The following is a 72,089-nucleotide window of genomic DNA, read 5'->3' on the forward strand; positions in this document are numbered from 1 at the left end:
TTCTATCTGTGCTAGTCTAGCAAAAAAATACCAAAAGAAAGAAAACGCCTCCCATGCGCACAGTTACGAAAATTGAGCCCATAGTTCTTAACATTGTGAATATACGCCTTACACACAGACACACACTATTCTTCCAGTATATTTATGTTTTTAAAGCTAATACAAGTACTTTCTTTCCTTTTTTTTTTAAAACAGGTGTGATAAAAAATAGGCGGTTCAAGAGAGAAAATGGTGAATGAAAGAAAAACACAACACGCACTTAGAGGAAAACTTGTTGCTGCTTGAGTCTGGTATCTGTTCTTTTAGAAATAAGCTGTCATTATCTGAACCTGGACTTTTTCACTCTCAGAGCTTTACATTCAGTCAGTGGGAAATTATATAGGGATATACAGCATCATCTTCCACACGTGTGCGTTGATAATTGCCAGGGTGTCAGAATTAAGATTTAAGACGTGTGTTTAACAGCCGTGAGGATATGCGCATCACTGAACATGCCGTGCCTGTAGTTACAGTACTTCAAATGCACAATATTTACCTGTCAGTGCAGGATTTAGCATGGAGCTCGCTAACAGTCTTGGCGCTGATGCAGAGAAACAGAAGATGAATGCTCAACTTTCACACAATTATATGGTTCAAACTTTCTTTTCACTTTAAGTAGACAATAAAAACTAATCAAACAGGGTCTTTGTTGTAGCGCAATCTCTCTCTCGGTGCAATGATTGATGCATATTGGAAAATTGTCTTGTTTGGACTAGAAGCTTACGCTCACTCCCCGTTAAACTAATTTTTTAACTTTTCCATTTGATTGATGGAACTGTGAAAACAGTTGTAGTAAAAATAGGAAAGTATTTTCCTCTCGTATGCTTCCAAAATCCAAGAGGAATAATCCCATCATTCCGTTCTCTCACTTGAGCAGCTGTTTGGCATTGAGAGCCCTCTTCACACCTGCATGGTTAACATGCTATTGGTTCAGTATCAGTGTCATTCAGTTAAATATTGACAAACACTGAAAAAAGTCACAAAAGTATCTTCCACTAACGTAAATATGTATTTTAGTGAGATTTTACAGCACACTTCAGACTGTTTATTCTCTGGCTTGAGGTGAAAGGACTGTAGGGTGAGGCCTGGCCCCTGGCTGAACCCTGGGCCCAGGTCAGGAGGAACGCTGCCGCTGGCTTTGATCACTGAAGCACGCCACATTTCATGGATAGTCATGCAGTTGACTGGCCGCAGGGTTAGGTACGAGAATAAATCACATCAATGACATGATTGTTGGGAAGTGATTATAAAGAAGCTATCTCTGTTGACATTATAAAAGCTGTGAGAGCTGGTTATTGTTCTTGTAGGGCTGATTGAAATAGCTGACATTGAATAGGAGACACTGGCTATGTTTGCGACAGAAAAATTAGATCGGCGCTACAACGAGGAATATAGTAATCGAGTTAATTGAGAATAATTGACTACAGAGAAATTGGCAAGGCATCTGATTAAAAAGTTATTGACAAGAAGCTACTGCAAAGTTTGTCCTTCTTTGTAGCAGCACCAAACCAGACTGCGATTGGTGAAGGTTCCTCAGCAGGAGTGCTCCACATACCGCTTATGCTTGTATTTAACAATATAACAATACAACAATACAGCTACTGTATGTAATGTCATCATCATCAGTCTATGGCAATTCAGCTTGGCTTAAACAATCTGAAAGTAGTAACAAATACATCTCCCTTAGAGATAAGCGTGGATTCTTTTATCCGCTTATATCTATAAGACTCAGCAGTTCAGACATCTCAGTAATTAGTCATATGATGATCGGATACAACTTGCCTGCCTGCTGCCATCGCCAGACTATAATTCTTTGTGAAGCACTTAAATGTCAGGCCAAAAAGGAGAAACAGTCTTCATACGACTGTGCAGGTCCAGGAGTTTGAAATAAGATGGTTATGGATGAGAATAGCAGTTAGCATATTAATGCTAGCAGGACCACATGACTAGCAGCACGGCATGAACCTCCATCTTTGCTGCCAAAACGTCCAGCCGAACACAGAGCAACTGACCCACTCCCACCCACTGTACCAACTCACTGAAAACAAAAGAAACATTAAGAAACATTTTAAAGCACCACCTACATTATTTTATTGACCACAAACAAAATGGAGTAATCGTCCAAGAAAACGCGAGACTTCTCTGGCTGCTTTTTCTTATGTGGTGAGTACAAAGAGAGAAATCAGATTATAAGAAAGCAGAGACTGTGATTAGGCCTATTTGATAGGCTGCTAGCAATGATAGCCTTATTCTTCGAACACACTCATCGCAAAATGTTGTGCATTCACTTTAGCAGCAGAAAGATTATCTGTGCTTTCAAAAATTTTCTTTGGCACCCCGGCATTGTGGAATATCATTTTGTTTTTGTTTTTTTATCCATCTCAGGGGGTGGCCATTTTGCCACTGTCACTGTTGACTGAAAATGACATCATAGTTGCTCAGGGCACAACCAATCATGGCTCACCTGTTTTTGGAAGCTGGGCCGTGATTGGCCATTACCTTTGTCCTGAGTACCTTTGATGTAATTTTTCGTCGACAGCATGTGGCAAAATGGCCGCCCTCTGGGATGGAGAAAAAGGGGTGAATTTTGCTGCCAAAACAATATTAATCAGAATGATGTGTTTAGACTAGTGGGGCGTTTACAACCCAATATTTTGGTTGACTTTACCTTTAAGTTTTAAAATGGAAGACTACCCCATTTGCATGGATTGAATTGCCAGAATTGCAAAGACTCAGCTCCAGAGTGATCAAAGGCAATCTGAAGTTACCTGTGAGTACTGTGACATTTAGATGACTCCCATGTGAAGCTAATCGATCACCAAAAAGCCCCAGTAATTTTAAGCTTTGTGTGTTTTTGTTCAATTGTTTGAGGACCCTAGGAAGACTAGCGACCACTTTATAAAGAATAAAGTAAAGTCCCTCTGTAAATTAAATAAATAAATAAATAAATAAAAAGACATGCTGAAGAGCTTTTATTTTTGAGAAAATGAGAGAAATTGAAAAGCTTTTAAATTGAGATTGTTCTTTTTGGGTCCAAGGGCAGCAGATCCTTTGTCAGACAGTGGATTCAAGACAAGAGCCTACAGTGATTTGCAAAAATTTAAATGTCAGAGAGTCAATAGAGTTATCACGCCTCTTTAAAAGTGTGTTTTGACTCTATTAATTTAGTGTGGCCCGCATGGAAAATGTGGGCTGCAACAATTCAACTCTGCCTGCAAGCACGAACAATTGACTGTTGTCATCCTTTTAGCTGCAGCTCAGTGTTTGCATTCTTTTGCAGCATATGTATGTGTATGTGTGTGGGTTGGACAGAGGGAGAGAGGGGGGGGGGAGAGAGAGAGAGAGAGAGAGAGAGAGAGAGAGAGAGAGAGAGAGAGAGAGAGAGAGAGAGAGAGAGAGAGAGAGAGAGAGAGAGAGAGAGAGAGAGAGAGAGAGAAGTTGCTAGTTGCTTTTTACTTAAAATAAATATAATACCTGAATGAAAAATATACAGGGCGAAAAAGTTGACATGTCTTTGGTCCCAGATGTCCTGCACTAAACAAGACACACCCCCTCTTTGACTTCCGGCCTTCTGCCGGGAGGAGCCCTGCTGTCTCCTGATAGTAATGCAACATACATGATGACATGGCAGCGTCCAAAATCGACATGACCGAAGCTGCACGTTGGCATGGTCGCTAGGAAGACTAGAAGAGTTGGTTTCTTACATGTGCCAGCGGTCTGATGGTAGGCCGGTACTGATGGAAGTCCGTTTGGATCACACACACTTTCTTCTCCATCCTCACAGCTACCAGCAGCCCATCCTGTCTTCACCCATCAGGCGTTGGGGACGAAATGCACCCTGTGTGTGTGTGTTCTTTCTGTAGGCCGTGAAGGAGAATTTGTGTGTTGCCGAGAAGGCGAGGCAGAACAGATAGTACGAGAGAGGGTTTTTAAAAGTACGTGTAAGTATGTTACGTTTGCTATCAGACCCTGAGGAGGGAGTGTGATGAGTTAAAAAGAAAACACGAACCAACTTGCATGCCTCCCGCCTTCTACCTCATCAGAATTCCCACCACACACACTCACGCGTGCGCACTCCAAGGTTAACAAAAACTAGCACAATAACTAAAATTGAAAACACATTTTCATTAATTATGAAATAAAACAAAAACAAAAATGTTAAAAAAAAAGGAAAACTAACTGAAATTTAATTTTATGTTTCTGAGACTTGCAAAAATGTCCTTTGTTTTCATTTTTGTCAATTAATGTAATCTATGAGCCTTTGGGGTTGATTTTAAATGTATTTATTTCGGTATTACAGTATGGCTGTTAGCCGGATGAATTAAGGTCAAACAGTCATACTCTGTGACGCCTAGAAGCGATGTCATCTGGCGGTAAACAATAAAAAAGCGTCACCAAATGACATCGCTCATATGCGACAGCCGTGCTTGCGGCAAAATGGTTTCTCTGCTTTTGTCACTTAATCCGAAATGTGGCGCTAAGTATCAACTCTTTTTTTGGTTCATATAAGAAAAAATATATATCAATGTATGGATAAAAATATAATACTAAAATACTTTGAAATTCAAGCCACAAATCCACTTTAGAAGTTGGTAACTTTGCAAACAAGGGATGAGAAACTGGACCATCCAATTTCGATGTTAGCGTTGTGATGCATCTAACTTTAGAAGCAGATTTACAGTGCCTATAGAAAATCATGATACCCTGTTAAAAATGTCACCTTATGCCACCTGGCATCCTGGAAATTAAAATAAGTTAAAGTTAAATAATAAATTTAATTTAAGTAAATATAATAAGTCGAAAGTTTATAAAAAATCAAAATAAGTTAAAGTTAAATACTACATTAAAGTAAGTTTAAATAAGTTTAAGGTCTGTTTCAGATGCGTCCTGGACGCCTCCCTGGAGAGGTGTTCCGGGCATGTCCCACCGGCGGGAGGCCCCGAGGACAATCCAGGACACGCTGGAGAGAACGCATTGGGATCCCGCTCGAGGAGCTGGTTGAAGTGGCTGGGGAGAGGGAAGTCTGGGCTTCCTTGCTAAACTAATATTAAAACTAATACAAACTAGAATGAAGCCTTTTCCAGAACAACAATATTGATGTAAAATTGTTAATCTATGATTAATTGCAATCTCGTATGAGTGTTAAGAATGATTTCATAGAACAATCAATATGCACTGTAATAATTGGAAAAGTAATCATTTTCATATGCATTTTTATTTAAATGCAGTTCTTTACCCTTCAAATGATTTTCTGCTACATTCTAAAATGTTTCACTTGCATCTTGTGCTAAGCAAAAACGTTGGGGAAAAAAAAGGCAATGTGTCTTTTTATGTTGTTCAGTGTTCATTTCAATTTGAATCACTTTGACAGGTTTAACTCCATTTTTCCCCCCTGCGAGATTGTTGTCTGACAAAGGCTCACTTGACAGTTCTTGGCTCGTGTTTTGTGAACTGCCAGGTTGAACTGATGTCGGCATATGAGTTCAAGAATGTAACCTTTTGCTCTCAAAAATGAAAAAACAAAACAGAACAAAAAAAACCCACAAGTTTGCTAAATTTACAGTTGGTCATTAAGGCACCAGGCAGTACCATACAAATAAGGTTGAGGTTCACATAATAATAGTAATAATAATAATAATAATTATTATTATTATTATTATTATTAACATCAGCACCAGCATTGGGATGCAAAACTGAGCTTTTACAATGACAACAATTCTGCAAATTAAAATAAAAATGAAGAGAAAAAAAGCTTTCTCTGGCCCGATGTGCCCTAGTTTACGGTGATTCCAATGGACTTTTAGTGCCTGCCAAAGTGCACCAGGTAAGCTCAAGGATCTGTGAGCTTTCTTTGATGATGATCTTAGCTCATCACATGCCTCTGAGAAGAGATTCAACCCTTATTAGGTGCCTGCTGAAAGCAAGCACATCCAGTATTACTATGCGCAGTCTTCTTCTTAGCGCTTTTTGTTTGATTTGTTTGAATTCAGGCTTAAATGTTGCAACACAAAATGGATACCGCTGCTTTTGTCAACATCATACATTACCCATGCATCATAGCAAAATATGCTACTTGAGAGAAGTCACTTCACATCTTCCTTCCGGATGTTTAAATAGGCAATCTGCCATTGTAAGCATATCGAGCGCACATATTTAACTAAATTAAGTCATTTTTTCCACACTCTTTCATTAAGCCCCTAGCCTATCAATACTTTGCAGGTTTAAAAAGAATGGCTTTGTTACACCCTTTATGTTTTTGTACGGTGTCAGGATTTATTCTGGCTCAGTGCCATTTCCCTAAAACAACCACTTACTGTTGCAAAAGAAGCAGTAGAGTGGCGGTGGACCTGTGGTGATCCAGTCTTCCACAGATAATATTACATTTAATTCCATCCTCATGGGCAAAAAGTCATGTAAACCTCAATTTAAAGATTTGGATTTGAGACATATGTAGATACGTTTGCCAAAACAACTAGAGGCATTAATCTGAGCCTCATTATGGGATAGGGCAGATTTCAAAAGTTTATTCCAGACCAGACAACAAGACAAGGTGCTTTCAAGAGAATAATCAACTACCTGCTGATTTGCTGATTGCCATTGCAATTCAAGAACTTTGTTCACAGTGGAATTTGATTTGCATTACCTTCCCACATAACGCGGTAATCAAGGTGGAACCCCTAAAGCCAGATGAGTGCAAAAAGGAGAGGTTTTATTGCTGCAGTTTTGCTCTGGTTTGTTTGTGGGTCGGGTAACATGAATTTAATGAACAGAAGTCTTAAAGAGGGACTAAACTCACCAAAAATTGAAGCTACACTGTATGTGACAGCACTCTCAGATCATGGTTATTATGTAGCTTTTGTGCATAAATGAATTGATTTTGTAGCTTGTGAATGGTGCTAGTTGTATCACTTATTATACTTTTATATATTTCTTGGAATCAATACATCATATATAAAAAAAATGTAGACCAGATGAAAGACCAAAGTCTTAGGTACCAGTATATATTTTTTGTATTCATGACATTTTCATACTTTGTGTCAGTTCAGAGTTATAAGCCATCAAATAGAGGGAGTGAACATGTGACATGTTGCCAACCTATGGCTAAATTGTCACACTATATGGGGTAAGATGTCACACTGGTTTGTGCAACTAATAAAACAAGGACAAAATTATCCTTGTTCTCCTGTTTTGTTTTTGTTCAGTTTTTTGTTTTTACAGCCAGAGAAAACGTTTATCATTGATCTTGAAAATGTACCAGTCATTGAGCAAACTTTATTATAAAATATTATGAAATACATTAAAGTCCTTAGGAACTGCTGGCATGTAGGCCATAGCTCTCAGCCTCAAATGCTTATTTTGCTTCGCATAACTGTAAATTTGAGATTAAATTGAATTTCAAAAAATAAAACATTTCGGTTAATGGATTGATGGATGGTTCATCATGAGAGTTAAACCAGTCCTGACATGTGGACATACTATATATAGTTCCAACAACTGGAAAATAAATGTTTAAATAATGAAGCAAAACCTAGCAAACTCATTTCCTCACTCTTCAGACTCATCATCTGTAGGGACATTCTGGCATATGTAAACCGAGTTCTTTGCATTTATGACAACAAACCCCCAAATGACTGAGACAATTGCCCCAAACTACCATGTTGGCTAATACTTGCTTTATTTTAAAGTCAGCTCAAAACAGAGCAGTGACAAGATGCCTGAATCACTCCTCTAACAAGTGCACATGATTTGCTATATATGAAATTTTACTTTGGGTTGTGCAAAACAGATAACTGGCACTCATCTCAGCTCACAATGTGCTACTCTCTTTTCAGACAGTACACAACCCCTGACCATTTCAGTATTCCAATTTTTCATTGCGCCCTCAGGTGGAGAAGAAAATTGCAATGTGACAACTTACCCGTGACACAACGAGCCTTGGTCTCCCCTACCATTTGTATGGTATTATTAGCAGTGGTATATTCCAGCATATACAGCTACAGCGTACAGCTACCCACTTATTTTTCATTTAGCATTTCGTATACCCACTCCAAAAGCCCCCCTGATGTGCACTGCTATATGTAATATGGGCAAGAATACCAGTGTTGCCAATTTGGCGACTTTCCAAAGCTTCTTGGTGACTTTTTTGTCAAAAGTGACACGCGACAAATTTAGCGACTTTTTGTGATGTTCTTTAGGGTGTTTTTGTACTCACTATTTGCCTCTCCCACAATGTTATTACTCTATCCTACAGCATACATTACTATTGCCAATGCAAATTAGGAAATTGTCATTTTAGCAACTTCTAGGACAGCCAATAGCTACTTTCCTAACAGGGGAGTTGGCAACACTGCAGATTTCCCATTTTTTATTCAAGCATGGTGAAGCCATGACCCACCTTTCTCAGCCTCTAATTGGCTGGTACCCACTGTCCTTGCTGATTATATAGACTAACTTAGCATGGACTGTTGAGCCAATCGGAGAAAGAGTATAGGGCAGGTAATGCCGTGGAAAATAATCCTTCAAATAGTGTCCTGATTTATGATGGGGGCCTGGAGTTTTTGCTCAATAGAAGCGCTTTGCGCTCATGCACTGTAGACTTGCTCGTGGTGTGGGTTTGATCCTAGGGGTGGGAACGGCATGTTACACATTAACCTACATGATCTAGTTTAGTTTTAAAGTAGCTAAGGTTGTAGTTGATTTTCCAGTAAACTAAAACAAAGGAATGGGGACAAATAGTTTAAAAATTTGGCCTAAAACAATTCAATATTGAGGTCTATAGTGACTGCTTTTCACTATTTTTGTTCATTGTTCACAAAATATAGTTTTGCAACATTATTGATGTCATTATTTATTTCAAGGATTTATTTGTTTAGTTTTTACATATTTTGTGCTTCCAGCTCATAAAACCCATGGTAAAATTGTATATTATTTTCACAAAACTATTTTCTTGAATACATGCGTAGTAAATGTGAGAGTAAATGATTTTTTAGGATAGGTCGCCCTCTGGTGGTAAAACCTATGTTACATTTTTGTACTTTACTGCACAACCAGGATAAAACGTCAGTACAGTGCATTATAAGATCTTAACTAATTTTTGTGGCTTGTTTGTTATTTATCTAGCTTTAAATGAAATCCCAGAGTGAAGCTGGACTTAAGGTGACCACCGTATCAGAGTATCAATGCATTGCCCAATGGATAATAATTATTAAGATTCTCAGATCATGAAGTGTTTTTCTGTGTTATGAAAACGTAAGGAGAGAGTATCAAAGTTGATGGCATGTCCCCTTGGAAAAAGTAAGGAAAAATACCTTATGTTCAGTTGGGTTTAAAAATATAAATACCATCCCAGAACGGTCTAAGCCATAGGTGTCAAACTGCGGTCCTCGAGGGCCACAGTCCTGCAGGTTTTGGAGGTTTCCCTCTTCCAACACAAGCTGATTTCAATCAGCAGGATCGTTATCAGGCTTATGCAGAACTTGCTGATGAGCTGATCATATATCAGCTGTGTTGGAGAACGGAAACATCCAAAACCTGCAGGACTACGGCCCTCCAGGACCGGAGTTTGACACCTATGTCAAGATGTTATGTACATCATGCAGTTTCACATCATTTGAGTAAAAAACAAATTTGGAATTCTAAATGCCTGCTATTGTCTTTCAGAGTGAAAATATCATAGCATTGTAATGTTAATGTGGGATGATTTGAGAAGAACTTGAGCTCAATGGAGAATTTATGTAAGATTTTATTGTCAATATTAATGTATAAAGATTCTCGTCACACACAAAAAGGTCCACAATCATTGATGAAAATGTATTTTACAGGAAATACAACACTGAGTATCTCTTTAAATTATCTCAACCTACCTCAAAAATGAGATGCCTGTTAATCTCAAGGGGCTATCCATAAATAAAATTGGAAATATATTTGGTACAAAAGTAACATAAATATACCAATCTAAAAATAGTACCAGCCTTATGAGACACCTGTGTCTAACAAAACTCATTTTGAGTCCACAGTAGGCAAACTACACAAGGATTGTAAACGGCACTTTGAGGAGTGTAGACATTTACATCTACTCTCCTCTATATGTGACAATATTTTTATTTGTCTCGTAAATTTTTATTTCATAAAGATTGTAAGGTGCAATGGCTTTTGCCATGTTGTCCCATATGTAAACAGCCAGGTTCTCAGTTGTGCTAGGAGACAGGAAAAAACAACAACTAGTTAGAAGCAGTAGTAGTAATGAAAAAAAATATTCAAATCAAACATATAGGATGCATCGTCAACATTTGATTTATTTCAGACAATACAAAAGTGGCCTTAAGGAAAAAGCATCTTTTTTTGTTTAGCAAGACATGTAGTAGATCTGACTCATCAGTGTAGCAGTGAAAATACATAAGATGGAACCCAGGGGCAGCAAATACAATGAAAACAGCAGGGGCTCTATCATTGAACCCTGTGGAACACCATACGACAGTGGGGCAGAGTGCGACTCAGAGATAACACAAAAAGTTCTACCTAACAAATTAAGTATTTGAATAAGAAATAAAATTAAATTAAAAAAAATTAGATGAACCCCACAGTCCATACAAGTAGTGTTTGTAGATGTGCTTACTGTTTTAAAAGCACAGACAACGCAAAATCATCCACACTTCCTTTAAAGCAGGGGTGTCAAACATACAGGCCAGAATTGAGATGCAGTTTTTCACTAAAAATAACTGTTGTTGCTTTTTGTCCACTGGATGGTGCACTGATGACCATTTAAATGACATTATTAAATTTGGCTGTTATTCAGTATTTGATGTAAAAAAATAAAAAAAAAGCACTCATTTTTGTTAAGAAATCTCAAATTACACTGCAGTAATAATAAATTGGGATATTTTCTGAATGTATGTGTAATTGTTTGCACAGGAAAGAAAGAACGGACGAATTAATGAAATATTTTCATCTGTTGTTACTTACATCTTATTAGGCCACTGACATACTGATTTGACTGGCCCAGCTCAAAAGATCAAATTTGGGTGAAAGTCGCCCCTGAATGAAAATGAGTTTGCCACTCCTGCTTTAAAGACATAAGAAGAAGTATATTGTGGCCAAAGTTGAAGGAAGACACATACCTGGCAACATTGGCAAAATACGGGACATCCTTATCCAGGTTCTTATGATCAAGTGGAACCATGATGACTTCCTGAAAATGGAATTAATAAAATTACATTATATTCTGTAGATCTCATATTTGACATCATCAAAGTATTTATATTGAATGCAACTTTGGTTAATATTGTGAAAGTGATGTCAGTATTCAGATACAGTAAATCCAGTACTTGGCTTTTCATGATAACACATGTTGCAAAATGCAATTATCTTTCAATTCTCAACAATATTGAACATTTGCATTGGAATGTAGAACAACATATCACAGATAAAAATCTAAATGAAAATGACTCGGCACACAACACACAATCTAGTATCTGTAGTAAGTAATCCCTTTCACCTAGTTGTAAAAGTCTGGAATGGCTATTTTGGTGTGTGCGTGTGTGTGTGTGTGTGTGTGGGTGTGTGTGTATATATATATATATATATATATATATATATATATATATATATATATATATATATATATATATATATATATATATATATATATACATTGAGAGGTTAAATTACTGCAATGAGAACCTTGATTAAGAATTCCGTCTCAATGGAAAGGTTGATTTGCCTTTTGGTGTGGCCTGTGACAAGAATGTTTACTAGTATGTTATCATAGATATCATATATCAAATGGCTTCTATTCTTTTTACACCATATTTCAAACACAGAGGTGGCAAATTCAGGTCCAGAAAGTAAAAGCCCTGCCACAGTTTGGCTTTAGCCCCAGATGCTAGCTAGCTAGCTAGCTCCCATGGCACTTGTTTACCTTTAAGGGAGCTAGTTAGCCATTTTTTGTTATTCTGTTGCTCTTACCTCTATATACCTCTTTAAGTCAGTCAGGTTCATTATCATTCCAGTGATATGATCAATCTATACAGAAAAACACATGCACATAGACAGTTAAACATATACTATTCTCTCTTTCTTTTCTTTTTTACGTCAAGGGTGTAGCAGGTGGGTTACATGAGTTCAGTGGAAAGTGGTCATGTGGGCTGATGGGTTCTTTATGTTCAATGTCTTTCCCTGAAATGACTTTGGCAACAACATTGCAAGGATTCATGCAGCTGAAAGTGTGAAGTGGTAGTACAGGGAGCATGCGACATAATTTTCCAGATGTCCAGACCGTTAACCTTATTGAAAGAATGTCAGACGTGCTAAAGAAGACTTCATGCAGTGATCTGAGTCTCAACATCATTGATGGAAAGACAGGAAAAAAACAAATATTAATGTGACAGTTTTGTCTAAGTCAAAGATAAAAATGGGACAGCAAAATATTAGTTGTCAGGGAAAATGTATTTTATAGCACCGCTGCTTCTTCAGTTTCTTGCTTCTTTTTCAGCGCCAAATGTAAATATGTTTGGACAAAGTATAACAAGAAAAATAGCTCAAAAGAATTCAAGAGCTGATATGCAGCCATTTTCCAGGCTTATCTTCATAATAATCACCTAAATTATTACATCAATAGCTATGGCAGAATTAAAATACTCATTACAGATTAATTGACCGCTTAATATAAAAAAATATATAATGCATACAATAACTTTTTTTTTGGTGGCCTATAATATTTTCCCTTAATATCACATGCAATTAATGGGAATTTTCTATTATCTTTTATCTTTGCAGTAATGAAAAGTCACCTACCGTGATCGGTGGCATAACAAAGCTAGATACTAACGCTATAGTGTGAACACTTGTGACCCACTTTCTATCACGTCAGTGATCAGCAAGCTATTGTGCTGTGCGCTGAAACTGCCGTGACAAGAAACAGGCCAGTTAAGCTCAGGGACCGATGATGGTTCCCAACAAAGGCATGTATGTCATAGCGTAGTCATTTCTAGCTGTTCTTCATGATTTCATCCACAAACATGGAAAGTGAAAACACTTTCCCTGTATTAGTTTTAACGTCACCGTAGGCACAGGCATATTATGCCATTGTCTAATAGGGGTGTTAAAAAAATATATATATATATATATCAATATATCGCGATATTACAGCGCGCAATTCTCGAATCGATTTGATATGCGGCCGAATCGATTTTTAAACATAATTTTTTATGGGAATATTCAACAAAACGTCTTAGGGTTAGGGTTTACACATTAAGCATGGAAGAATGTTATATCAATGGAACATTAAGCCTTAATATTTTATTTTATTTTTAATGCTGTTCAAACATGAAACAGATTGCAACAGATTGTTTGTTAAATAAAGTGGCTCAGTTATAAGCCTAAAGTTTCAGATAAATAAATACATTTTCGCACAAATCTTACAGTGCACATGTACAAGTTTACGGATTAGTATTTTCTAAATTTGAGTTAAAAAAAAAAAACTTATAGTTTTGTATCGGGATTAATCTGTATCGAATCGTGACCTATGAATCGTGATACGAATCGAATTGCCAGGTACTAGGCAATTCACACCCCTATTGTTCACACATAGGTCATGACGGTAAAGTAGGGGTGTGCAATTAATCGAAATACACTCCACAATTACAAAATCAGCATAATCGTAAAAAAAAAAAAAGATTATTAATACTATTCTTTGAGTTGTTTAAATTTTGACATTTAAACCTTTCTTTAAATTTTAAATAACTAATTTAATAAATTTTTGTTTAATTCGTCTTAACATTTTTAAATGCTTAAACATTTTCCTGTTTTGTACAAAAACAATTAATAATCATTTGAACAATCGTGATTTCAATTATTGCCAAAATAATTGTGGTTATTATTTATTCCATAATCGAGCAGCCCTACGGTAAATCCATTTGGTTCCCAAAATGCATTTTATGGCACAGTAGATTTAATTATCGAAAAATCATCCTCGTCATATATGCTTTTGTGTTAGCAGTAATTTGTTGAACGTGTGTCTCAACCATTATATTAATGTTTGATTTGTGTTGAACAGTTGCACTGTTAAAAATCTAAGTTTATGACTTATCAATGGACAGACCAATCCAATGATTGTATTTAACTGCTATATGGACACATATTGAATTAATCAGTTATGATATAGTTTTCTATGTAGCAAAATATGAAATCATGGTTATCTGTGTATACATCATTGAAAATTGTACATTAAAGGAAAAGACAATAAACCGGTGATTTTTGCCGATTTTAGAAGGGTTGTAATCAATAGGCTGATTCATCGGTCGGGTCCTACATTGTACGCCAATAAATGGTGCTTTTAGGCCTTCCATGTTATCATTTGTGCTCGTTAGTCACTTGATTCACCTTTAGTGGCTCCCAGGCATTAAAATGAACGAGAAAATGGAAGAAAACAAAGTGGTCGAGTAATGTCTTAAATGATTTTATGCAAATGTCTGGCTCTGGCATTGCATTTGAAAGACTGTTAAGGCCTTGTATGCTGGGCACAAAGTGTAATTGAGGGTTAAAAATACCAAAAAAAGTGTGCTACTCACCTTTCCACACACAGTTATCTTCACTGCGGAAAGAAATACATTGTAGTTAATGATTGGGAAATGTGGACAGCAATAGGAAGTAGGGCTGGATGATTAACCGAAATTTTATCAGGATTTTGATTTTGGCTCCTCTTGATAAATAAAATGTAATAATCGAAGAAAAACGATTAATATGCAGAACGCTGCGGCACGTCTACAAGTTCCTTATGTCGTGAAAGTACTTGGTTTGTAGCTAGCCCGGCGCGAATCAGTGTGATTCTGCTGTCCCTAAGCATCCTTTAACCTGTTTAATGGCAGTCCACTAAATACACGATAAGGAGAATTACATACAGAGTGCATTTAAATACGAAACATGCTTCATTTTTGACACATTGCGAGCCTAGCGCTAATGCTAAAGCAAGTGAATGGAGGATCCCATTCAAATGCTAACAAGAAGTTAGCATCAACTTTGGGAGTAATAGTCCTTCAAATAACAAATATTCACACACAAATGCCATGGAAGCACATACCCACAGTAAGATAACACTACTCAAAGGCACAAATTCTTCCCAATTTGTGAAAAACTAGTTGAATGTAATAGAATTAAATCGCAACTTTCTTTTGTTCTCATTGTACACCATGGATGCACGGCACCACACTGCCCCTAAGAGGCCAAAACGCGCAGGGATATCCAGCATTTGTTTTGCAATTACTGTTTTAGTATACAGTATTTTTATTTGAACTTTTTTTTAGTTTAATGATTCACATAATTTTATTTTCCTTAAAATTCAAGGATACAAATATATCCAAGGATTTTTAATATATATATATATATATATATATATATATATATATATGTATGAATGCATACAATTAAAATAATAAATTTCCATTATTTGGGTTTTGTGCTTCCTGTGTAGCTCTATTGTTTTCTTTCGACTCTTATATTTAATTGCTAATTTGGTGTTCATAGCAAAAAAAAATTCTTGGTGTTTAGCGATACAATATTAGCTAAGCGATTAGCATCGGCTTCTTCTCTGTTGTTACACAGAGCCGTATATAGAGAGAGTTTGGCCAACTCGGTTTCAGCAGGGTAACAAGATGGCATCCATATGTCCTGTGACCAGCAGTTGACCAATTACAGTGTGACCAATTACAGCGTGATTGGTCAACTGCTGGTCCCATGACATATGGACGCCATTTTGTTACCCTGTTGAAACAGGGTTGGCCAAACTCTCTCTATATACAACTCTGGTGTTGCATGGTTAGCTACTCCTCATTAGACTTTTGTGACAACGATGCTTATAATAAGTGTACCGGTAGTTATTTGCCGCCAAGGAGGTTAAGGATAATGTTTAGCCGCTCTAGCTAGTAAGCGCAGTTTGTAGCTTGTGTCTCTGTGTGGCACCGCTTCTGGTTGGTGAGCTTGGCAGGAGCACTGCTAAAAAAAAAGTGAGCGATCACATGATCGCATTGTCTGGAATCATGATTTAGATTTGATTTTTTTTACGATAAATTGTTCAGCCCTATTTCAGATTGGAGCAATTTTTTGCTCAACACAATGCTGGCATGGAAACATGAGTTCATCCATACAGATTTTCTCTACCCTTAAAAAATGTCAGTTGTTAATTTTCCCCATTGAATTACATTTAGCCAAATTCACATCCCTTTCAACAAACTACTTGTAGAATAACACAAATCTCAGCCATGATGATATGATTGCGGGGGCTTGTAATCAGCATTTAATGCTATTTGCACAATTGCATTAAATCACAAGAGAAACTAAAAATTACTGTTTATATGGAAACTGTTCACTTACTTACATCTGCCAAGTATTCATGTTTACACAGATACAGATACATAGTGAAGGCTTCAAAACAAAAGCATATGATAAGATGCTTTATCATTATGCTTCTCATTTTGAAAACTCAACCAACCTTTGTAGTTGTGCCCATGGCCGTGAGGATTGTTACATTTCCCATACACCTTTATATTATCTTCATCAGTCAGGTGAACACTACAAAGAAGATGAGAACCACGATTAATAACATATTTACAGTTCTTTCTTCTTACATGTTTGAGTGCCAAAATTACTGAGCCTGTTTTGCTCTCGACAATTAGTTTGTACACCTGGGTCCTTGTTTTTTTTACGTTTTTTAAGTTCATCAGTATTATATGTTGTTTATGTTTAGCAAGATTGCTAATGATATCAACCTTTGAAAATAGGATAACGAAAAAGTGTCTGAAACCTTAGAAATGTTTCACACGTATAGTACCCACAAAGAAGATACTGAACAAATCATAGGTCACATTTCAAACTTTAACTACCAATAAATAACTCTGACGAGTACAGGACCTGTGAAATTTTGGTGTAACATTGACCACAATAATCACTTCAGTTTCGCTTGTAAGAGAATAATCCATTTTATAGGGCAATGGTTGTTTCTATGGTTTCTCACAGCCTTGAAAGCAGCACAGTGTAGTGGTCGGTTTTTCGTGGAAGACGCGCGCGCGCGCACACAAACACACACACAAGCATACACGGAATAGAGGGTCTGGCCGCTGTCGTCAAACAATTGTTGACATCCAAACAATCTAATTAACAAGTAATACCCACACAGACATGTGGACAAAGTAGAGATTATCAGACATTTCCTGTTTGCGTAGGCGTTTTCCTCGCGGTCCTAAGCTCCCTCTATCTCCACAGCGGCCACAGCGAAATCCGGGAGTCGTCGCAGAGCGGCGAAGCTGCTTAGTTTAATTAACATCCTCGAAACCTAGCAACGCGTTCTTGAAAGACAACAACCATACCTGTGCAGGCGGTGGCATGCGCTGAAGCTCTGAACCCGGGTGATGTATCCGATACGCTCCGAGATGCCGTTCATGGCGAATCCAGGTATGTTCGACACCGACTCAAGTGTGGTGTGGTGAGAGCCCGCATAGGGTGCTGTTGAGAACCTCCAGCCTCTCGTGACTCATCCAGCGTGACCATTGGTTTAAAACGGGGCGTGCGTAAATGCTCACATGACGCACACATTCACTGTGATGCCCTTTCAGCCAAACGTATGAATGTAAATAAAGAAAAGGTCAGCAAATTTATTAATATCACGCATGATTGGGTCGGGAGTCTCAGTGTACTGGATTTTAAAACTGTAACCCAAAAGCAAATATTGGTTCTACAACTTTTTACACAAAGTGCCACCGTCTGCCATGTAAAAAAAGAGAGAGAATACTTTACAGTAAATAATATACAAATAGTGTTTCATCAAAACCAGGCAGTGATTTTACTCCTAAAAGTTATATTTATTATTGCAAGACACCGTAACATTATATATACAGTTTGAACATTGAACAGGACTTAAAAATAGGAAAATAAAAACTGTACTTAAATAAAAAATTATAATAATTGTATTGCACATAAAAGTTAACTAAAACGTCTAAATAAATGTAAAAAAAAAAAATGTTCTACCAAATTAAATGCAAATGTTTTTAAAATTAATGTACAACTTTACTGTAGCCTACTATACAAATGTACTGTACTGGATTTGACTTTTTTTTTTATAGGGGAAGTCAATCCCAACATTTTCTTGTATCAATAAGAGAGGCCCCGATACTGCATTAAGACAGTGGGATTGGCATAGGCAATTACTAACAAGTAACATGACAATTCCATTATTTCCGACGCTAATATAGGACTTTGGATGCAGCATCTTGTGTCTTGCTTGTGCACGACATTCACTGATGTGTGATGTGTTCGCTGCATGCTGAGCCAAGATATCCTATTGGCTCTTGAATTTTCTGAACCAATGGCAGGGCAGCTTTTCACGTTGAATTTTTTTTATCATCATCTCTGATGAAGAAGCTAAGTGCATTCAGAACTCGCTCTCCTCCAGAATCTCCTCCATGGTCTCCCCGAGCGTCATTTCCCCATCACTACTGGACAGACTCTTCCTCGTCAGAAAGTCAAGACCAGTTGCGTCACATCCTTTCGCCACCTGACGTTTATCCTCTCTTTTACCATGCCGGGCTCCGCCGCTCACTTGGAGATTCACCTGTAGCAGGTGTGGGTGCACGGTGAAAATTGAAGTCACTCCTTCATCACTGGAGTTTCTTTGTCGGAATTGTGGGTGGTTCTTTTTTGTGCACTTCCACAGGTGCTTGAGAGGCGCACCCTGAAAATAGTTCCTGAACTGAAAATTGTTGTTGAACAAGAAAATCTGCCACCGCTTCTTCAGCTCAGCTTGTACCTAATCACAGACAAACAGAAAATGATGATTGTATTGCACAGATTGAGAAAAAACATCCTGTATCAATTTTAAAAGGGCCTGCTAGCTGTTTGCGAACCTCTAGCTAGGGATTTGTGGCTGTGATAAAAGTGCTTTGGCAAGTAGACCTTGGGCTCAAATGTACAACGGCATATTAGGGCCACGTACAATATATATATATATATATATATATATATATATAAATATATATATATAGAGAGAGAGATACATATATACATAAACATATACATATACATATATATATATAACACAATTTCATTCCCACATTTATGAAGGAGGAGCGCTTTTTGGTCATGGGCATTTACAATATCAGTTAGCTTGTTAGCTTGCAATATTTAACTAGACATAGCAGCTAGCTTCTCCCATTCCAATTCAAACAGAGGACAATGGTGCTGTCTCTGCCCAACTGAAATCTTTCCTAGCTAGAAAAAGGCAGTTAATTAACTCTTTTACTGCGACACGTTATCCAAAAAACAACCCCGACATTGCGAGCCTATTTCGAGCATTTTAACTCATCTTTCAAGGAAAACAGAATATTGTGTACTTTGACTACACAAACATGCTAAATACCAAAAGAAAGATCGTGTTCCATTCTTTCATTAGAAAAAAAGTATGTTTCTACCTTATTCTGTTCTTTAGTAATCTAATCACCATTTGAAAATAGGTAATTTGAGTGACACTGAGCGAAAAAATTGAAAGGAGAAAACGAGCTTTTTGTGAAAAGATAAATTTTATGCACAACAGTGACGTTGACACTAATATTTTTTGTTTTGTGATGCTTTGAGAATTAGATTTAATGCTACAAAGGCTTTGATCATTCACGTCATCCTTGAAAATGTTCTATTTGCTAAGATCCGCCATGTTTCACTGCACTTGCATACACCAGCAGAACATTGAAAAGAGAAACAAAACTACTGAATGAACAATACTGAGCTCTCCAGAAAAAAAAAAGAAAAAGAAAGAAAAAAAGAAAAGAAAAGAGAAACAATGCTGCCATCTGCTGGCTATAGTTAGTGGCTGTTTTGTGATTTTTACATCCATTCACAAAAGGAGCGCTGCACAAGAAGTAGCACTGTCCATTGGGAAGAAAAAAAAACATAGTAAACGTCAATTAATGTTTTTGGCGGCATTCATTTGGATTTTAGTAAACGTCATTAAAAGTTTTTGGTGGTAAAAGAGTTAATTAATGAATTAATTTAGTCATTTGATTGTTAAAATATGACATTCAACAATATAATATATGTTAATTGAGTAGCTTGTTTAAAAAGGACACGTAAAAAATAAATAATCTCTTAGGGGGGATAGGATTCAATTTAAGGTTGCTCAAGCACTCCTAAAGATGGGCTAGTAAAGCCCATGGAACTGAATCTCCACTGAGCAGTAGTGTGCCGGGATGCTGAAATATGGACAAGACACAAAAGCGTACCTCTCCATTAGCAAAGCAATACAATACTCCAACCAAGAACCCCTGGAAACAGAAAATGCATAATTATAACTACTAGTTTACGGAAACATAGCTAGGTATGCATAACAGTTTTATTATTCTTACCTGAAACGAGCTGATGGTGAGATTGATGAAGTCCCGAGCGTAGCGACTGCTTCCCTCCATGCATTCATCAACAAGCACAGTGAAGACGACTTCATGGATTCCCAGGAGAGGAATCAACACCAGTGTCGCCCTGGCTAAACTGGCATTCACCAAAACATACGACCATGCTTAGTTTAGTTGCAAATACCTAATAAGGATTATATAATTTATAAGTTAGTTTTTTTTATATATATAAAATGTCATCTGGCACAGTGGCTGGAAAAATGATATCAACCTTGCCTCTGGATTGTGTCACTTGAGGGGAGTGAGAGGCAAAAATAAATGTTGGGTACACTTGAGAGAGTGCAATTTCCCTCAGGATAAATCATTTATTATCTATTTATTGACAGTATCAGTGCAGTGAATGCATCATTATGGGATTTACAGTATGTCTAACATAACCGGAAGGGTTATAGCTCAACTCCGTGGAAATACCTGTATCTGTAGTCGGTAAATTTCACCTGATCCGCTTTGAGCTTGGACAGCAGCAGCAGCAGAATCTTGATGAATATGAAGAAAATTATCTGCAACGTGCATTAAAAGTAACGTTAGAAACACTACAAATTTTCTAATATAATTGCTAGATTAGCAATCAGTCACATCAAGTACTGTATTACAGTGCACAAGGGTTTCTTTATCGGATGACCTCACAAGACAAGGGCCTGATTTAATAAGAACCAAATTGTGTTTCGCGCTACCAGACTGTACACGCTGTGTTGCGCACGATTTAGAGAAAAATAAAGCTTTTGAATTAGTTTGAAGTGATGGAACTGGGCATGTTCGTAGATGACAATTGCTTGCCACTGCCACACAATAGTAATACAGCATAATAAAGTGGTCTCCAAACTATGGCCCGGGGGCCTTTTGTGGCCTGCCATCCACCTTTAAGCAGCCCGCGGCATATACTAAAGATGACATTTGCTACTAACAAGTTTGTTTTATATTCTATAGAACTTTTCTACATATGCAAATTGACTACTTATAATTAAAAAGTAACAACATTTCTCTTCATAACACTGCCCATTCCAAGTCAGGTTTGAATGCATCATACTATGTGTGGTGGGCCTTACACTTACCAGCACCGACAAAGTGATTGGGCCCTTTATTATCCACCAGAACCATCTGTTCACAATTGACCAGCACCTTAGGGATAAACATTGGCTATAGTGAAGCATGATTAATCATAAAATGAGTCATTTAATTAATTAAAGTGAAGCTAGTGCACTTACCCTGTGTTTTCATATACAACCTTAACAACTGTCCATGGTGTCACAAAGAAGACAGGCATTCCTGAAAATACATAATTGTGTCTTACAGTAAAATTGCTTTTTTAATGCTGACATGGGAGGAATGTGTATAGCATTTCTGAGAGGAACAAATCAAATTATGCCGCTTGCACTGAATGCATCATACCAACAGTTGCTCTTTGTGTTTTTGTTTCATGAAAATTAGAAATGGAAATACTCCCAACTAACAAAGCGTAATTCTTCAGTAGAAGTAATATTATACTAGTAACCAGTCCATTAGTTCTTTATATTTTTTATTCTTTAAAAAAAGGGGAAAAAAGGGCATACCCCATCCTAACATCATGTAATTCTTCAACAGGCGTCGCTTGGTCAACACAGCAGTAAAGAGCAGTGTGTGAAGGAAAATAGCTTCCACCAAAAGCCAGAAATAATTACAGGCCACAAAATACTCCATGGCCACTTTTGAGAATTTGCACATCAGCGATATCTGTGAAGGGCAAAAAATGAGATTGGTTTAGTCTCATCATTGAAATACTGTTTACAAGACCTACTAAATCCGAATACTCTGCTTAAGACTTAAGAGTGATTATTTTCTCCCTGTGTGGGTTAACAATTGTAATTGTTTCCGAAACTCCCGAAATTCTGATTAGCCTATGTCTCTCCTAAGTGTTGGTTCTACAACAAATTTCTGGTTTGGGGGAGAAGTAGTCAGCACATATTTGGTAGATTTTGTCCTTGTGCTGTTTCGGATTAGTCGCTTTTTTTTTGGAAGCGGTTTAACATGTTAAAAATCTGTATGGGTGTACCCCATTTTATGTGTTAATGGTGACTCTACCGGAGAACTTGAATATGAGTTCCATCCAGGGTCATCCTTGGGTAGGTTGGAATACATGATGTATAAAACGATTTCTTTAGAAATGACAGCAACAGCTCTCAGGATGAATGAGATGAACAGATTCATGTGAATGTAGTTCCTGGTACAATGGAGTTTCCTGGAAAACAGAGAAGAGAGACTCTATTCAGAGTTCTTGTATAAATGTGAAATCATTACAGAAGATAAATACTGTTGTTTCCTGATTATTTACCAAGATTACAGTAATGCATGATCAAAAACACTGACGATGGTCACTTTTTTGTAGCGTGGTTTTTAGCACTGGCCCCTCACATCAAGGTTCTTTTTGCATGTAAATGGCAAAGTCTGGATATCCTTTACAGCATAAAGAGAAAGGCGTGAAACTTGGTATTGGATATGCTTAGATCGGGCCTCTTTCAAATATTATCTGTCAACTGTGATGTGACTGCAGCGTAAAAGGACAATGTGAGCCTGATGTCATCGAAAAGCACATGCTCGTTAATGATGCCTGCATGTGAAAGTCAACTGAATGACCCCCCCCCGACCCCAGGAAATTTATATATATATATATATACATATATATATATATATATACATATACATATATATATATATATATATATATATATATATATATATATATATATATATATATATATATATATATATATATATATATATATATACATATATATATATATATACACACATTATTTCTAATGTAGCATTAATGGACTGTATTTTTGCATATATATATATATATATATATATATATATATATATATATCTGCAAAAATACAGTCCATTAATGCTACATTAGAAATAAGGAACACGATTGCTGACTGTCCCCAGAGGAATGTGGGGCCTACCATCTTGCCAGAAAATATAAATGTAGGATACATTTATAGAAATAAAGTATTGCATAACAATTTAAAACAAATCTGTTTAACATAATTAACTTATTCACTCCCAGCTATTTTTACTGAAGCAACCCCCTTTGGGAGGATTTTGAGTGATTTTGCGAGGCCCACAGAATATTGTGTTCTATTGCTATAAACACATGGAACCTACCAAAAGGAAGATTAAAGTCTCTTCCTTCATCAGGCAAAAAAGTACATTTGCATCTGTTTCCGTTTCGCAGCAATTAGCATTAGAATATTGCTAAGTTTCATCATTATTCACAAATCTATTTAGAAATGTGAGTAAAGGAGCTTTTTTACCAACATGGCCCTATGGCCCTGGTTGATCTTTTATACTTTGCTGCCATCTACTGGACGTTTTTTGTAATAACTACCTTTGCTTTAAGCTCTTCGGGTCAGAAGCTGCATCAATGCCTTTCTATGCTCTAGCATAATCCCCCCCACCCCCCTAAAAACGTATAAATATGTTTTTGGGACCATGGCAATATTTATAATAGAACGTTTTTATATGTTTTTGGGACAAATTATTTAAAGTTACAGCAAATGGAGCTAATTTGTATTTTCATAAATGTGTATCAAGCTGGTAGCCCTTCCCATTGATCGGTATCCATTAAGTAGCGCTCAGTTACAAAAAGGTTTATGACCCCTGGTTTAGATGGGATGAGGCCATTGGCTTGAGGCCCTATGGAAAAAAAGTCACTTTACCCAACCATTTCTATACTAATTAAAACAATATATAATTTCTAGAGCCACTGTTCGTGATAGGCCCATAGAATCAGCATTACTTTTCTTCCCCTGACAGAGCTCCACACTGTGTGATAGATTTATGACTCGTTGAAATCATACATATCACAAGTCAATCTTTATGTGTGTGTAGATTTTGTTTACACATCTTGTATGTACAGTAAGCCCATGAGTGTGATAGTTCATGAGCTGTAACACAGCTTGCTCGGTTGATTAAAATGAGTTTGTATTTCGGGAGTAAGTTGCAATATCAAGACCAAACCTGCAAAAATAAAAAAAATAGCAACAATCTCGAATTTTACATGTGCATTTGTTATACATGATGACTGACCTAAACATGCCCATGATGAGGGTTGCAAACACGAGGGAAGCCAGGGAGAGTGAATAGCCAATGATAGAGACGACCCGGAGGGCTGTCTGCCGAAGCATTTGCTCTTCCTGTTCATGCACGAGACAGAAAGACCGAATGAACACAGTACATGCTTAGTATGTTGCCTTGTATTTGAAGTAAAATGTTTTTCGCAGATTACTTCTGTGCTACTGGTTAGTAGTGAGGAATGATGGATCTGGAAACTACTTCTTTTGACATTTTGGAGTGTTAATGATCCGAAATAAAGATTTCAAGATCATTTGAGAATTGTGGCTTGCAGAAAACTGACCAGATCAGCCAATCAGAAATCTGTGAAAATACGTCAGTATTCACGGATTTATTTAGTGTTGCTTTAACATGTGACCAAAAATGATAAATGTGAACAAGATGGTAAACACAAATAAGTAGGGATGTCAGACGATTTTTAATTGTAATTAATCGCACGACTTCAATAGTTAACTCTGTTAAATCTGTTCTAAATGTACCCCCAAAAAATATCCATGCTTTTTTGCTCGTTAACATAAAAGTGGAAAAAATGTTAAATAGAAATATGGCTGCATTTTTTTTGCTATTGATATAGTAATTTCATAAGAATTAATAAAATGTAGTTAAAATGAAAAAGATGTCCTATACTTAAAAAAACAACAACAGTGTGTTGAGGTCATTTTTCTGGCACCAGATGGCATAATCACATTTGTAAGATGTTGGTGACAGCTCAGTGCATTTTTCTTTTCATATTAAGAGCTATTTAATCTATAACATGAAGTAACTTGTGAAATTTTGCACATTTTTAAAATTGTAAAATACAACTTGACCCCAGTCTCCACTAATACTTCTTTTCCTTTCGGTTTTTCCCTTCAGGGGTCGCCACAGCAAATCAGTTTCCTCCATCTAACCCTATCCTCTGCTTCATTCAAACTCACTCTGAACTTTTGGCTGCTGTTCCACACAAGTCTCACTGGGACCTTCATGTCCTCTTTAACTACATCCATAAACCTCCTCTTTGGTCTTCCTCTAGACCTTATGCCTCTAGACCTTATGCCTGGCATTTAGAAACTCAGCATCCTTCTGCCAATATACTCACTATCTCGCCTCTGGACATGTCCAAACCATCTCAGTCTGTGACTTTCTCTCCAAAGCCTCTAACATCCCTGTCCCTCTGATGTACTCATTTTCACTCCGAAAAAGAACCTCAGCATCTTCATCTCTGCCACCTCCAGCTCTACTTCCTGTCTTTTCCTCAGTGGCACTGTCTCCAGACAAAACAACATCGCTGGTCTCACCACAGTTTTATAAACCTTTCCTTTCATTTGAGCTGAAACTCTTTTATCACACATCACACGTGACACTTTTCTCCACCCGTTCCAGCCTACCTGCACACACTTCATCACTTCTTTTCCACACTCTCCATTGATCTGGACTGTTGACCCTAAATACTTAAACTCCTCCACCTTCTTGGTCTCTTCTCCCTGTAACCTCACTCTTCCACTTGGGTCCCTCCCATTCACACACAGATACTCCGTCTTGCTACGACTAACCACCATTCTCCTCCTTTCCAAGGCAAACCTCCACACCTCTAGCTTCTCCTCCAACTGTTCCCTGCTTTTACTACAGATCACAATGTCATCTGCAAACATCATAGTCCATGGAGATTCCTGTCTAACCTCGTCTGTCATCCTGTCCATTACCATAGCGAACAAGAAGGGGCTCAGAACTGATCCCTGATGTAGTCCCACCTCCATTTTGAACTTCCTCATACAAAACCACAGTTCCTCTCTGGGAACCCTGTTGTAAGCTTTCTCCAGATCTACAAAGACACAATATAGCTCCTTCTGACCTTCTCTGTACTACTCTATCAACATCCTCAAAGCAACTACTGCGTCTGTGGTACTCTTTTTTTGGCATGAAACCATACTGCTGCTCACAAATGTCCACCTCTGCCCTCAGTCTAGCTTCAACTACTCTTTCCCATAGCTTCATTGTGTGGCTCATCAGCTTTATTCCTCTGTAGTTGCCACAACTCTGCATGTCTCCCTTGTTCTTAAAAATGGGCACCAGCACACTTCTCTTCCATTCCTCAGGCGCCTTCTCCCTATCTAAGATCCTGTTGAACAACCCAGTCAGTAATTCTACTGCTACCTCTGCTATACATTTCCTTACCTCCACAGGACAAAGTGCCTCTCCACACTTCATCCTCTTCAATGCCCTTCTCACGTCGTTCTTACTAATCTTTGCTACTTCCTGGTCCACAACATTCACCTATTCTACTTTTCGTTCTCTCTCATTTTCCTCATTTATCATTTCTTCAAAGTACTCTTTCCGTCTTCCCACCACACTACTGGCATCTGTCAACACACTTCCATTCCTATCCTTTATTACCCTAACCTGTTGCACGTCCTTCCCATCTCTGTCTCTTTGCCTTGCCAACCTGTTTAGATCAGTCTCTGCCTCCTTACTGTCAAACCTAGCATACAAGTCATCGTAAGCCCCTTGTTTGGCCTTTGCCACTTCTACTTTTACCTTACGCTGCATTTCCCTGTACTCCTGTCTACTTTCTTCAGTCCTCTCAGTAGTCCACTTCTTCTTAGCTAACCTCTTTCTCTGGATCGACTTCTGCACCTCCTCATTCCACCACCAAGTCTCCTTATCTCCTTCCCTTCCAGATGACACACCAAGGACTGTCCTACCTGTCCCCCTGATCACATTTGCTGTAGTTGTCCAGTCATCTGGAAGCACCCCCTGATCATCCAGAGCCCGTCTCAACTCCTTCCTGAAAGTCATACAACACTCCACCATTTCGTCCTCTGCTCTGCTTTTGCCGTCTTTGTCTTCCTCACCACCAGAGTCATCCTACACACTACCAACCTATGCTGTCTGGCTACACTCTCACCTACCACTAATTTGCAGTCGCTTATCTCCTTCAGATTACACCGTCCACACAAAATGTAGTCTACCTACCAACGTGTCCATTGAAGTCTGCACCAATGACAACTCTCTCACTTCTTGGGATGTTCTGCATGATTTCATCAAGGTCCAAACAAAAGTTCTCCTTCTCCTCCAGCTCACATCCTACCTGTGGCGCATACTCATTAACAACATTGATCATCACACCTTCGATTCCTAGCTTCAGGCTCATCACTATCTGACACTCTTTTTTCCTCCAGGGCGTTCCTAACAAACTCCTCCTTCACAATAACTCCTACTCCATTTCTCTTCCTATATACAGCACAATAGAACAACTAGTACCCTGCTCCTAAACTTCTAGCTTTGCTGCCTTTCCACCTAGTCTCCTGAACACATAGTATGTCCACCTTCTTCCTCTGCATCATGTCAACCAGATCTCTACCTTTTCCTGTCATAGTTCTAACATTTGAAGTACAGACTCTCAGTCCTAGACTCTTGGTGTTCCTCTGCTCTTTTTCCTACAAACACACCTTCTTCCTCTCCTTCTTCGACCAACAGTAGTCCAGTTTCCACCGGCACCCTGTAGGTCAACTGCTCCAATAGCAGTCATTGTTAAACCGGGCCTCGACCGATCCGGTATGGAAGTCATATATTTGATTTGCATGTTTGATTTGGCCAAAGTTTTACGTTGGATGCCCTTCCTGACACAACCCTCTGTATTTATCCGGGCTTAGGACCTGCAAAAGAAGACACTGGCTTGTGCCACCTTGCGGCTACATTCCAGTCTCCACAAATACATGCATTATTATTATTAGTGCATTATATAGCACTAATATATTACATTTATTAGTGCTCAATTTTGACGTGAACGTGTCTGCTGCGTTTGCGACTGGAATTCCCCCAGTACACACTTTCCAAGTAAGGGGTGGTCATTAATCGTGCATTAAAATAATTTGTGGCGTTAGAGGAACTTTAAATTAACTCAAAATTAACGCACCAATTTTGACACCATTACAAATAAGCAAACAAAACATATAATATAAAAAGTCCAGTCCATTCATTTCACCTCATTTCTTCCTCACCTTGTCTTTAAAATAATGCTCTCCCTGACATTCGGAGTCATCTCTCCAAGGCTCTGAGGAATTTTCCTTCTGCCGCCATCTCCCGTTTTCCAAGCATTCTCTGTGTGCTTTCCTCGAAATGTCTGCAGCTAGTAAATTCACATGCAATTAGTTTTCCTGATAAAGTTACTGAAGGGACACAAAGAAACTGTGAACCCTTCCTATAGTATAATTTTCTTTGATGTACATATTTGAGAGTTTTGCACTCTAAAATATGGTGCAAAACTAACTTGTAGAAATTGTTTGTACCTGTAGAAAAAAGTCTACATTTGTATCTGTAAAAGTCGTGATTTGTACCTGCAAAAAATATATATATATCTGTAAAAAAATTTGTACCTGTAAAAAAAAAATGTGTATGTGTAAAACAAATTTGTATCTGTAAAAACAAATTTGTACCTGTAAAAGTCATGATTTGTACCTGTAAAAGTCATGATTTGTACCTGCACACGTTTTTTTTGTATCTGTACAAAAAGCGTAAATTTGTATCTGTAAAAGTTGTGATTTGTACCTGTAGAAATGACAACTTGTAGTCAAAGAAGTCGCCACTAGGAGTCACAAGTGGTTTTTCTGCTGCTGTCTAGTCACGTGAGTTTTGCACCATATATCTCGCAACAAAAGGTGCAAAACTGATTTGTACTTGTAAAAACACTTGTGACTCCTAGTGGCGACTTCTTTGACTACAAGTTGTCATTTCTACAGGTACAAATTTCCACTTTTTGTACAGATACAAAAACATTTTTGTACAGGTACAAATCATGACTTTTACAGATAAATATATATATATATTTTTTTACAGGTACAATTTTTTTTACAGATACAATTTTTTTTTGCAGGTACACATTTTTTTTACAGGTACAAATCACGACTTTTACAGATACAAATGTAGACTTTTTTTCTACAGGTACAAATATTTTTTACAAGTTAGTTTTGCACCATATTTACCTCCATACTAGTGCATCGTTAGATTTGTTCTGGCCACGCTACAGCATAATATTGTATTTGATATTTTGTAATTATTTCTCAGGCTCAACAACGCCATAGATGTATGTTGTGAAAGGTAAAACATTACCCATGCTGATCCATGGTAAGTAAGGAGGACAGGGGACGGACACGTTTCCGGGTGGTGAATGGGGCCAGCACACAAATGTGTCAAAAGTTCCCTTACAGTAGATTCCTGCAAAGCAGCAATAATGTCTAAGATTTCTCACAGGTCACAACAAAGATAATATTGGTCATACAATGGAACCAATAAAATTGATTATAGAATTATAATTATACAAAGCAGTCTTCACAGCTACAATCTATAATTACCCTTGCCACCTTTACACAAACTTTACACAACCACCTGCATGGACTTCAGCAAATTAGTTTCAATTTGCCATGTAAAGAACTGTGCGCCTCTCGGGCCGATTTTCAAGGGAATGAGAGGCTAAGTGGCAGATTTGCCACTTTATAAAGTGACTATTTGTGAGGAAAAAAACTCTGAAACTTTTACATTTATGTTTCCAGAATTATTATTTACACATTCATACATTTTAGTTGATGTGTCGTCTGCTGCTCCCTGTCATTCACTTGCATTTACCTAAAATAAGCTCATTTCTGATTGTTAGTGTTAGTCAACTGAATGGGGATCAGGAAGTGTTGTCGCTCTAGCTCTAGCTCATGTATGACGAGTAAAGTTTAAATTAAGAATAAATCCATCTCCATCCTGCCTTTTTATTTTCCCATTAACCACCAATAAATCCTCACAAGCTATGCTATGTGTTTTTGTCGTAAGTTTTAAGTTTTAATATTTCATCCCCCCCTGAAAAAATAAAAACATAGATAAAAACATAGATAAAAACATAGATAAAAACATAGATAAAAACATATGTGTGAGTGTGTGTGTCTGGGGGGGGGGGGGGGGGGTGCGTGCGTGCGTGTGTGTGGCCCTAATATGCCTTCGTACAAATGGGCTGCTAACTAGCTTCAGGCAGCTTTGTTGTGCTAACAATTCATTAACTTATGTGTGTGCTAGCTGCTGTTATCTTATGGACATGTAAGGATTTTTGACTGGGCAGCAACTTCAATGTGCTGCGGAACTTAATTGTTGACCCATATTTGAGTGACTCTCTAAAACATGGAGTCAAATGTAGCATTTTTAGACCTGCACAGATGTAAGGAAACTCTAAAAATGCCTATTTCAATCCCCACTTGTCTTTTTCAAGGAGGATAGTTGCCACCCCCATAAAATAAGGCAATTTAGTGAAACACACAGCTGTTTTTCCGTCTCTAAAAATAGTTAGTAGGTTAGCTGAACTCTGATGCTGTTGTGGTAAGGTAATGTTTAACCTGAAATAGTCACACAAAAGATTACTACAGTCTACTGTGTTAGTAGTCTGGTTGCTTGTTTCCTCAGTGCTGTTTAGGGTCAGCCAGCTAGCCTTTTAAACTTAAAAAATTAACTACTTTTTTATCATAGAAAATAGCTTTGCTAACATTAGCTACTTGGGTGCTAATGATGCTGAAAATCCCAATAGTACAGATACATTATGTTTTTAGACATTGTTCAAGAGAGAGAAAAATGAAAAAGCTCAAGTAAAGGGTGGGTGCAAGTCATGTGGTTATTTAACGATCATATTTTTGTTTTGCTTGTTTAATGGTTAAGGTCATTCTATTGTCTTAATGTGGCCATATCTAGTCAAAATTATGAAAAGTATTACAAACTATTGTAAAAATGTGACTAAAACTAAACTGACAACTTTTTTTTTGAGTTTTCTTTGACTAAAACTAGTGTTACTTTTCTTCAGCTACAATACTCCATCTCCCGTAATGCAATTTCTTAAAGGGTCAGGTTCAGACTAGACTAAAACCTTTTTTGAGTTTGAGTTAACTAAGATTGGACTATAATATCACTTATAGAGAAGACAACAATGTGACAGACTAAAAAGCATTGTTGTCCAAAAGACGTCGACGACAACATAGAATGGCTGCCAAAAATAACACTGCCATACGGCCCTGAGCTTGAGTGTTTAGCTGTTTCGACACTTCACAGTGGTTAACTTTCCACCTGCGTGACAATTTTTTTTTTCCAAATGGTTTCATAATGGTGACATTTTTACTTTTGTAAAGCCAACGTGATTTTTATTTTATTTTTTTTTCTAAGGAAAAAACTAAATGAAAATAAATCTGAGATTGATAAGGATCCTGGAAAGTTCAATGTTCAATGTTAGAGGTTCCAATGTACAAAGTACAGTGCATGAATTTTGAGTCTCATTCTTACCAGTTTTGGGGCGTGTGCTTGATGTGAGAGTTCTATTGCAGCCCTCCCAGTAGTCTGTGCGCTCCGCTATCAGACTTTCAAGCACTGAGCATGTTATCTTCCATGTAGAGTCAGAAACAGTGAAAAACAAGTTCAATAGAGAATTCCATTCATTTCAAGCCATTTATAGAGGGAAACATTAATTTACATATAACGACCATCCCTAAATTTGGAGTCTTCAATTAACCTTAAATAAATTGATTGCATGTTTTTTGGGAATGTGAAAGGAAGTCAGTGGACAAATCCCACCAACCACAGGGGGAACATGCAAACCGCACACAGGAAGGCCTTAGCTGAAATTCCAACCTGGGACCTCTCAACTGTGGGAGACAGACTGCTTTATACTGTTTACAGTGTATACAAAAATAATTTGAATGTTTATAAACCTTGTTTAATCTTAATATAACCCAAAATACAAACAATTTGGAAACCATGGAGATAATTCATTTTGAAATACAGTCGCAATTACTGCGCTGTATTCCTGCGGAGAAACTATCCATGGGAAAAAATATTTATTCTATTGCAGTTTGTTTTTAGTTACAAAGTCAAGTGCATTTGATACCTTTATCTCCAAACTTGTGTTTGCTAGGTGACCTAACAACAACTGACTTACCACGTAAACAATTTCAATTTACACTCGTAGCCCTTACTATTGCCCAAAAAAACAATTATTGTTAACTGGAAAAATAAACAAACTCTGAATATCGACCAATGGTCGAACCTCCTCATAAATCACATTTTAATGGAAAAAATATCTGCTTCGAATAAAAAACAAATATCAAAATTTATACGAACATGCTCTACGTATATAGAGTCTTTTAATCAAAATCTGGTCACTTAATTCTGCCTGTTAGCGAGAGCCACCACATCGCGATAACTTATATTGCTATATCTGTATTTGGCAATTTGTAACTAATGGTTGTGTTCTTATAGTCAGGAACCCAGTTCCTGCCAGCAGGATCGAGTAGACCACATCAAATGACACCTTACAGTCACCAACTCCTCAAGATTCCCTTCCAATGGGCATTAAGGGTTATCATTCGGAATCACTGCATGCTAGTGGGTTAACTTTCTAGGTGCTGTCCCCCCTGGCTGGGCGTGGGCGTCTCTGCCCCTCTGTTGGCTGCTGGGTGGCGGCTGCGTCTTGGCCGTTCCCTGGGTCTCTTGGGGGGTGCTGAGTTGTGGCGCTCTCCCTGGCGCCCCGGCGCGGTACGTCGCTCCGTGCCGGGCGACGTGGTTCGGGGCGGGTGGGCCTCCGGGGTGCCCCGTGGGCTCCCTTTTTTTTTCTTTTCTCCTTAGAGAGCTCAGTATTGTTCATTCGGTAATTTTACCGATTCGACATGTCATCATCATTGCTCTCTCTTTTTTATTTTAATTTTTTTGTATGTGCGTGAGTATGTGCGTGTGTATGTGCATGTGTGTGAGTGTGTACTGATTAGTTCACCTAAAACCTATTAAAAATCCCATACCGTTCACCTAAACCGAATACTTCAGAATCCAGCTCGTCGTGTGGTTGTCAGGAGACTCGAGGAAGGATCAAAGAAAAGAAAGGAAAGTGAAATCCAGCACCGACCAGACATTACCTACTACCCACCGGGTTACCAACCAGAATATTTCACCAACCCCAGAAACATCTAAATTCCAACAAATTAGGGAGACCTCAAGAGACCAAAGGAGAGACTGAGGAAATGAAGGAAGAATAGATGAAGCAGAGTGAGATCCACAGACATCAGCTTCCACCGATTCAACGACCAGAGGAAGAAGCCGATTGTGTTTGAATTTCGATAGATGCTGGTGTGGTGCATCTGGCATGCATGAAAACCTCCCCCTTCCTCCCTCTTGCCGCCTCTCCCCGCCCGTCCTCCTTCGCCTCCCGGTCCCTTCTCTCTCATCACCCTTCCTCCTCCTCCCCCCTTTCCCTGTTGCCCTGCCCCCGCCCCTTGCCCTTCTTGTCATCTCCATCCTCATCCCGTCCCCCTCCCCTGTCCGCCTTCCTCGACTTCCCCTGGGCTGGGGGCTCCATCCCTGGCCCGGGTCTCAGGTCTCCGGGGGCCGGGGCGGGCTTTTGGGTTTGCTCTCCGACCGGTGGTCCCTGCGGGGTCTGGGGGGTCTTGGGGGGTTGTGCTTGCTCTGTCCTGGCCGGGGTCGACGGCTCCCCTCTTTGGTGGAGGTTTTCATGCATCCCAGATCCACCACACCAGCATCTACCGAAATTCAAACACAATCTGCTTCTTCCTCTGGTCGTTGAATCAGTGGAGGCTGATGTCTGTGGATCTCACTCTGCTTCATCTATCCTTCCTTCCTTTCCTCAGTCTTTCCTTTGGTCTCTTGAGGTCTCCCTAATTTGTTGGAATTTAGAAGTTTCTGGGGTTGGTGAAAGATTCTGGTTGGTAACCCGGTGGGTAGTAGGTGATGTCTGGTCGGTGCTGGATTTTACTTTTCTTTCTTTTCTTTGATTCTTCCTCTGGGCCTCCTGACAACTTCACGACTTTAGCTGGATTCTGAGGTATTCTGTTTAGGTGAACGGTGTGGGATTTTTAATAGGTTTTAGGTGAATTAATGAGCACACACTCACAGGCACGCACATATGTACACACACACCCGCAGACACGCACATACCCACGCACATACAAAAAAAGAAAAGAAAAGAGAGAGAGAGCAATGATAATGACATGTCGAATCGTTAAGGTTACCGAATGAACAATACTGAGCTCTCTCTCAAAAAAACTAAAACTAAGTCAAGTGCATTTTGAGCACACGATAATTTATAGTCTGCAACAGCTGACTTTTACAGGAGATTGAGCATGACACTATGTACAGTATTTAGTAATGGAATGGTGAAAATAAAAATGTTACACCTGAGTTTGTGAACAGTCAGGCACATTTGGGTAATGGAAAACCCTCACATATGTTGAATATATGCTATTATAAAATTTTTAAAGACACAGAACATATATTATTTGCCTTCACTTGATTGCGTGTTTCTCACTTAGTTATATTGACTTACCCACATTTCGTTTACCACGGCTAAAAAGGCTGCACACTTAGTCTACTGATGGTTGAAAAGTAAGAAGAAAAACAATTCAAGTGGTCTAATTAATTGTTTCTTTTTGTGTTACTGCAGTGCACACTTTTAACTGATGGTAACAGGCAGAACTAAGTCAAATAAACACAGGCAATAGCATTTTGCATCAATACAAGTAAACTATTTCATATGTCATCATCAAAAAGACATGCATTCATGTTGTGTAAACGTTGACACCCAAGATACCAATATTTGGCATCTTTGGGTGTCAACGTTTTTGCCCCATTGAGACAAATAATTCCTGAAATATATTAAGCTTATAGTGTCAAGTCTATCTTATTACCACATAATTAATTATTAGATATCACTGCAGCAATAGGGATGGAAAACGTTTTTTTTTTTTTGGGGTGATGTTTGTCACAACCTTTGTTTTTTATTTATCTTTTTAAAGAAATTTTAATGTATGATTTTCCATTAGGATTCTTCAAACTATCACCATCTAGTGGCAGAAAGCTATATTGTAACTGAACGTCTCCTTCACAGCAACCTTAAATACTCAAAGAGCCATTTGGACAATCTTCCACGGGGAAAGGAAAAAAACTGTGAAAAACGAAACAATGCTTGTTTATTTGGGCCCTCCTCGTATTTAAGAAATTAAAGCTAAATTATCCACCTGCAGCACACCAAGAATGCTAACTGCTTTGGTGATTCATATTCGAATGTAGAAGTAGTAGTATCATGTAGTAGTAGTCAGCTGTCAACCTGACAAAATAAGGACTACAGTATTTCACTAACTTACAAAAATAAATAATGTATATAGAGTATATAGTATATAATTGCAAGACAATAGCCAATTAAAATATTTATTACCTCGTTATTGTCGGTGATTTGATTAACTTGGTAAAAACAGCAGAAGAGGGGACTGTTTTCAAACTAGAGATCTCCAACTTAAGTAAATATCGCGCTCTATGAATCCCGACTAAATGTGCAACTTTGACTGACAGGCGAACTTCGGTTGAAGTAGTAGTTTCAATGGCTCTATGGGCAATAATAACTTTCAATTTGTAAAATAACAGTCGCTAAGTCACTAAGTCGCTCCGGGTCACGTCCACTCCCATTCAACAATCATTTCCTTACGCTGTCCGTCATAGGGCAGTCACGTGATCACGTGACGTCGGTGCAAATGGTCAATAAATGTTCCTCATTCTTCTCATACACGTCTACCCTCTATTTACAGCTCTACAATTCATTTGAGTAAATGAACAATTTTTACTCTCATTTGGAAGAGCCAACCTGCTCGATTTGAAACTAAACCAGGATCAAAGGGACATGCTCACACACTTCCCTGTAGGTTAAAGATCATCTCTTTGTTTTTTGGAAGACATTAATCTTCTCACATCAAGACCCAAAAGAGTCAGAATGACATCCTTTATATTGAGTGACTGTTTGGGTTGCGGACAGCAATCTTTATGCAAACAACTCGTATCGAAATCTGAATTGACTTTGACAAAAGCCGTGAGGGTTGAACAATTTACAAAAATAGTCTAATTGTGAATCCCAAAATATTGCAATAACAATAGAATTTGCATTTAAAAAAATATTTTTTTAAACAAACACAAGCAATACATTATCTGTTTTACAATAAACAATATCAGATTTACCACACATAAATGTTTTGGTCTTATAGTAATGTGTATAATGGTGTGGGAGCATTTTCACTTTCTTCCAACTATATCCTGCTGAGGCTAATTTCTCAAGCACATTATGTTCATTGCTATACACACCTTTGATTTTTTTTGTTTTTTAACTAATGAATGAACAGCAATAAAGAATGATACATACTTGTACTGAATGATTAAAAGTGAAAAACATTATATTTTAATAAATAATTCAAAGTGCACATTTTTGTTTCATACCAAAATAAGCAAGTAGGTGAACGCTACAAACGTTTTGTTACTTTTTTGGCTAGTTGCTGGCTCATCAGTCAGCAGTGCTATGAAAATTTTCCACTTCAGTCAACAAACATTGACATTTCAGTTCACTGAGGATCAATTTATCTTTCTGCATTACACACACAGTTATGCAAAGACAAGCCCTCACAGCTATTAAACAGTGCTATTGTTTCCTTTGGGTCTAAACATACATCAACATCTGAACACACATTTTAGTTTTTAATAAAAGCTGAGAGTAATTCACCCCGAACTAGATTATTTTCCTCTTTCATGTTCATTCATAATACCAAGCACAGAGCAGAATATTTGTTTGATTGAAGTTGCATTTGAAAGAGAATTATATTTGACTGTGTTGTACCAAGACTGTTTTTCCCATAGAGTTTGTGCATATTTGTTAGATTTTCACTTACCTGATGGTTGGAGATTATAAAAAGGAGGAAAAAGAGCCCCCCTCGCAAATTTGCCAAGGTCTTCCTGTTCAGGATGGATAGCAGGGATGACATAGCGACACGTGTTTACATTTAGAATGGCTGTAATTTCATTTTTGGGATAATATATTTAGTTAGGTCTGTCACTCATCTCTTCTTTACCACACAGGTGCACACAGTTTGACGTTGTACCACTTGCATGGTGCTGAATGAAGATTCACTGGATGCATTTAAATATTTGGAAAACAGGATTCTTGTACAGTCCACCCTTCCTTGATATTTTTCAAGGATTCCAATAATTCCAATTCCTTTGGGTCTCAAAGTTGACTCGTCTGAACTGGAAAAAGTAAAACTCCATGTCCATAATCCATTCTTCCTTCCTGTCTCATGTCCTGCCTATAGTTCGAGTGTATGAAGATCCCAGCGACCAGATCGCCTCTCCCACCCGATCCTCCTTCAACCAACCAATCAAGAAAAGGTCCAGGGACTAACCTCGTTGTTCCAGAAAGATGATCCGTAAGGAGCAAATACAAACACTGGAATATGCTAGCTCACTGTAAGCCTGTACAGATACATATTTTAATTATAAAAGCACACATCTCAAAAACCACTTGCATCCGAAGAGAAAGGATGAAGTGCTGTAATCCCTCCCTTCTCACACAGTAAAGGACATCACTAAGGATTTGTGACACTAATGGGGAGCCAATGTAAACTAACACCACTAAAGCCAAACACAAGGCAGATCCACAGTTTCTGCTATAAAGTACCAGCAAGAAATCAAGCTGTTCAAAGTTTGTCATGAAGAAATGGTGTTAATTAGCATTAGGGTCAACGGAGGTCCTGCATGATACAGCACTTGGGGGTTCTTATGGGGGTTCTTTCTAATATATACTTAATGCAGCGTATAACAAATCAATTGTAAATTAAATAACAATAAATACAGCGCTCTCAATCTGTTATGCTACACTGATTAACTTTTACAGTTCTCAATAGGAAATAATACAAACTGAATTTATTGGTGTCCGACACAAGCTATTGCCATCATAAAACTTTCATGGAGCTAAAGGAAATGTTTAAATGAACATTTGGATTTTCTGCTTTACAGTGAGATAAAGAGAACTGACTGTGCTGTCAGATAAAAAACAATACTAATAGTTGACATGGCTGGTCAGTTACAATTGAACTCAATTGAACTCTCTTTCTCTCTCTCAGCAACCAGTGCACTGCATAAAAGACATTAAGAACATTTAAGAAAAAAAACTAGTAAAATAAGAAAATGATTACTTCAAATAAGCACAATTATCTGCCAACTGAGCAAGAACATTTTACTTAAATTGACCTGTAAGATTTTGAAAAATAAGAAAATAATAGGCCCATATCAACCACAGTGGACTTAAAAATAGTATTTTTAGACTAAAATAAGTAATGTTGACTTTTTCAAGGAAAAATGAGCTTAGTAAATATAATAAAACAAACCACTTAAGCTTTATTGCACTTTTGTCTGATTGTTTTCAGACTTGCATTAAAAAAAATACATTATTATTACTAGATTATGCAAAATCTTAAAATAAGAAAATTCAATTCATGAAAAAACCCAGTTCAGGGCCTTTGATGTTGGCTAGTTGTGATCTTAAAATGTGGAAAATGCTTGTTTTAAGCCACTTAAAACCGGCTGTTAACACTCAATGCCAATACTGCTTCATCAAATAAGATAATTAAGTAAAAGGTATCTTAAAATAAGCAGAATAATATTGTCTGACAATTTCATTTTAAGTATAAATAACTTGTCAAAGCAAAATAACCAAATTTAGGTTAAATTTAAGATTTAAGTTTTTGTAGTGTGGCTTAAAAATATATGAATTGCTTGAATTTAACAAAGTTTAAAAGGTTAAGTTAAGTTTTTAATTGACAAAGAACAAAACAAAAAGGTAGGAAAATGAAGCATTACAGGCCATCACTTTCATGAAGCAAAAGAGTAAACCATTCTCTTACATGAGTTTGTAAATGTCTTTAAAGTATAAACGTGACAGATCTCACTACTGATGAATTATTATTATTTTTCTCCAGGGCCTAGTGCACCAGCTATACTTGTAACTGTGATGCATGAAGGAGCCGCTGAAATTCAATTGCTGCTGGCTCCATAAGCATGACAATATGCGGCCGTGATAGAATCATACGTCCACATAGTACTTCTCATAAGAGACAGAGAAGGCAATGATTAGAGCAGAGAGAAGAGCATACATCAAATGAATTGGATTTACCCGTGGGATGATCTAAAGCACAATAAAGCAGGTGGAAAACGGACAATGCCTCAGGAGGTCAAATCTGATTGTTTTTGGTGGGGAAGGGAGGCATTTCTGATTAGTCACTGATGGTGTAGTGGTTCACTTGCCTGACCTCTGTGCAAAAAAATGCTTAAAAACACTATAGTAAAATAAATAAATAAATACAATTTATGCACTCTTAAAACGTCAAAAGTAACCCAAACCTAACACTGGGTCAAAAAAGGACTGAGCCAGTAGTTGCGTTTTCATCCACCTATTTTCATTCGAATTTTCAAGAAATGCGAAAATAAAACTGAATGGAAACGCTAGAAATTCGAAAAAGGGCTCAAAATTCGCTAAAATGTTTTTACGCTTGGAGGGGTGGATTTTGAAGTGTATCAAAAAAAGGAAAATACGAATTTTGGCGATGGAAACAGGTTTTGCGAATAACCGTTGGCAAGACCGGATACACGTCGGACGTTTTGATCGGATATTACGTTACACGTACGTCTGTAGTCCCAAAGCAATGTCAGACGATAATAAGGTATGTTTGGGGGACGATGAAACAAAAATATTTTGGGAATTAATTAAAGAAGTGAATATGAATGCTTTTTTAGATGGGAAAACTGCAGAAAAACGCTACGGTTTATCGAGAATTACAAAAGCAAACTCATACGACGTCATCGCACGGCGCAGTCGCTTCCTGGTCTTCTTCTTTTAAAGTACTGTTGTATCACATCTCTATGGTGTATACTGCCACCTACAATGGCGGAGTCCCCTCTCAATATTTGCAAAAGAAGAAAAGATAGAAACGGGTATAAGTCGCATGTCCGTTTTGCGCATTTTCCGTAAATTCGCTTAACAAATTCTAAACAATTGGATGGAAACCTGACAAATGCTAGGTTATTTATACCCAATGTATTGGGGTTTATAATTTGAGGGGTAAAAGCTATACTAATGAGTTAAAGCTATCAAGAAGGGGGTTCCAAGTCGTGATGGGAAAATGAAGCTTCATAAAGCATAGCGATACTTTTTTACTCCTCTCGATGGTGGTCTTGGTTTAAAGATAAAGGCTAGGCAATGGCAATTGATTAATATTCAATTGCATCTTTAAGCCAAGCGTTTAAAAAAATATCTCAAGTGCTTTATGAAGCTTCATTTGTCCATCACTACAGTAGTTAAAAGGTTATTAGGATCGACATGGTTAAAAATAATACTCATTTTACTACCAACTTGAAACGGGATTTCTTCAATTATATTTATAAAAGCATGGACTTTTAAATCTCCCAAGAAGCACTTTTGCATTTTATTCCTCTTTCTTTGGCTCTTGTGCTTGTCATGTTTCGATGTGTTTACACAAATTGATTTTTGATCCACTGGTATTCTCTTCTGGAAGCATTTCTGTAAATAATGATTTACATATACACTTTTTACTGCAACAGTATATCTTCCATTCAGCTTTATGCCTCAACAAATTATACATTTGTGATTTAAAATATACACCACACCCTTTGCAAAGTTTACTACTCGAAAATATTCGCCAATTCATCCATCTTGCACATTCTCTGTGGAATGTGCCTGTTTCTTTTCATATACTATTATGTAATATGTATTGTAACATGGTTATGCAGGAAAATTCTCAAAAGCTCAGCTTGGAAGGACTTGCTTTTGGACCAAATCTACTGCGGCAGAAAAATATTAAGTGTGACTTGTGGTTGGAGAGAGACTAGTTTGCTTCCCATGCTCTACTGATGTACCTTCAGCAAGGCATCAAGTTCGCATTGAACTGGTTGGGGAGTAAATTGGATATCGTATTTCTTCTGGACTGAATAAAGTACAGGGAAATAAACAAAGGTAAATGCTCAATTATGCTTGTAAATCAAAATTGGAAGAAAAAAAATCCTATAAAGTTGCACAAAAGATGCGCCTATGTCAGGACTCACGGCAAACTGCAGTAATAATGACTAGATTAATTTTTTTTCCCATCGTGTGGTACTAGCATGGTAATCGTTTTCATCTATGGAGTAGTGCTGTTTCCCCTCTCAGATAGTTTTACTAAGTTATGCAAGAGCATATACCAGAAGATTACTGTCAAGTTTAGATGTCACGACAACTTTCCAAGAAAGTGTTTTGACAAACCCCACGGCCAGTTATAAAGATGTTACTTTCCACGGATACGCAGACTCATAAATACCCCTAGTATTCTAGTTAGTTTACTACCCCATTACAAAAACAAACAAAAAAAGTATGTTAATTCATGAATGTTTAATTGGGTCCTTTTTAATTTGGATCCATCTGCTAAAAATGTGCAACTAAAGAAAACAGCGATGTTTAGGCCCAAAAATTAGTAATTGGACACAACACTAGTTTATCTGTAACCTAATGAGTCACATGACACTGAGGAGGGAAAATGATCACTAAGGGGTGTACCCACTTTTGTTGCCAGGGGCTTAGCTATTAATGGCTGCATTTGGAGTTATTTTGATGTAACAATAAATTTACACTGTTTATATAAGCTGTACACTGACTACTTTTCATTGTTACAAAATGCCATTTCTTCAGCGTTGTCCCATCAAAAGATACAATTAAATATCTGAAGAAATGTGAGGAGTGTGCTCACTTTTTGTGCGCTACTGTAAATGCTCCGATGATATGAAAAATACATTAATACAGCACAACCGCTTTCCTCATGGAGGGAAGATATATTGCTGTAGATCCTTTGTATGTATACATGTTATACAGTCCAAGTATGCTGTAGTTGCACCAAGCAATTGAGAATGTGAGCGTACTTTCTGTTCTGTTTTGAAGACGTTACATAAAATTCACAAATAACCATAAATTAAGGAGGTGAAAGTGGAGTCAAAGTTGAGAGGGGTCAGCCACATTAACATGCCTCGAGTGTACCCTACCTCTGTTCTCAGCTCACGTAGTCGGCGTTCTGGTATTAGTTGGCTATACACGCAGCTGCAAGTGTTTACCGTCTTCTACAAATGTATTAGGAGATGTTTAGCAAAGCAGGCTAAACACGTACTGCTGAAGGGTAAACAGTTTGGCTCTCACATGCCTGCAGGTAGATCCTCCTTGATTTGGGGAATTGCATCATTTTTCTGATAAAGAGAGTAAATATTTGATGAAAATGGCGCTTGGGTTTGAAGATGATGTGAAAGTGTTGATAGATTATGGCATAAGCAAAAAACTAAACAAACAAAGAAGCAATCGTATTATACATTTCCCAGAATTCCCAAGCCAGTGGGCATCTTGGTGGTTTTCTGGGAATAGTTTGTAGTTGTTTTTTATTATAGTTATTTTTTATTTTCTTTGATTAAAAAAAATTATTCTGAAAAAAGATATAGTAATGTGTATTAAAGAAAAAAAAACTTGCCAAAAATGCTTCAACCTTGTTTCTTCTGTACAGCTATAAGTACAGTAATATTGGAATTAATTTTTAATTTAAAATGAACCCTCAAATGCTCATATGATATTGAGAATATTTCAATATAATTAGCTATTTTTACTTTTAGAAATGTAAAATGTAGTTTCAGTTAGTTATGTTTAAAAAAGTAAATCCTGTTTTAATTTTATTTCATTAATATTTTTTTCTACGACTTTTCCACCGTCTGAACTTTTGGACAAGACGCTGTGGAAACACAATTATAAATTCCCTGCGGAACTTTTACAACAAATAACTCCCTTTACCCACAACTCAAAGATCCTGGGCTTGTTGGTGGAAAGTTTGTGCTTACCATATTTGCTACCCAACTATCAAATAAGATTTTAAACAACCAAGTAGGGAGGTTCTATACCACTTTTATTCAGACCAATACCAGTACGAGGCACTCAACTCTTAAGGAGTTACCAATACCAAGTACCGATACCACTAGTATTTTTCATACCTAAAATTTCCTAGAAATAACAGATAATTTTAAAGGAAGACCTATATATCCCAACATAGCATTTTTCCTTAACATTTCATTAAATTAAAGGCAATTTTCTATTGTTCTAATTTCTAGTTCCAGGTAGTATTATGGGCACAAAATACTGGCCGAGGCTGGTTATTGGCCACTGTCGCAAGCACCAATACTTTGAAACAGGGCTGGACTGGGACAAAAAAAATCAGTCCTGGCATTTTGACTTTTGCCCACCGGCCGGGCCCAGCCCGACTCCTGCCTAACATGCAAGTTCTGCCACTAATGTTTATTGATGCAGTTTCAGTTTGCTACCTATATTCGAACTTGATCAATGGGCTGGTCCTTCTAAATTGTGGGCCAGTCTCTTGGGGTAAAATGCAGGAAAACAATCATTAAAAAGCATGCGTCTGCCCCAAAAGAGGCCGGCCCACTGGGCACCTGCCCTGTAAGCCAGATGGCCAGTCCATCCCTCCCTTGAAATAAGGCCTGGTATCAGTACTCGCCTATCCCTACAATGAAGTAAATCCTTTGTAATCTGTTTATTAAAAACAAAAAATCGCAAACAGTTATGTTTTGTGTTCCTAGTTTACGAAAACGGTTTCACATTTTATGACTATGCAGTAATCCAGGTAATTCTTAGTAATACTTTTCTCTGCAACTGTATCTGTGTATTATACATCACATACAAAGCATGTGAGCATTTACATTCTTTCTTGAGCAGAGTGACGACAGCGGTGCTTGTGGGGGGGGGGGGGTGTAATGGCAGCTCTCTGTTGGAAAAACAAACAGGCGGAGGGGAGAGAACAGAGCCCAGAGCCTATATGGACGCTCAGGAACATTGTGGCTGGGTCAACACCACACACACCTCCAGGCGCCACGTTGCTTGGTCGCCAAACAACAGCATCAGCTTGACATCCAGGTGGGGTACGACCCTGAGGGCCAAAATCGTGCAAGAATTAAATCACTGGCCTGACTAAAGGCTTCATCTAAATTTAGTCAACTGGTAAAGTAGGATTGAACCATCAATTTACGATGAACTAAATGTTAACATATTTTTGAGGGACTTGGTGGATTGTGGTACTACAGAAACAAACGGCATTGGTTCAGTTTTTTTTTTCATTTATTGTGTAACACCAGATGCAGTAGTGTTGATATGGATCCAAACAAGGTGTAACTTCTTGACAAGACTCATGCGATGAGCAAGACTATATAAGGACCAAGTAGAGTAAAATATGAAGCTGCACAGTCCAGCGCACAGATGGCTTAGCTTTACGAGATGTTTGAAAACATCAGTTGAAATATCAGCCAGAGAGACTGCAACAAGATGAAAGTTACATCCTTTTAATTCATTTGCAACTTCTCATCTTTATGCTGAATAACACTGCATGTGTTCAACTAGGGAGGATCAAAACTGTCAAAATTAAAAAATAAATAATTTAGTTATTTTATAAAAATGCTTCATGTGTTTGTGTACCATATTAAAATACTGACGGAAATAACACTTCAAGTCTAATGATGACTTTAACTTTTACACAGTATTGTATTCCTTTATATCTGTCCATCTGTGCATTTCCCAGGGCAGGGGAGGGCAAACTCGGTCAAAGAAGTGTGTGAGACTTGTTGAAAACTACAAAAAACAACTGCAGGCTGTTATCCAGCAAAGAAGGATGTTCAATTGACTATTAGGATCTGGGGGGCTAACAATTTTGACCCTGGTAGTTTTTGTTTTTTGTGAAATATTTTCATTTCTGTGTCCAAACTAAAATAATGCAAGCATCCAAAATGAAGCGAGGATGTCTACAAATGCTGTGTTAAAAAGTGTTGCTTTGTTTATAAGTACTTGGGAATTTCTTTAAAAACAATGACATTTTGAGGGGGGCTAATAATTTTGTCCTCAATTTTATATCCCTAAATAAAGTAAAAATAAAATAAAATAATAATAATAATAAAACGGGATTCAAAAATTAAAATAAATGTGAAAATAGATACAAAAATAAACATATAAATATAATTAAATATCAATCAATAAATACAAATGCTCTGCTCACACATTTATTATTATATTTATTTTTATTTTTTAAATCTTGTTTCAAGATTTTTGTCTTTATTTTTAAAATTTTCCTATTTAGGGATATATATATATATATATATACATATATATATATATATATATATATATATATATATATATATATATATATATATATATATATATATTGTTGCTCTTATTTCCATTTACATATATTTTTTTATATCCGTTTTTATTTTCACTTTAATTTATTTATTTAGTCATTCATTAATTTTTTATTTTAGCAGTTTTGGCCCTCCATATTCAACTGCTTGGAGACATTGGAATTCCCTAAGTGTGACCCGACGTGCTTACTATTTGACCCAATTAAATTCCGACTGTTTAATTTTGGGGCTTCATCATACAGGCATTCAGCACACAAGAACAGTGTGATACACAGGAATGAAAGTGGAAAACAAGTATCCATGTCACCATATTTCCTAGTCTGACTCATTGACAACACAGCTAGTGTAAATACACAGTCTGTTTGGAACAAGAATGCTGCTGCATGGTTCAGATTATTAAACATAAAATGTGTCACGTATAAGCAGCCGCATGTCAAAACCAAGGCTAGACATTGTGTGCCTTTTCAAATATACCTGCAAACAGCTTTGTCCAAATTGTCTATCCAATGCCACTCTCAAACACGGGCAGGGGACCTGCGGCAAGTCATAAAAACTGGTGTTGAGGATGTTAACAGGGTTGTGACATGAGACTCAACCCTCTTAATTCTTCCTAACGGCTCAATTTGTTCTTAATCCAGGCAGGCCACAGAGGATGAGATGCATCTTCACCTCTACCAAAGCTCCCCTACAAAATTGACATGCCCTTAATTGAGGTAGAAACTTTATTAATTAACTCAGCCCAGGATGTTCAATATGATTTTTTTTTCAGATTGATACCAGTATGAGTATTCACTATTTGAGTACTTACCAATACCGAGTACTTATACCTCTAGTACTTTTAAGACATCACATTTAAATTCATCCATCCATTTTCTCAACCGCTTTTCCTCACAAGGGTCGCGGGGGGCGCTGGAGCCTATCTCAGCTGGCTTCGGGCAGTAGGCGGGGTACACCCTGAACTGGTTGTCAGCCAATCGCAGGGCCATTTAAATTCACACAATGACAAATAATTGTGAACAAAGACCTTTTTTCTCAAGCAGATAATATTTCAGACTGCCGTAGTATAGTGAGCAGGACTTACACCATGTACTATTTTGTTAGCCTGAAGCATTGTAGCTAGTATCGGCAGCCTCTACGAGTACTGATACCTTAAAATGATACAATTCATCATAATATGCTGTTGAACTGACTGATTCAGGTCCTACATGGAGGAAAAGTGTTACTTTGTGACCATTGGAGGTTTTGAATCTAATCAAATAGCCATGACATGTGGGGTCCCTCAAGGGTCAGTCCTTTTTATTCAGTCTGTATATGTTAGCTTTGGGCCAAATGCTTCAGAACGCCAATGTTGGCTATCATGGTTATGCAGATGACTCACGGCTATATTTAGCAATGTCCCCAAATGACAGCAGTTCAATTAATGCATTGTGTATCATGTGCTTCACATATTTAGGAGAGGAGGGGGAGTATAATATGAGAATACATTATTATTATTTTTGGCCAAAGTCAACTTGATGTGAATACAAAAGAGTGAAGAAGGAAAGTGGCTGTTCATCATCTATATCATAGCACAACTTGTGTCAAATATGGCAGGCACTGTGTTTGGTGGCATGCAATGGAATGGGCTCATTATTGATTGTATAACTGCTGACTGAAGTAACGGAATTCACTGTGAGGTTTCTTGGGCTATCTCTGCTCACATTCAGACAAATTGACGACAGGCGAAATCGTTAGGACGATCACGTTGGGGTTTGTATGACTTCAGACCTTTTTAAGTCGCCGCTTCACCTACTCAGAATTTGGTGATGCCCATCATTTAATCTAAGAAATCATAGTTATATCACTGTATGTCACTTTGTACTTGAGTGTATTGTTTATTTTTGGTAAAATGTATCGAGGATATTTTGCAACATACTTGATTTGGATAGCAAAAATACGATGAGGTTACATAGACACTTTGAAACTCCCAGAAAATCACATTTATTACAAATAGTTTGCTCTGTTTGTCCTCATCTAACGGATGGTGTTCAAATCATTTGCATCTCAGAAGTTTATCAACTCTTAACGACAGCTCTGTGTACACAGTTAGGTGCGGATTTACCAACTGTAGTTGTTATATCCAAAAGAGAACAACTCTAAACAGTGACAGTGCCATTGCGCTACAGTGCAATATGACTATTTTCAACAGAAACACATGCCACAGGGAAGAATATTGAAGTAAAAAAAGACATCAATGAAAAAATATGACATTTTTTTTACAATACACATGGGATACTTTTTATATTTTGCATATATGGGGATATCTGGTTAAATCAAATAATAATAGCTCAGCAGCAATGTCTAACTTCTTCTAATACTTGTAATAACATTTATGCATACAATAATATAATGTACTACTGAAACACAGTTATTTTTATGTGGCAACAAATAAAATAAAATAAAAAGCATTTAATGTTCTAAACAACATAAATATGTCCCTCAAGGCAGCCCTGGATCATATAAAGCTGTTGCCCTGCGCTAAAAATATACAAACATTCTGATGTTTATGTGTGGTGGAGCAGTAGCAGTAAATGTTCACAGGGCCCTAGCAGATGGTTCCATGCTAATGATTAAAAGCATCCCAGACTGACAGTTGGCTGTTGAGATGGAACTCTGTATTGAGGGTCTGCTGCAGTCGCTTTTGACAACGAGATAGACCAGAAGAAGGACAGTTGGGTAGCCTCAACATCAAGAAAAGTGGAAGGCTTGTATACAGAGGTTTGGCATTTTTTCTAAAGGCTAGAGCTATTGTGCCAAATGTATTGAGTTTGGTTCATTTAGTTATTCCGCAGTTTAAAAAGGAAGACTGACTATAAAGTAATGTGGACATTGCAGGCCCTATTGTCATGCCCAGTGCAAGTCCAGCTAAATGTGAAGTTGAACTGTGCCAAGGGATCTAGTAATCTTTATTTTGCTATTTTCCTAAAACAGTGTCGGTGGAAGGGAGCATTTGCGCTTTTTGTGGGAGGGAACAGGTATCGGTATGGTATCGGCATCGGCCGATGGGTATTGGAATCGGTATCGGGGGCCAAAAAACGGTATCGGAACAACACTACTTAAAATACAGAAGACAAAACAAACAAACACATTTCCACTTAATAATGAATGAGCAACTGGTTTTCATTTTTAGATTATCAACATTTTTACTTAAATTTCAACTGTGCTTAGCAGCAGACTATTTTCCTCCCTAAAAAAATCAGTAAGTGATATTTTAGACAAATCTCTCCCCATAGACGTCATAGTGACGTCAGAACTACAGTAGCGATTTTGGCAGCACTCCCAGCTATTTTCATTGATTTTGACTGATTTTGCAAGGCCCATAGAACATGGATTAGAGTCTCTTCTTTCACCAGGAAAAAAAGTATGTTTCTATCTGTTTCGGTTTTGCAGCAATTAGCATTAGAATATAGCTAAATTTCATCATTATTCACTAATCTGTATAGAACTGTGGGTAAATTAGCTTTTTTCAACATGGCCCTGGTTGATTGCTTTTGCTCTGCTGCCAACTACTGGCCGTTTGTGTAATAACTACCATTTCCTCAACCGTTCTTTGCAGTTGAGAGGCTGCATCAAAGCCTTCTGTATGCTCTAGCATAAAAACAACAACAACAACAACAAAAAACATATAAATACGTCTTTGGGACACTTCAAACATTTAAAATAGAACATATTTATACATTTTTGGGAGCAAATGAGTTTAAACAGCATATTTGAGAAAGCCTGGTTTGTTAAAAAGTGGCCAGTAAGAACTAGAGCTATCAAAATTAATTGATTAATTATTATCAATTCAAGTACCAAATTATTAGACTACTATTTTAATAATCGAGTAAACGCTTGGAGCCATTTTCTAATTTAAAATTGTTCAAATCCTATGATTTCAGCATATCAACAGTAGTTGTTCACCGATTTCTGTAGTCCTTCATGAAAGAAGATGGTCTCCTGTGTTTAATTAAAATAAGACATTTGCAAACATCTGTGTTTTTACTTTGGAAAACAATGACCAAACCGTTAACATAGTACAACATCAATCCCCCTTTTTTAATCACTATACAAATACAAAGTACAAAATAAACACCATTAACTGGTTAATAAACAGCAATCAGGGAAAATGCTGTTGTAATACACTTTAATGCAAAATTAAAATGAATTTGAAATGTTGTTCAAATTAGGGGGCGGATTGTGCTCCACTGTTGCAATGCAATGCTAAAAAACTGCCTAGAGCGAGCGGGTCGGCGAACAAGGAAGTCTTGCCGGCTTTCATGGAGAACTCAAGCAATGAACGACTAACTTGTCCACTGTCACCACAACTTGTTGTCGAGCAACTGAAGTTGCAAGTTGTGATGACAGTGGACAAGATGGTCGTATCGTCTGTTGCTGAAGCTCTCAATGCCAGCCGGCGGGACTTCCTTGTTCGCTGACCAGGCAGTTTGCAACGGCGGAGTCCAACCCAAGACACACTTAGGACCGCCCCCTCATTTGAATAACATTTCGACCTGACAGAACGTCTGCAGCATGAAATAAATAGGCTAAATGTGAGAGCAGAGCATTTTTATGTAATGATTGATATTTAATTATATTTATATATTTATTTTTTGTATTTATTTCGACATTTATTTGTACATTTATTTGTATTTTCTCAATCTCGTTTTTTATTTGTATTTTTATTTTACTTTTATTTATTTATTCAGAGAGAGATATTTTGTTGTTTTTATTTCCATTTATAAATTTTTTGTATTTATTTTTTGAATTATATTTTTGTATCCATTTTTATTTTCACTTTTATTGATTTTTATTTATTTTATTTAGTCATTTATTTATTTAAAATTTTGGAAGTTTTGGTGCTCCTTTTCTTCGTGCTTCATCTCATTAAAAATACTTTCATGCTGTTTTAGTTAACATTGTATAGCATCATAATATGTGTTAAATGTTGCTCACTTTGCATCCATTGTAGTCTGGTCATCCTGGAAGGGGGATCCTTCCATCTGTGGTCCCACTGTGGCATTTGTCAAATGATTACCCTACTGAAGAGAATCATAAGATGATTCATAGGCTAAAACTCATGTTACAGATGACTTTTCTGTAGACTGTAAGACTCTCTTTGCAGGATTAGTAATTTTCTAAATATAAGTAAATAAATAAAATAAAATAAAATCATGCTCTAATTTTAGCTAGTGATTCTACTTTTGTATGTGAATGTTTTAAATGTGCCTATTGAAAAAATGCTGACACTTATCAACGCATATCTCAAATCCCCTTAGAATCCCTCAACATAAACACCATAAATTTAGTCTGTTGGCAGGCTGTGGTCCAAACGCTCTGAGCTCTATTTGTACCATTTCTTTCGTCCCAAGCAGATTTAGCCTCAAGAGTATTGTACTTGCTCTCCTGTTCTCATACCATCCCTTTGTCACAAGAATCCCTCATTTAGAGGTGGACCTGAGTTCTAACCGACTCCACATTCTTTTTCTTTGAGGGATTACAAACGGAGGATCTAGTCAACGGTCCTTTTCCCATTACATAATGGCTAGATTCTTCTCCCCGCTAAAGAAGATAAGATCCCACGCCAAAAAAGGACGCTATGCAGACCTGCATCGGTGTCCAATGTCAGCAGTGTCTAACCTTTCCAAACAGACACAGTGCTGTGCTGCATTATCCTGCATCGCCACCATGTTAATTTGACAGAAGGGCTCACTGCACGTTCCACATGCTCTTGTTTTTCTCACATTGTTGTTCAAGTGGAACATGAGTGATTTCCAACAAAACCTTGACAGTGAGCTGTGAACGCTCTCCAGCCAACCAGTAAGCGCTCCCATGGAATCACTTAAAGGTCAGATGAATATGTCCTGTTTATTTTATACAGCTCTCCATCTCACTGCACTGAAATGGTCACCACGCTTGTATTTGTACTACAGTTTTTCCCCCCCAAAAATGTCACAAAAAGTATTTATACTAGTCTAGATAGGTGTGTCAAAATTAGTACCTTAATTTTGAGTGAATTTAAAGTTCTTTTACCGCAATCTGAAATATAACTACTTAATATAACTACTTGCCAAATATAATATCAATACAAAATCTGTATTAAATAGATAGATAGATAGATAGATAGATAGATAGATAGATAGATAGATAGATAGATAGATAGATAGATAGATAGATAGATAGATAGATAGATAGATAGATAGATAGATAGATAGATAGATAGATAGATAGATAGATAGATAGATAGATAGATAGAGTAATAATGTTCTAGCTGGTCGGTGTATGTTTTCTCTCTTTTTTCCACCTGTTGCTGCAAGATAAGCAACTGGAAATTTGCAAGGAAAGCAAAAATAGTTCACAGTTCCCCTCATGCATGCAGATAAATAAAGTATTCTATGGACTGGAGGGGGCAGTGTTGTACTTGTCTTGTGTGTACAACAATAAACTTTGAAAGAACCTGTGCACAGGCTGCACAGCAGGAATAAGACTAAATAAATGTCAAATTATTCTACCCTTTATTTTGACAATTTGTTGAGAAAGTTAAAGATAAATAAAATGTCATCATCACTGACAGACAGACTGACTGATTTTACTAAAGCCACAGAGTGCTGGCATAAATTGCAGCAATTACAATTAGAGGCAAGACACATGTCTTAATTGCTGTTCAAAATAGATGCAATGAGTCAGTAAATATGCACACAGCAGTTGGGGAAGAAAATCACACTTTGATGATAGGCTTTGACTGAAAGACAAGGAGCAAGTGTGTATGGAGAGTGGGAAGCATCTCAGTGTCATGTGGTGGCCAAAAGATGGCACCTTAAGTGATGCTGATATTTTTGTTGGGGGGCTTGTGGAAGTGGGAGTACCGTAAGCATATTGCCTGGTGTTCTAATGACCTTGATCTTTGGAACACTACTGGGATAATGAAAGCAATGATGGATGGAAGACAGCATATTGTGCATGAGTATGTGTTTCTCACAAAAATTATTGTGTTGAAGTGTTGACAATGTCAGCATGAAATGTGTACATGTGACTTTATGGACAAGCTGACGCAGAAGAATTTAGGGGATATTGGACATTTGGTCACAAACAGCATCCAGAAAACGAGGACCCTTCTCAGTTGAAGGGAGATCTGAGCAGAAATATGTTGCTTACTGCCACATTAATAGTATGCGGTGTGTTTAGGGACTGGTGTCAAAAAAAAAATATTGTCTTTCAAACCCAAACTTTTCCTCTCAAATGTGGGTGTGTCTACAAAGAGACCCTGCAGTGTTTGCTACGTTCAGTGCGTGAGACGAGGTTAACAATCAGTATTGGGAACGCTACTTTATAAAAGTAATTAGCTATATTTACTTATTACTTGCTTAAAAAGGTTACTGAGTTAGTAATTGAATTACTTCATAAGAAAAGTAACTCATTACCAGGCAACGTAACTATTTTGACTACTAAAAAAAAGTTGTATATCAAATAATTTGGATTTTGTTTAATAATTATAATAATAATAATCATTATTATTATAATTATAATTATTATTATACTTTTTTGTACAAGAAATTCAAATTACGTCCAGGTTATAAAGGGTGTTTTCATTGATTTTTGTGAATATTTGTGTCACACAAATGTGACAGATATCATACTATGTTCTTCCACGGCCAGTTACTACAGCAATCAAAATAAAAACTTTTTTTTTTAAATACTGGTGATTTGTGGCACATATGTCACCCTAATGTACCTACAGTAAGCTTATTTCAAGCCTGGAATTTAATAAATCAATTGTTACGTAACACATTTCACCTAGCTACAGTAACGATAATGGCATTTCAAATATGAGGAAAATAATTAGTTATGAAAGAAGGACGGAGTTACCAATGCTGTTATTTTAAACGCTGTTATTCCCAACACCGTTAACAATGTGGCAGAACAACTCGTGGTTGTGTGAATCTGAATACGATCTAAATAATCAATCCGAATAATTTAACCTTTTTCAAGTTAACAGTTATTTAAACACAACTCTTTCGAACGGTATACTGTATCATATACCTAAACTAATTAACTATACATAACAATACAATAGTATACAATACGTAAAACGGATTACAGCATACAAAAATGTAAGGATCGGCAAGTACCGATACTAGGAATCAGTATCTGGCTGATACCCGGCCTTAATTCTAGGTATCGGTACGTCATCGCTCTCTTCTGGAACTGAATTAATGTATGACATATGCCCATTAAGATTAACAACCACTTATTTTGACTCAGATTTTTCTTGAAACTGGATTATTAGCTTCATTTTATTTATGTATTATTTTCATTAAAATTCATTTTATTGTGTTTTCTATACAAAAATATGTATTTTATGAACATTGCCATTAATTTCATGTAATTTTAAGGAAAATGCTATATTGGGATATATAGGTCTTTAAATTTGCCATCATTTTTGTTGTTGTTTTTTTTTACGTATCAAAAGTACTAGTGGTGTCAGTGCTTTGGTATCGGTGACTACACAGCAAATTCTGTAGACTAAATTTGACTCTATTTAGAGTGGAAACAAATAGATTCAGTTTTAGAGTAATATTTACACTTGGAAGAGAGTAAAATAAAGAATTGGGGGAAAAAAACTACATAAAAGTCACTCAAGGGTTGAGGAACGAACTCACGACCTTCAGCTTGGGAGACAGCCGATCTATTCCCAGAGCCACGCAGCTCCTGCTGTGTGTTAGTATATCGCTCGAGTCAGCTGAAATCTTTGTAACTCCAAGACCAAAAATTACGATGTTTTTGGTCTCCTCTTGGATATAAGCAAACATCAGGAGGGGCATATAGCTTAGGTGGTAGTGTGGCGCTCTCCCAAGCTGACGGTTGTGAGTTTGTTCCTCAACCCTTGAGTGACTTATATTTATTTATTTCAAATTCTTTAGTTTACTCTCTTCCAAGTGTAAATATTACTCGAAAACTGAGTTTATTTGGTCCCACTCTAAATAGAGTCCAATTTACTCTCCAGAATTTACTGTGTACTCGTGAATTGAGTACTTACGCTGGTATTGGGCTAAAAAAAAAGTGTTATAGTACATCCCTACACAAATGTCAATAAAACAATACTAGTTACGTGACAAGTAGATTAAGCGTACAAGGCATACAAATTAATCCAATTGTTACAATCTCATATTCCACTATGTAGCAAAAACTACTGATATTGAACATTGGCAGCTAGTCTGTTAAAAAATAAATAAAGTCTAGGGATTTAGACTTGAGAGAGTAAATCCTGTCACAAATTCATTTCCTGTGATTAAAATCATTCGTCATTATATGTGTCTCCTTCATTATCCTTTCAATCACACTGCACCGGGATAAATGGAGGAAATGAAATCAGACCTCATTGTGCTGGAGGCAGCGAGACGAGAGAGAGCGGCTTGGTTTGAGGTTCGACTGCAGAATGGGCCATTTGTTCATTTGCCATTGAGGTTTTCATATCACAACCAAATGACTATCAATGCAGTCTTTACTCATTCACAATAGTTTGACAGCCTACCCATTAAGTGCCTGAATATACAGATTTATCCTGAACTCATGATTATATATGGCTATATTAAGCACAGAGAGAACTCAGCATGTGAACTGCAGTCATATAAAGGTGTATGTCAATTACAAATCAATATATTCATTTACTTCTTCATCTGAACTGACAGAGAATGTAAATGTTAAAATGTTCGGCACAAACGTCTCAGATTATACATTACACAAGATTCCATTTTGGGATTTCAGTAATATTAATATTGTTTTGTGGCAATATCAATTTAAATTGGGTGTGTACTGCATCACAAACGAAGCATTTTTCGTAAGAGCCCCTTAGATCATCATAACAGAAAAAAATCACATCTTTAAAATACTTATGCATTATGAATTAGTAAGTAATTATGAAACTGCAACAATTGTTAGTTGTTACAATTGTCAGGAGGGTGGAGTTTGGTGGAGGACCCAAATGCAGGGAGCAAAAGCAGCCAGGCAAGGATGCAGTTAAAAAGGGGATTTAATTAAGAAAAAGGCAAACAAGGTACTTGGCGAAAATAACAAAATCAACAATATCCAAAAACACAAGTCAAAGCAATAAACCAAACAGGAACACGGCTAAGCAAGGAAATGATGACGACAGGGAATGGCATGGGTGTGACAGCGACAATGACTCGACCAGGACTGAAAGAAAGCAGGGAACTAAATACACATAGTCACGAGACAACAAGAGACACCTGCACAAGACACACGTGGCTTGGGAACTGATCGGGTAACACCAGGGACCGGGGTGATAAGCACAGAAGGACATGATAAAACTTGACGAGACGTTGACAAAGGGAGACACACAAGGAAAACATGACCAATAAGACAAACTAAAACATAGACCATGACAACAATTCATACAAAAGCTACTTCCATTTCATTATCATTTATTATAATTATCTCTGGACTTAACACAACCATTGTAAAGTACTGTACATTTATTAATAGTAGAAAATTAAAATAATAAGCTTGTGCCCCCTTAAATCATTAGCATTGTTAAAAATAAGTTATACACATATCTTTTCATTATCAACAAACTGTAGTGAATATTGAAATGCTTTAAGTCTTTCAGAAATACAATATTCACCAATGTCTTGATGGACTGTATGTCTTTATCAAAATACTTTCTTTTTTTAAACAGATTAAGATGGCATCAGTATATTAATAATATCGATAATAATGAAGGAAAGGCTGGGATCTACTTTTTTGTATGTTTAGTCTTCCCTTGCAGCCTCTTCAACCCACTGATAGGAATATTAGTTTTACTCCAATTGAATAGGGTTCATTTTTGTATAGCAGGCTATTATTAGCTTTTTCTTTTATTTCTAATCAATCTGTCTAGACATTGTGCGCTGTGCTCTAACATTTAATATTGGCTGAAAAACTCTTGTCAGAGAAATAGATGATAGGAATTTATTTGTTGTACTGTATTTATTTTCACATCAGGTACATTTATACCCGTGTTTAAATTGGTTATAGAGGTCATACTCCATCTTGGCATCTTTTAATTACAAGGAGAATAAATTATCAATTGTACTGTCAGACAGAATATAGTAGAATTTAATTCAAATGTCCTTGGAGTCTTCTTCAAAGTCGCAAAAAAAAAAGGGAAAAAAATAATTTGAACAGCTATTGTGCAGTCATAACAGAGATGAGAAACTTCACACTTAGAGGCCTTCACTAACACTTGTAGGAACAGATGAAGCCTCCAGATACACCATAACGCTATCAATAATGCCCTGAGAATATAATGACTTGGATGAATACAATATTCACAGGCAATGCCTTCACCATTTCTTGCTTGATATTTATTTTAATGTTAACAAAGGTTAATTTATTTTTCATTCAGAATGGTAAAAAGTTACTTAAACATATTAAAGTTACTTGAAAGACAGTTTGACCCTGGTATAAAGGTATGAAAACTTTTATTAAAAGGGTAAAATACACAATAATAGCCAACTTCCAAATAAACACATCATCCACTTGGGCGGAAGAAAGGAATATATCTATACACAGCATAAATATAAGAGCAGTAAGGCAAACAACAACAACAGTATAAAATACAATAACATTTAGTAAAATACTATAAATTTAGTTCTAGAAAGCCTGATTAAAAAGGAAAGTTTAAAAATGTTTTTTTTTTAAGTATCTACACGATCCTGATAAATTGATTTGATGAAATCCGTGTTGTATATAGGCTGCTTCATTGTTAAATACATTTTAATTTTGCATTATGATTTTTTATTTTATTTTGTGGAGTTTTAATTGTACTTCCTGCAATTCAAATATGTGTGTAATATGAATTTTAATTGCAATATAACCGCAAAGGGTGCACAAGCCAGTGTCTTCTTGTGCCGGTCCCAAGCCCGGATAAATACAGAGGGTTGTGTCAGGAAGGGCATCCGACGAAAAACTTTGGCCAAATGACTTCCATCGATCGGTCGAGGCCCGGGTTAACAACGACCGCCATCGGTGCTGTTGACCTACAGGGTGCCGGTGGAAACTGGACTACTATTGGTTGAAAAAGGAGAGGAGGAAGATGTGTTCGTAGGAAGAAAGAGAGGAGGAACACCAAGAGTCTATGACTGAGAGTAGGGACTTTAAATGTTGGAACGATGACGGAAAAAGTATAGAGCTTGTTGACATGATGCAGAGGAAGAAGGTGGACATACTATGTGTTCAGGAGACCAGGTGGAAAGGGAGCAATGCTAGAAGTTTAGGAGCAGAGTACAAGTTGTTCTATCATGGTATAGATAGGAAGAGAAATGGAGTAGGAGTTATCGTGAAGGAAGAGTTTGTTAGGAACGTCCTGGATGTAAAAAGAGTGTCAGATAGAGTGATGAGCCTGAAGCTAGGAATCAAAGGTGTGATCATCTATGTTCTTAGTGGGTATGCACCACAGGTAGGATGTGAGCTGGAGGAGAAGGAGAACTTTTGTTTGGACCTTGATGAAATCATGCAGAGCATCCCTAGAAGTGAGAGAGTTGTCATTGGTGCAGACTTCAATGGACACGTTGGTGCAGGAAACAGAGGTGATGAGGAGGTGATGGGCAAGTTTGGTATCCAGGAGAGGAACGCAGAAGGACAGATGGTGGTTGACTTTGCAAAAAGAATGGAAATGGCTGTCGTGAATACTTTCTTACAGAAGAGGCAGGAACATAGGGTGACCTACAAGAGTGGAGGTAGGAGTACACAGGTAGACTACGTCTTGTGTAGACGGTGTAATCTGAAGGAGATCAGCGACTGCAAAGTAGTGGTAGGTGAGAGTGTAGCCAGACAGCATAGGATGGTAGTGTGTAGGATGACTCTGGTGGTGAGGAAGACAAAGACGGCAAAGGCAGAGCAGAGAACAAAATGGTGGAAGCTGAAAAAGGAAGAGTGTTGTATGACTTTCAGGAAGGAGTTAAGACGGGCTCTGGATGGTCAGGAGCTGCTTCCAGATGGCTGGACAACTACAGCAAATGTGATCAGGGAGACAGGTAGGACAGTCCTTGGTGTGTCATCTGAAGGAAGGAGTGGGACACTAAGAGGACTGAAGAAAGTAGAAGGGAGTACAGGGAAATGCAGCGTAAGGTGAAAGTAGAAGTGGCAAAGGCCAAACAAGAAGCTTACGATGACTTGTATGTCAGGTTGGACAGTAAAGAGGGAGAAACTGATCTATACAGGTTGGCGAGGCAAAGAGACAGATATGGGAAGGACGTGCAACAGGTTAGGGTAATAAAGGATAGGGATGGAAGTGTGTTGACAGATGCCAGTAGTGTGATGGGAAGATGGAAAGAGTACTTTGAAGAGTTGATGAATGAGGAAAATGAGAGAGAACGAAGAATAGAAGAGGTGACTGTTGTGGACCAGGAAGTAGCAAAGATTAGTAAAGATGAAGTGAGAAGGGCATTGAAGAGGATGAAGTGTGGAGAGGCACTTTGGTGAGACCAGCGATGTTGTTTTGTCTGGAGACAGTGCCACTGAGGAAAAGACAGGAAGTAGAGCTGGAGGTGGCAGAGATGAAGATGCTGAGGTTCTCTTTGGGAGTGACCAGGATGGATAGAATCAGGAATGAGTACATTAGAGGGACAGCACGTTGGAGGCTTTGGAGAGAAAGTGAGAGAGGCCAGACTGAGATGGTTTGGACATGTCCAGAGGAGAGATAGTGAGTATATTGGCAGAGGACTTTATCGGGAGTTGGACCGAGGGAGGTCACCGTGATGCGATGAAGAGACGGGTTTAATCTTTCTTGACTGAGGGGGTCAATTGGGGCAGGAAGTAGGTTCTAATGACCGGCTGCAGTGTGTCCCGAGGCATCTAGCTAGTGTACACACGTACGTCTGCTAGCAAGCTTCATGATGCTTCCGTCCGTTCCCTCGGTTTCAGGATATTGATAAAATAAATGTGTTCAAGAAATTGTCAATTTTAGCCTCTTTTACGTCCGTTTGGATCTTTTCTTTTCTGTTTGGAAAAAGAGTGAACGGAAGTTAACAAGCGTACACTTATGTCTTGTTGGAGCTTTGCAATTATGTTTTTTTTTACTATAAACTCCATTAGGACAGTTGAAAATGGGACAAAGTGCACCTGTCGTTTTGGCATTTAATGCTTGCAAGCTTTAAGGTTCTGCAGTTACGCAAACACTTTCATCACTCTAATCTCCACTGTTTGGTAGCAACGCTTCTTTTCAATTTAATTTTCACGCATGCGCAAACGGAATGCGCACTTCGCTTATTCTTCATCAGCATCGCTGATCACAACTACGAGGTCGTTATTTTAAAGACACATTCCTATTGTCAACTAGTGGTAGTTAGTAAACTGTTATGCCAGCAACTTACAGGTAACTTGCTATTACACATCCTATTTGCTTGCACTGGATCTTGTTTGACACTTGAAGGTTTAGACTTAAGACTTGCTTTTGATTTGCATATATATGACACATATATATTACTCTCACCTCTGAGATGCAGCAATTAGTTTCTCTGTGAAGTTGTTGACCTGTCACTGTGAGGGGGAAGTTTGTGTCTATACATAAACTTCCGCCTCCACGAGTACAAATGTTGCTGTTGTTGTTACATATTTACTTTCCCCTTCACTTAAATTCAAAGGGGCCCAAGTCCAGTGGGAGAACCTCTGATGTATGCAAAGTAAATGGACAAAGTGGCAGTGTTTTGCGGCTTACCATTATCATTATCATTAGGATTTGTAATGTTTTTGCCTTTAACTATTTAGTATCTATGCTGGGCCCTGAGTGCAGACTGCATAGCTCAATTGCTTATTAATAAACATGTGTTCTCAAGACCAGTCTAGCCCAAATCACCTAAAACCCAAAAGAAGGGTTTCTAAAGAAAGAATGACAGTGAACAAATCTGTAAAGACTTACAGAGTACTGGTTTATGCATGCTGATAACCTGGAAGACTGAACTGCTGCCAATTCAATTTGTCAGAGCTCCATCACAAATGGCTCACATGACATGAAACCCTATTAATGTCATACTTTTATTTAACCAGATAAAAAACATTGAGTTCAAGATCTCTTTTACAAGGGTGACCTGGCCAAGAGGTCAACAGCACATGTCATTAAAACTGAGACTATACATACAATAAATTAAAATACATTTTACAAATGTAAGATGTCTTAAAATAAAGTCTTAAAATTAATGTTACAAAGATGAAAATATTGAATGTAAATTGCATTATTTGTTGACATTGGGCGGAATTCTTGTACCTCCAAAATCATCACATTTCTGGAGAAACAGCATGTTTGTTTAACCATTAACATTGCAGAAAGAGAGCAAGAGAGCAACACCCCAGATTGGTCAACAATTTGTAAAAATATGACCTATATATAGTATAGATTTGTGAATGTGATGAAAATTACTATATTGTAGCATAGGCGGTTTCTATGAATATGAAATAGGGGATGCACTGATACTATTTTTTTCCAGACCATGCAAGTTTTTAATACTCACAAACTGCAAAGTAGAAATACTTGATAATACCTTAATGTCTCACAATTAAGCTGAAATTTATTTATTTTTATTTTAATCATTTATTATTCAAAAACACAAATAACAAACTATTCTTTAACCTGTAATAAGTTTCATTCAAATCTAGCAGTTTTTCAATTTACTACTAGCATTTTAACCTTTAAATGCACGTATTTCTTTTTATTAATTTTTTTTCATGGTTCCTCAATTTACATTTCACAATGATCGTCCATACATCATTACATACATTACATTACCTTACCTTTACAGTTGTGAATATTTTGTCCTTCCACCATTACATACAAGTACAACACATTATAGTAATTCAAAACTCACTAGGACAACAACCCTGGGACACACCTTTACATTATTAGACAAAAGCAAAAAAAATCATCAAAAGTGAAACAAAAATGTAATAAATACAAGAATTCAGTCACAACTTATCGACCCTCACTAGCTGGTTGAGCTAACGCCGTCCGACTTGAATAACTCAAATTGTGTAAGCGTTCTTGGCTTTAATTGGGGCATTTAAAGAAACCTACTATCATAAATCAACTTGTAAATAAAGTTTTAAAGGTATTTACGCTGTAAGGGGGTACGTTTTCATCAAGCACTTAGGAGACAGTTTTCCTATGACGCCATTGCTTCGCTTGCCCGACTGCATGTTTTTCTAACAGTCTTGCCATACATTTCAGTTAAAATTAACCTGTACAGCTTGACACCTATTTAGTCTTTTTTTTTAATTTTTTTTTAATATATATATATTGTTGGCTACTTGCCAGTCTGGAGGATATTTTTTATATTTCACCTTGACTTGTTTCCATTATCGCTTTTGGCTGCTGAGATGGCTTGTTGAGATGTAACATTGAAGAATGAATATGTAGGTCAATTCGAAGTGCTTTACATAAAAACATAACATTGATAATTAATAACACGAATAATTAATGTAAAATACAGATCTAACATGAAACAATTGTAACTCATGCATTTAGTCTGTCGGGTTTTTGGTTGTGGTTTTTTTGCCAATGCCATTTCGCTCGTCTTATTGATGGCAGCAGTATTGCCTTTTTTTTTGTGGTGATTTCTGTCTTGAATTCGTCATACAGCTCCATCAATAACTATTGTTCTGTTTGTGAGAAGAATACTGCTCTCCTGTTGCTGTCTTCTGACATGATTGATCTCAGTTTTGCGTATTGACTCACCAGGGCTTCTTATCTTTCCGGGAGCGCGCACAAAGCCAGGCTATGCAAGCCTGTCTTACGTTAGCCTTGAATAGATGCGGCTGGATTGGGTTAGTGGAACGACTTGGCACTTTTTTCTGAGATGGTATTAATTCAAGCCTCACTTTTTTTGCATGAGCCTCACTTTCTTTAGCTGCGTTGATGGAATACCCTCCAGGTGTATAGTTTTATTTGTGGTTTTTTTGTTTGTTTGTTTGCTTTTACCCAGTATACTGTGTATTTGAGTGTTATATTATTGGATTTCTGAAACCCAAAAAAATGAAGAATAAAATCCTATCAAGTGTTTGTACCTTAATCTTTCCCAAATTGTCATGACAGTGTTAATGTGGATTTACCCCCCCCCCCCCAAAAAAAAAATATTTAAAAACTTTAAAGATTTTACAATAGTAATCTCATAAAGGGGCATTCTTTTTATTCTTTCTTCGTTATATATATATTTTTTTTAAAGAAAAATTGGTTTACTTTACTGTACTTGATCATCTGAGTAGATGATGATGACAGATTATTCCTGCCGGTAAATCTTGTCAGGGTTGCCTGTCAGTGCTAATGTCATCAGAAACTTTGGCATCAGTTCCCACACCCTTCTTTTACTGGAACATTTTCATTCACCGCAATGTTTACTTAAAAAAATGATTTCATCCATATTTTATTGGTCCTCTTTAAATATGCATTTTTTGGCAAAGAAAAAAACTCCAACAGGGTTGCCTTAGAAAGAGAAAACTGTATCCCGCAGGTTTCTTTCTGTGTTGTTCATTTGTTTAGGCCTCTTGATGTTATTGTTTTCAAAGTGTAACAATTGTTCAGTTTCTTTTCCATTTCAGGCTTGTAAAAAAAAAAAAAGAAGAGTTTATTTGTTTGTGACAGCCCGTTCAAGCCAGCAAGTGGCTGTATTTTGCTGCAATCAGTCATGGAGGTTTTCCCATTTTGTTGTCAAGGGGAAAAACAATTGTTTATAATCCACCCGCAAGAAAGTCAGCCAAATGCAAAGAGTGGCAGCATAGTGACAAAGTGTTGACACTGCACCTATAGTGTTACTCTTGAATTAGTCCCTGCTGCTATTTGTATTATTTATGTAAGAAAAATAAAATACACTTTTATTATGCATATACTGAGCTCAGCAACATAGTGGAGCATTTAAAGTCAAAACAAACGTAGTCATAAAGTTTTGAACAAAAAAGACAAAGAGATGGGTCTCTGGCATGCTTGTTTGTTAGCTTCTAAAAAGTATGTGCCACTTGATTGCTCAATGAAGCTGTCGACGCAGTGGTGGTGGGGAGTATTCACAGAGATGAGTGTATCAAACACTGTATCAAATATTGCTTCCACAAGTCAAAATACTAGTCAAGAGAAGTTATCTTTAACTTATTTGCTCCCAAAAATGGGAATGAATGAGATTTATTTATATAGCGCTTTCAAACAGCCACAGCTGTGCCAACATGCTTAAAAAATACACAATATAAAATATTTACAATAATACAACGATAACAAACTGAAACCAACAATTTTTTTTTCAATTCATACATGCGCTTTGTTGTTTACAAGCCTTCATTTTCATTTCTGTAACAAGTATAAAGCTTATACAACTGATTATTTCGTCAGTGTTTGTTAAGTTAGCAACTTATTTATATACTTGTATGTAGGACTGTTATGTAATAGTTTGACCGTGGAATTTAATATTTCTATAGCAGTGGTTCTTAATGTTGTTGGTGGTAATGAACCCCGCCAGTTTCCTATGCGCATTCACCGAACCCTTTTTTATTGAAAAATCAAGTAGATAGATTAGTAGTATATATTTTTTCAAGACAACGGTATTGGGTTTACAGGTGAACAAAATCAAGATCAAAATCGAATCTGGCTCTCTTCCCACTAAATTCAGAATGCGTTGTGTTCTTGTATTCCCCATCTCCATGCATCTTAACACTTAAAGGAAGTATTCTGGTTTTGCTAGACAGCTAGTTGTGATGGACCAGAATTGCTCAACTTGGCATTGGAAATTCATGCAGTTGAGATGCTGACTCCCCATCTCTCAACTCAACTCTATATTTGTGGAGTGCTATAAAACAACCACCGCCGTTTTCTTAAGATGGAACCCAGGGGCAGCAGATAGAATGAAAACCAGAGAATTAAACCCTGTGGAATACCATACGCTCCGAAATACATGTTGTGAATTCATGTTGCACATACAGTATTTCTAAAAACATTTTATTTAATTTTTTGCTCAAACAGATTACAATAATAAAGAAATCACACGACGTACCATCACAACAGCCACAAGTTGACTACTAAGAGCACCAAATTCCCTGCAGTACAGATAGGCTGAGCGACGTAGCGTGATCACCTGCAGCCAATGATGGCCAAGCAGGGCATATCATTACAAATCATTTGACTCGGGTGTGTGTTCCGACCTCTGCCAAATCCCTGAGACTGACTCACCGAACCCTTGCACCTGCACTCAACCACAGATATTTTTGTCAGTTACTTCTATGTTACCAGTGTTGATAATTTTTCTAATCATCCATCAATTATCTGAACCAAAAAGCTTAAAATTCAGCTAAAAAACATTTAAAAGTAATACTTCGGCTCATAGTTGATCATTGAAAATTCAAGACTAAATCCAAAGTTCCACAAATGAACAAGTTAACAGTTGTTTTTCCAACATGTTGCTACGAGCGATTACCCTCCAAATACTGGCATACTCCCCATTGATGCAACCCATTAAGTCCACACTAGTAGCCAGCTGCAGCTTTCACCCTGCAGTCTAAAACAAAATGAGGAAAAATGTGTTCCCTCATTGTCTTTTTTTATTATTATTTTTTATTTTATTTTTTAGGAATTAAAACAAAAGCAAGACTGTTGTCCTTAATGTAAACACACAGAAACTGAGATATGAACCAGGCTGAGGTAGGAAATTAAAAACCGTCAGACACAACCCTGCAACTGGATCAGTCATTATGATGGTGGTCAGGGTTTAGTAACACATTAATTAAAAGTATTTACCTTGTGCTTCTTTTTATTATCAGATTTGTGATGTTGAAGAATTCAGATCAGTGCTGGTCTTGACAGAAAATCCAGAGTCTGCCCAGTCCAAAACAGAGGCAAGACCAACACTTTTAAAAAGTGGTCTTTTAATTGGTCTGTAGCCCAATATCTGTCTTGAGTTTTTCAATTCTGGAAAGAGCCCAAACTTTAAATGTCATGTGTACAAAAGCAGTACAAAAAAACCTCTGGGGGGTACAACCTCCGTGACAAGACCAACAAAATGCAAACATACAAATATTTTCAATTTACTAATCCATGCTTATACACCTGATGTCTAAAGCCATGAACAAAAATATTAGAACTGTTTTTATAGTTTGATCGATAACATTATACTCTGTTTCTGGCATTTCTCAAATTTGGGTAACTTAATGTTTAGTTACGTTGTGCTTTCCTTCAACTTTTGTTTGCTAGGATTTGATCAATTTCTCCTTTTTTACTTTGTGTTCTCTTCTTCCTGTCCCTTGTTTGTCCTCAGTTTGCCTTTGCCCCGTGTATGTGCTGTATGTGTCTCTGTCTGTGTGTTTTCCACAGGCACACCTGCTCCCACGCAGCTGTCCTATAACAATCTCTGGCTCAGATTGTTCAGTCTACTGTGAAGTATAAATGTCAGGTCTAATTACTGATGTTGTTAATCTTACCTGGTTTCTCAAACATTCTAGCTCCAGATGTCTACAGCAACAGCTTCCTTTTTAAACACAGTTCTTCAGATCATACATTGTATTTTGACCATTACATGTCATTCCGCAGTTAAACATCCTTTTGAAGACCTTAGTGAAAACCTTACAAATCTTCTTCCAGGCATTTACAATAAGCCTTTAAAACAGTCATTTCTCAGGTTCCATTGTTGTTTCCAGAGGTGGGCGCGTCAATGAACTTTGAGCATCCGTCATTCGGCAATCGTCAACAGTTGGGACATCCTTCCGTCATCGTCAAGCTGTTAATATTTCAAGACGAACTTTCAATCCGTCATTTGTCAATTGCTCAGCAAAATGAGCGTCCGTCAATGTTTCCGTCATTCGAAATGGGCATCCATCAATCTTCCATCAATCATCATTCGTCAATCTGTCGCCAAAATGGGACAGCCGTCATTGACGGATTGACGATTACATTGACGGCCGAAAATCCCCATCCGTCAATGCTTAGTCCGTCAATTTTTTAAAGTGTAATGTCAATTGCCAACAAAATGGGCGTACGTCATTGACGGATTGACAGAACTTCCATCAATATTGACGGAATGCCCACCTCTGCTACTACCAAGTGGGGTGGTGGGTGAAGGTGTTGTACCATGGTTGGGGGTGTCTGGGGCAATTGGGATGAGGTCCTTTGTGAAGTACTCAAGAAAATAACAAAATTATTGAGAAGCACTGTACTATTGCCAGTGACAATAGCATGGTGTGATAGCTCGCATTCATTATTTTTAATTTTCCCCACACATTAGAGATATAGTGCGTGGATTAGTGCCTTGTGTATAATGAGCTAGCTGAAGCCAAGTAAACAGAAGCACCAAAGCTGCCAGTAGACAAGGCTCATTAAATGGGTTCTTAGCTACAAGAGTAGCCAAGAAGAAAAGCCGACTGGCCTACACTCGCTTTAACTACACAGCTATTAATCAACAGGCTGAGAAATGGAAAGTACAGAAAGACATTAATGGAACAATTTGCCTCACTGTGAGGGATCACATTTCACTGCATCATGGTTCACAGCATCATCTCATAAACCACCTGGAGTCATTCTGTCTAACCTGCATTTTTCTCTGCATGCGTACTCCAAACAATAGAAAATGTCTCAAACAGAATAATGTACGATGTCAGTGAATTTGAGCTCATCTCTATAATGGAACCGGTTCACCATCACCGACAACTTCTACTCTATCACTTCAGATTGTGTATTCATTTCCGCTCCTGGATTCACAGCCTAATAAGCTATAAACAATGACAAATCCAAACGTTTCCCTTTTTTGGTGCGAATAATTAATATTCACGTAATTATAATAATTCACACGTTAACATTTATTGATTATCATCTAGTTGCGAATGTTTCAAATCAGTGTTAATTTTGACAAGACATTTTTATTTAATTTTAGATATAGTCTTTTGACTAAAATGTATTAAAGTTTTAGTCATAATTTAGTCATCTGATTGTATTTTAGTTTTAATCCAATTTTAGTCAACAAAATTAAAGAGCAATTTTAGTTGACTAAATTGACAGTTTAGTTGATATTTTCCTTCAGCATATATTTAAACTTTTATACAGAAAATTATAACACACCTATTTCTAACTTTAGTTTTACACACAAGACACAATAATAACACATTTAATATAACGGTGTCTTTATTAATCGTTTCAATGAAACATGTTGAAGTGACAATAATGTAACTTAGTTTTTACCTAAATAAAAAAAAAGTGCGTAATTGCTTGAGATTAATTTTACAGCTGCACAATGAATGTAAACATGTTTGAACATTAAATAAAGTGCAGTAAACACTGAACAGTTTCTGAGTGGTTATTTTCTCCAATCCGCGTTTCATTCCTTCTGATTGGATTGTGTGAACTTTCGTCACTGTGTTGTTTTCATTTTCGTTTTAGCCACTAACAAAATTGTCATTCAATTTTAGTTATCGTTATTGTCTCAATGGCTCCTATTTTAGTTTTTGTTTAATTTTCGCCTGACAAAAATTGGGGTGACGAAAATTATGACGGAAATTTTTCATTGACGAAATTATCACTGTTTCAAATAAAATGAGCAATCTATTATGAATCAATGTTTTTCTTTACACGTGCAACGCACAGATTACAGTGGATCTACTGTACAATATATTTTATAGACAACTTACGATCTAAAAAACATTCTAAATTTACATTAGTTTTCATCTGGAAATCTTGAAACCTCAATGGACTAGTCACACCATACAATCATTTAAGTGGTAAGTTGTCATTTAATTAGTCATCAGCACATCCTTCAGTAGACAAAATTAACAGCAAAAGTTACTTTTATTGAAAAACTACAGTGAATGTGTTCTGTACTCAAGGTGGAACCTCTCTGATTATGCATTCAGCTGTTTATTGACACTCTGGTTTAAGTCAACTAAACTCACAACAAAAAGAATTACAGACATTGAACATTTAAATACAACACATACGTTGTTTCTACTTTCCAATCCTGAAATTCTCTAGCTAACACCCAATATCAAACACTATTGACGGGCAAGCAAGAAATAGCATTGGGATTCACAGGAAGGATTTTATTTCAAAAAGTGCTGTCGGTTATATAACAATACTGATAGGAATATGTTTTTTTCCCCTTGTAAAATTAAATCATTATTTTGTTCTTCTTCTAAGTGTGTATCACATTTGTAAGAGTTTATGTATGCACACAAATGACAATTTCAATTCAAACCAGTTGGGAGAAGCCGGATATTCCTACAACATGAGTATCAGGTACAGATGATTGATTTTTACCGGATACAAGTATAAAGGAGTAATAGAGAGGATCTGTCCGCACAGCGTTGCCTTCTGGCACGCGGACAGTAATTAATTATCTCTTAAATGGTCCTTAACTCAGCGCCATCCACGAATTAACTCTGGGTTTGCGTTTTTTAATGCGCTGGACATAGAACAACCTCATGCACGTCCCCAACAAGTATGAAGCTTAAAAAAGATTGTAATGAGGTGTGGTTGACAGTAGATGGCAACAGTAGCTTTGATCAGAGGAGAGCCACAATGTTGGGGGAGTAGGAGAAGCCCACAGTAGACAAGGAAGTAGGTGGTAGCATGTGGAAGACTTTCGATGAAGCTTCCTTGGCAAACTGCATTGATGTAGCACGCTGCGTATCCAAATAACCCACACAACAAACATCACAGGGCTGTTTAGCTGAAACGCCCCCTCCTCCATCGTGCAGCCACCGGGTGAACACGCATCTCCTTGACTTTACTGTTAAAAGATGAAGCTCCGTGGGCAAACTGCATCGAGGAAGCACGCCACGGATCCACGCAATAAACATCAGGAGATGCACCTTCGGGGGCAAGCTGCGTCGCCATCGAGATGAGCACGAACTTGGTCCCATCCTAAATTTCATAACTCCAAGATGACCGCTTTCACTGTCCATCAGCCCATGTCATATGATGCCTATATTATCTATTGTCTCGTGTGTTACAGATAATGAATTATGTAAATGTGGAGTTATAGATAGCAATGCACAACAAGTTAAAAAAAAAAAGGGGAAAAAAAGGTCGGGTCAGTTTGGCTAAAACTGAATAAATGAAATGATCAAAGATAAATTGGATGCCGTGCAGAATAAGGAACACAAGGCTTGTGGTAATAAATGCAAGTGCAGCAACAAAAAAGTAGTTTTTGTAATACACCTTTTCCCTTACATTAGATTGTGAATCCACCACTCAAGCTCCCCGTTGCAGTGTAAAGAAAGGTAAAAATGTGTTTTTCTTCACATTGCAAGAAGTAAATATGCTTATGGTGATTTTTATGTATTTATTTTTTATTGTGCACATCAGGTAGCAGACGTTAAGATGATCTTTGGAAGGCATCATGCTGACTTTCTGGTGTGCATCATGTTGCACAAAGGACAATGCTTTCACCTCAACCAGAAAGTTAAAGTCAAGGTGCATGAGACTGCATGCACACTTGCACACGCACTTGTAAATACCTCAGTCTTCATATTTAAAAAATAAAATAAAAAATTGTAATTAGATACTTGGATACTTTTTTAGTTAGATAATTGTTTTTTTGGCATCAATATGCTTTTTTTCTGAATTGTTTGAGGTTATTTTGAATAAAAAATGCTGTTTTAATGTTTGACATGTAATAAAAAAAAAAGGAGTATTGCTGTCAATGTTTAATTTTTACTTGAAATGCATCTTTTCACAAAACCCTCGATTTCTCCGTTTTTTAATTTTATTTTTATTTTTCAAAAACAGGATTTTCGGTTAAACTTGCCTCTCTTTTACAGCTGATTACTCAAGAATGACAAACGCTAGAGACAAACTTTTTCTGATGAAAGATGAAGGTTTAAGCTTTCTTTCGGTAGGCCCCATGTTTATATACCCATAGAACACAATATTCTGTAGGCTGTCAAAAATTTGTTAAAATCCTGTAAAATGGCTAGCACTGAGGAGATGGCAGCGCTGTAAATGAGTTAATTTTGTACAGCGCACTCGTATTTAGTTTCATATGTTTGTCAAAGTTACGTTGGAAACTTTTTGGGGTTTATCAAAGTTACGTTGGAAACTTTTTTTGGAACGCTGATTAGCCGCTCTTGACAAGGCAGAGCTTGGTTGTGTTGCGTCCGTCTCTTACACTGGCTGCCAAGTTCGTTTTTATTTAGCTGGTAAATGCACTTACACACATGCACAGATGAACACACTACGAATCAATAGATATTAGATTCCCCCCACTGCAATCCATGAAAATATAAATATTGCTTTATACACACAAATTAAGCTTTCTAAACATAGCTTAAGACCCGTTAGGTAGTAAAAATTTAATGAAACATTGATAACAAAAAACGATAGAAAAAGAAGTCTGTGTTGTTATGACAACTCTTGTTCATTCACATAATAGTTCATTATTTATTAGAGCTGTCAAACGATATACTTTTTTAAATCAGTTTAATCACATCTTAACATTTTTATTAATCACGATTAATCGCTTTATAAAATAAAGGCTTTTTTATTTAAAAAAAATTCCCGCCAAATTTGAAGAGCACAAGTTATGTTATCTTTTGACATTTAATGTTATGAGGATGTCTTCAACATTTTTTGATCGACTGCACACATTCATCCTCCTCTTTTTCTAATCAGTTAATTGCTTGCATAATTTGAAATGGAAAAAAATAACCCAATATTTTGACATGAACAAATATTCTAAATGTGATATGCAAACATTTATTAAATGCTTTACTTTAATGCATGTAATTATGTTTATTGCTAAAACACAACCTGCGCTACCGTAGCCATTCGCTGTCACGCTAAAGGATCATCTATGGTCAAAATTAATAGTGCGATTAATCTATGTTAACTTATGATTAATACGATATTTTTTGTGATTAAGTAATCAGTTAACGCTTTAACTTTGACAGCACAATTATTTATTCAGCAGTATTTACCCAAGTTGATAAACAATTTGTTCTGTAAATAGTTTATTTACTATTGTGATCAAAAACAATATTTATTTTCAGACTGTTCTGTAAATATTTATTTAAAGACTTAAAAAGATTCCTGTTCTAAGTCATTCAAAAAGTTCCTAATAGTTCCCTTACTATTTTGATTTAAAAAAAAATGAATCTCAATTCTCAGACTTTTCTATAAATATTTATTCATAAACATACATTTTCTGAGTTTATAAAAACTTTTTTGAAAAATAGTTTTTCTTTTGTGATCAAAAGCATTGATTTTAATCTTTATTAGTCTGTTTTGTCAATAATTTTCAAATAACAAAACATATAGAAACTTTTGATCAATCCATATAAATTTCAAACTAAATAATTTTTTTTGTTTTTTCAATTTTGTAAAAAAAAATACAGTAATGTATTGATGTAAGCCCCACCCATGTTTGTAAAGCCACA

General features: G+C 37.1%; 3 protein-coding genes across 6 annotated transcripts in view; all 3 read right to left on the minus strand.

Annotated features, from left to right (window-relative positions):
• LOC147157173 (putative uncharacterized protein MYH16) overlaps window positions 1-3,986 on the minus strand; it is a 52,509-nt gene extending 48,523 nt beyond the window's left edge. The window contains exon 1 of the mRNA XM_086064645.1: window positions 3,744-3,986. Coding sequence (XP_085920771.1) covers window positions 3,744-3,815 — 72 coding nt within the window. The 5' untranslated portion in view covers window positions 3,816-3,986. The remainder of the gene's footprint in view (window positions 1-3,743) is intronic.
• A 5,777-nt stretch (window positions 3,987-9,763) lies between these two features.
• Window positions 9,764-17,557, minus strand: pts (6-pyruvoyltetrahydropterin synthase). 2 transcript variants are annotated; one of them, XM_086065335.1, is made up of 6 exons: window positions 17,397-17,557; window positions 16,523-16,602; window positions 14,607-14,629; window positions 12,004-12,060; window positions 11,157-11,227; window positions 9,764-10,235 (listed from the first exon to the last, which is right to left on the minus strand). In XM_086065335.1, exons 1-6 carry the CDS (start codon window positions 17,468-17,470, stop codon window positions 10,112-10,114), a joined length of 429 nt encoding a protein of 142 aa, XP_085921461.1. In that variant the 5' UTR covers window positions 17,471-17,557; the 3' UTR covers window positions 9,764-10,111. The 2 variants fall into 2 exon arrangements, with proteins under 2 accessions (XP_085921461.1, XP_085921462.1); XM_086065336.1 differs by lacking the exon at window positions 17,397-17,557 and adding an exon at window positions 17,203-17,254.
• A 900-nt stretch (window positions 17,558-18,457) lies between these two features.
• glp2r (glucagon-like peptide 2 receptor) lies at window positions 18,458-37,399 on the minus strand. Of its 3 annotated transcripts, XM_086064800.1 has the most exons (14): window positions 37,307-37,399; window positions 36,664-36,666; window positions 31,881-31,977; window positions 29,688-29,792; window positions 28,580-28,707; window positions 24,555-24,661; window positions 22,542-22,698; window positions 22,034-22,193; window positions 21,689-21,749; window positions 21,536-21,602; window positions 20,895-20,983; window positions 20,421-20,559; window positions 20,298-20,339; window positions 18,458-18,832 (listed from the first exon to the last, which is right to left on the minus strand). In XM_086064800.1, exons 1-14 carry the CDS (start codon window positions 37,397-37,399, stop codon window positions 18,458-18,460), a joined length of 1,623 nt encoding a protein of 540 aa, XP_085920926.1. The 3 variants fall into 3 exon arrangements, with proteins under 3 accessions (XP_085920926.1, XP_085920925.1, XP_085920924.1); XM_086064799.1 differs by lacking the exon at window positions 36,664-36,666 and having other exon boundaries at window positions 28,580-28,701; XM_086064798.1 differs by lacking the exon at window positions 36,664-36,666.
• Between the last annotated feature and the right edge of the window lie 34,690 nt (window positions 37,400-72,089).

The sequence above is a fragment of the Leptonotus elevatus genome, chromosome 20 (genome assembly GCF_054856555.1).
Source record: "Leptonotus elevatus isolate MCC_2025b chromosome 20, RoL_Lele_1.0, whole genome shotgun sequence".
In the NCBI taxonomy this organism is placed as follows: Eukaryota; Metazoa; Chordata; class Actinopteri; order Syngnathiformes; family Syngnathidae; genus Leptonotus; species Leptonotus elevatus.

Coding starts and splice junctions, on each gene's coding strand:
- pts (XM_086065335.1), bottom strand. CDS start 17,470: ATGAACGGCATCTCGGAGCGTATCGGATACATCACCCGGGTTCAGAGC. Junction 12,061..14,606: donor AGATAACTGTGTGTGGAAAG/GTGAGTAGCACA, acceptor TTTTCTGTATAG/ATTGATCATATCACTGGAAT. Junction 10,236..11,156: donor TATTTTGCCAATGTTGCCAG/GTATGTGTCTTC, acceptor CCTGTCTCCTAG/CACAACTGAGAACCTGGCTG.
- glp2r (XM_086064800.1), bottom strand. CDS start 37,399: ATGTCATCCCTGCTATCCATCCTGAACAGGAAGACCTTGGCAAATTTG. Junction 28,708..29,687: donor CTTACCATGGATCAGCATGG/GTAATGTTTTAC, acceptor TGAATTTACTAG/CTGCAGACATTTCGAGGAAA. Junction 24,662..28,579: donor AGCATTATTTTAAAGACAAG/GTGAGGAAGAAA, acceptor GTGCATGAACAG/GAAGAGCAAATGCTTCGGCA.